This window comes from Sorex fumeus, unplaced genomic scaffold (assembly GCF_029834395.1).
Source record: "Sorex fumeus unplaced genomic scaffold, SorFum_2.1 ptg000047l, whole genome shotgun sequence".
In the NCBI taxonomy this organism is placed as follows: Eukaryota; Metazoa; Chordata; class Mammalia; order Eulipotyphla; family Soricidae; genus Sorex; species Sorex fumeus.
In genome coordinates, this window is record NW_026606104.1 from 2239744 (window position 1) to 2309729 (window position 69986).

Sequence of the window (69986 nt, forward strand, 5' to 3'; positions counted from 1 at the left end):
TTGTCTTCTCTCTAGGGTTGGTATTATTTTTTAAATGTGAATTCAGATAATACAGGTCATATTCAAAAGATTTTTCATAAGATAATTACCCAAGACCCATAATTGCACATGTAGAAATTTATATTGACTCTGCCACTCAGAATACTGTCAGAGTCTCAAATTGTATATGTGAACCCAGATTTATTTTTCTTTCCTAATCTTTTGGCTATAACCTCCCATATTGGGAAATTTCTCACACAATGTCCTCTTCCCAGTCTGGGTAGATGAGGAGACATCTCTCCACTTCACTGTCCCACAGGGAGAAGATATATATAAATAAATAAATACTGAAACTTCCCATCAGATATGCTTGCTGTTGATTGTTTAGTGAAATTTATATATGGAGACAAGACAGGGGGATGGGGAGCTACAAAACCACAGTAAAAATGAATCTTTGGTGCTATATTAGAAACGTTGTCCATTCATGATGTGGAAGAAGACAGAACTCAGCTCTCAGCTTTGCTTCATGAAAACTTCGGGACAGGGTTATAGCCCAAATGCTGATGTACAGACACTCAAGTTACTCCTCAGGGACTAACCTAGAGAAATGCTTTGCAGTTTAAACCACCTGGTCTCCTTGAAATAACGTTGTTTTTAACATAGACTGTGGAGTACTCACTGGCTACTTTCAGAGAAGACAGATTTCTAATTCCTCCCAAGAGAAGATGTTATGACTCCAGCAAAGACTGTCAGTATCATAGAAATACGTGTGATTGGTAGTATTTCTCTCACATGTCTCTCAGGGCATATCATGCAGTAGGAATTCTAAAAGCTTTGTGCTGAAAAAAAACCACCCAATAAGAGAGAGAGAACAAAAGGGAATACCCTGCCACAGAGGCAGGGTGGGATGGGGGGGTGGGGGGTGGGAGGGATACTGGGATCCGTGGTGGCGGGAAATGGGCACTGGTGGAGGGATGGGTATTTGATCATTGTATAATTGAAACCTAAGCACAAAAATGTGTAAGTCTGCAACTGTACCTCATGATGTCTCACTAATAAAAAAATAAATAAAAATAAAAATTTTAAAAAATAAAAGTTTTGTGTTGAACCTGATATAAGAAGATTAGAATCAAAGCAAAAGGGACAGATTTCACATCACCTAACTTGTGCCACAGTGAAAATATTTAGAAATATATATATATATGTTTGTTTGTTTTGTTTTGTTTTGTTTTTGCTTTTTGGGTCACACCTGGTGATACACAGGGGTTACTCCTGGCTCATGCACTCAGGAATTACTCCTGATGGTGCTTGGGGGATCATATGGGATGCTGGGAATTGAACCCATGTTTGCATGCAAGGCAAACATTCTATCCACTGTGCTATTGTTCCAGCCCCCTAGAAATATATTTTTGTGTTGACTGGATTATATTATTATTTCCAGCACTGTGTTCCCTACATCTGTCTCAGGAATCACCACAGAATTTAATGACCTGGATCTAGTTGGCTTCTGTCCAATTAGTCCCATTTTGCTTTTCTGCAAATAAATTCAGAGTAGGACATGTACACATATATGCCTTTAGATATCTCCCAATCCTTGTACATTCCATCTAGCTACAAAATTATATGCACTGTAATATAGGATATTTGGAGAAAAGTATTTCAAGAATTTCACTGTTGCTTCAGGACTGGGGATTGAAACCAGAGCCTCGCCCCTTCAAGGCACTTGCTCTATTACTGAGCTATAGCCCCAGTCCCAGGAGTTTTTAATTAGGAAATTAGGGTGTTGGTCTCTTAAACCACAAGAAGCTCTCCAGTAATACAGGCAATCATCACCATGTCCTAGACCTTTAGTCTGTACGAATAGTTATACAATATACAAGGCTTTTACTTTAAGACACCCTGGCTTTACAGAGAATCACTTCAGCTTTTAAGACATGTGAAATGAGGTTTCTTTTTTAAAAACTTTTTTTGGTTTAAGAGGCATACCCTTGGTGCTCAGAGCTTACTCCTGGCTCTGTACTTAGGAATAATCACTACTGGCAGGTCTCAAAGGACCTTATGGGGTGCCAGGGATCAAACCATATTGATCTCATGCAAGGCAAGTACCCTATACATTGTACTATCTCTCCACCCCTATGTTATCTTTTTGTTTTGTTCATGAGTGAAATCGACAGATCATCAAAGATACTTAATGTCTTTTTTTATATTTTGGCTTTTGGGGGGTCACATCCCAAGATGCTCAGAGGTTATTCCTGATTCTGCACTCAGGAATCATTCCTTTCAGTCCTCAGGAGACCATATGAAATGCTTTGGGTTGAACCCAGATCAACTACATGCAAGGCAAATGCTCCACCAGCTGTACTACTGTTCCAACCCTCTTAATGTCTTTAAGGAAACAATAGCCCTGGTGGGTGGGAGGAAAATTGAGATGTAGTCGGGAGAGCATTAGTGGGGAAGAGGACACTGGTGAAGCAATTGGGGTTGAAATATGTATGCCTGAAACTCAATCATGAATAACTCTAATTTCATGGTGACTAATGAAAAGAAAAGAGAAGAGAAGGAAGGAACACAGAGGGGAGAGGAAAGAAGAGACAATGACCATCTTGGGCTTGGGAAGTGCAACATAGCATGCATAACAATGTTATTTTATTTGGAGGAACTTCTAGATAAAACAGATTCAAGGTGGTACATTATTTGTTGGCACACGTGAGTCAGGGTGTTGATATCTCCAAAATATGGTTTAGCTGAACAGTCTTCATCAGCATAGAAATGCAAGAGATATTGTTAATGAATAAAATAAACTTAGATCATTGCATACAAAAGCTATGATTTATTTAAACATAGGAGGTCAGTGGTTGGAACAATAGTACAGGGGGATAAGGTATTTTCTCTGCATGTGTCTTACCCAGTACCCAATCCCCAGTATCTCATATGATCCCATGAACACCTCCAGCAGTAATCCATTAACACAGAGACATGAGTAAGCCTTGGACATTTCTCACTGTCCCCTAATAAATAAATAAATAAGTAGATAAATAAATAAATATAGAAAGTCAAAAAAATCACCACCTGGACCTCAGTGGTGAAGAATATGTGAGTTTGTCATGGAGGCACTGGACCCAGTGTTGTACCAATGGGACTCCATGAAAGAGATGTGACTGTAGACAGAAATTGCACCAAGTTCGCTCATGGAGACTACCATGAAGACAGAGTTGAAGTGTCATTCTCTTTGAAATTGAAGCCTTCATAAGATAGAAGCTAGCATTCAAGTCATCAGAAGTGATTGTGCCCTCAGTGTTGGACTGGTCACATGCTATTCCCACTAGTACGTCTGTGGGAACCACAGCACACACTCCCATGGTGTCATTCAGGATTTCCTTCTTTTCCACCTACTGCATCTCCATGCTCTGTCATGTGGGAGAGGAAAAGACAAAAGGGAATCAGGGGAATCAAATCCTATAGGATCCTTACTGGTTTTGAACAGCACCTTTAAAAACAAGGAGTGATTTTTGAAAGCACTGTGGCAGTCTGCATCGTTTGCCCTCCTTCATGGGTAAGAGTGTGGCTGCCAGAGGTCATGAGAGAGTCCACAGCAGGTGTGCAGTGCACTAACAGCTTTCTCACACTAGGGGAAAAGATTCGGGAATAGACCCAGGGATTCTACTATTGGACAGCCAGGGATGCACACCATGGAGAGAGGACCATACCAAGTTTTAGTGCTTATTTGAAATTCAAGATGTAGTTAACCAGTAGCAAATGTAATGAACAGCTCATGAGGTGTTGTAGACACCCAGTGATGCTGAGCCTTCTGTGCCTCTTTGAATATTATGATAGGGAAGTGATTTTTTTGTAAATGTGTTCATCATTTCTCTCCTGATTCCTTTGCTAGTTAACTTCGCACCAAGGATCCAAGTCTACTGTGTAGAAGGCAGAAATGCCTCTTACTCATGTGTTCATTTACAGCTGAGAATAAATACATTTCTTTTTATTAGTGGAACACCATGAGGTACACTTGTAGATTTACAAATGTTTGTGCTTGGGTTTCGATTATACAATGATCAAGTACCCATCCCTCCACCAGTGCCCATTTTCCACCACCATGGATCCCAGTATCCCTCCCACACCTATCCCCCCATCCCACCCTGCCTCTGTGGCAGGGCAGAGAATAAATATATTTTGTGTGTGCAGAACATCCCTAGAAAGATTTCACCTTGTATCATATACAGAGAACTGTCACTGTCACTGTGACTGTCACTGTCTTCCCGTTGTTCATCGATTTTCTCATGCGAGCCCAATAACGTTGTGAGACTTGTTACTGTGTTTGGCATATCAAATATGTCATGGGTAGCTTTCCAGGCTTTGCCCGTATGAGTGAGATACTCTCAGTAGATTGCTGGGCTCTCCGAGAGGAGCAGAGGAATCGAACTCGGGTCAGCCATATCGGCCGTGTGCAAGGCAAATACCGTACCTGCTGTGCTATCGCTCCATAGAACTATAGAACTTACTTTTTTTAAAAAAAGTTACAAGCCATTCTTGGTTGGTTTATTGAATTGACTCTTTTCCTCAGTTTTGCTTGTGGCAGCATTTGGGACTCTCTTGGTCATATCTTCTGTTGTTGCTGACACACTTTACACATTTTGCCCATTCACTCCCTGCTCTTAATTATTCTGCTTCATTATGTAGCAATGGATACTGCTGCTTGATTGAAAAAGTGGTCTTCATTATTTTGTCAAGAAAGAATATTCATTTCTCCTCTCTGGAGAAGCCTGGGTGCTCCCTCTTGAACAGGTATATCTGTATTTTTCTCCCCTTACATTTCTTTAAGTAAATTTCTTTAAATAAAACTATCTCACTGCACAGGAGAAAAAAAGAGAGAAGAAATAGGGAGATAGAAAGAGAAAACATTTAAAGGGCCAAAGAGACAGATAGGGAGCTTACCTTGCTTATGTCTCCAGCACCTTGTGTGATCCACTGCACAGAGCAAAGAGATCTCTGAGTACATAGCAATGAGTAATCCCTGAGCACCACCACGTGTGCCACAACACACACACACACACACACACACACTCATGTAAGTAACTTTGAGTAGAGCTTTTGCCTTGCATTCAGATGACCTGGGTTCAATTCCGGTGCCCTATAAGGTCCCCTAAGCACCTCCAGAAGTGATCCCTCAGCTCAGTGACAGTAGTAAGTCCTGAGCATCACTGGGTCTGGCCCAAAATATCACCAGCAGAACATATAAGTTGTCATTACAAGTGTGATTATTATACTGGTTATTTGCATTGCTTCTAAGAGCTTCTGTAACCTCAATTTCAGTTCTGGTGGGCTATATTTCATAATTTGTGGATCAGAATCATCCCATCCTCTGAGAATTTAAGAGAAAAAATATTTTCTCAATTTTATTCTTTTTCGCACCTGAAAATTCCAGTGTTCTCTGTGATGCCACAGTTATGGTCAAAGACATGGACATTTGGAACCATCTAACTGTCACGTCTATACCCTTTCTTCTCCCAATTTTTTTTAATTTTTGTGCCATACCCGGATATGCTCAGGGATTACTACTGACTCTCCACTTAGGAATTGCTCCTGGAGGTACTCAAGGGACCATATGGGAATCTGAGGATTGAACACAAGGCAACTGCATACACAGCAAATGCCCTACCTGCAATACTATCTCTCCAACCATAAAAATATAATTTTAGCCTTGTCATAAATTATACTCTTGTTCTGGTTAATTCACAGCACTCTACCTGGCTTCTGTGACATTTTAAAGATATTTTCTCTGTGGGGCTGGAGCAATAGCACAGAGGGTAGCACATTTGCCTTGCACCATCCGACCCAGGTTCAATTCCCAGCATCCCATATAGTCCAGCGAACACTGCCAGGAGTAATTCCTGAGTGCAGAGCCAGGAGTAACCCTTGAGCATCCCCAGGTGTGACCCAAAATGCAATATATATATATATATATATATATATATATATATATATATATATATTCTCTGTGACAAATTCTAAAGTCTAATGACTTTCTCACTCCCATGTTCTAATATTTCAAGTCTAATATGTACCATACATGCTAGTGTTTTGTTATTTCCCTTCTCTGAAGTGGATTCATAAATATTCTCACATGTGGGACTCACCATTTCCAGATTGTGTGATCCATTTGACCAGTGAAGTGATCTGTGGAGGAAGTGAAAAATCATTGGTTTATTTTTAGTATTGAGTCCTGGGCCTGGAAATTTTCTGCTTAATGCAAGGCTCCTATTCACTCTTAATAATTGGCTCTTGCCCTTCCATTCAGGTACAGCCTGCCCCCAAGGCCTGGGTCTCTCTCTGGGCATGCGCAGTTAGCTCGATCTCATAGGACAGCCGATTTTTTCCCCTGATCTGCGCGGGACGGGAACCAAGCCCCACCTCCCAGCAACAAAGCTGAAGGTCTCCGCGAACTCTCTCCCCTTCCATTCAGGTACAGCCTGCCCCCAAGGCCTGGGACTCTCTCTGGTCATGCGCAGCTAGCTCGATCTCATAGGACAGCCGGCTTTTTCCCCTGATCTGCACGGGACCAGCGCAGGGACCTTTTCCGGAGCCGCGGCCGCTAATGCGGCCACGAAATATTCTCCCACTACATATGCCCTAGTAACCATAAGCTACCTTCTTAGATGTAATCTTCTCTATTTTAGCTCAGCCACTAGAAACTCAGTAGCCAATAACTCATAAGCCTATCTCAACTCACACTGCATATCAAGCAGAATAGTAACAGTGAACGTGAAGGACTAAACCACACTTGTCACAATGGTAAAGCAACGCAAAAGCCCACCAAGCTTTCTTATTGAAGAAGCTAGCCCAGAAGACATCAACAGTACTGTACTGTTAGACAACCTCTCTGACAAGAAATTCAGAAGGGAGCTACTTAGGATGCTTAGGGAACTAAAAGAAACAATGGAAAGCAATGCCAATAAAAGACAAGAGGATTTGAAGGCAGAAATGAGGAAAATGCAATCGGAAATGTCAGACCTGAAAAACCTGGTAGGCGAATTGGAAACCTCAGTGGAAGGCCTCAGCAGCAGAGTAACAGCTGCTGAGAACAGAATCAGTGAGCTCGAAGATGAAGTTCAGAGACTCTCCAGGAAAGAGCAGAAAATGGAAAAGAGACTCACTATTCGGGAACAGATGGCAAGAGAAGATCGTGACGAAGCCAAGAGGGCTAACATAAGAATTATTAGAGTCCCAGAGGGACAGGAAGAAAACCTTGATGAAGAAGAAACCGTCAAAGACATCATTGCTACAACGTTTCCAGAGCTAAAGAAAACTTGTGACCACATTCAGGAGGCCTGAAGGGTACCAGCTAGAAGAAATCCGAATAAAAATACCACAAGACACATTCTGATCAAAATGACCAAAACCTTAGACAGAGACAAAATTCTGAAAGCAGCAAGATCGAAGAAAGAAATATCTTACAAAGGAGCATCCTTAAAATTCACAGCTGATTTTTCTGATGAAACCCTCATGGCCCGAAAACAGTGGTGGGACATAGTGAAAAAACTCAATGAAATAAATGCCTCTCCAAAAATACTTTACCCAGCGAGACTCTCATTCATAATAGAAGGAACAACACACAGTTTCACAGACAAAAAACAGCTCAGGAACTTCATAGACTCAAAACTATGGTTACAAGAACAACTAAATGGGCTACTTTAAGGCAAGAAAGGCCCCTCAAATACACCAAATTTCAACAGAACAATGGGACAATATCCCATAACAATAATCTCTCTCAATGTCAATGGGCTAAACACACCAATTAAAGGACATAGAGTGGCAGGATGGATTAGAAAATTGAACCCAACATTATGCTGCCTGCAAGAAACACATCTCAATAGTCAAAGCAAACACAGACTGGAAAAGGCTGGAAAACAATCCTACAGGCAAACAGCTCCCATAAAAAAGATGGGGTAGCCATCCTAATATCAGACCACATCGATTTCAGAGTGAAGGTCATAAGAGACAGTGAAGGCCATTTCTTATTGATCAAAGGATCTGTACAACAGGAAGAACTTACAATAATAAATGTATATGCACCTAATGAGAGACCAGCAAAGTACTTAAAACAACTACTCATAGATTTGGAAAAAGACATCAATAGCAACACAGTACTAGTGGGAGACTTCAACACCGCTTTGTCACCTCTTGATAGATCAACCAGACTCAAGCTTAGCAAGGACATACTTCATCTGAGGGAAACAATGGAAGAAAGGGACTTAGTAGATATATACAGGACACTTCATCCACAAAAAGCTGAATACACATTCTTCTCAAGCGTACATGGAACATTCTCCAAGATAGACCACATGCTGAGCCACAAAACATGCCTCCATAAAATTAAGAAGATAGAGATTGTATCAAAAATCTTCTCAGACCATAATGCGCTAAAATTAGAAGTAAATCACACACAAAAACAGAAAACTAAATCAAACACCTGGAAATTAAACAGTGCGCTATTGAACAACGAGTGGATTAGACAGGAAATCAAAGAGGAAATCAAAAGATTCCTAGAAATGAATGAAAATGAGAACACGAGCTACCAAAACTTATGGGACACAGCAAAAGCTGTGTTAAGAGGAAAGGTTATAGCTCTACAAGCATTCCTCAGGAAGGAGGAGCGAGCACACATAAGTAACCTAACCTCACAGCTTAAGAGCTTGGAGAAGGACCAAAAAAAGGGGCACAACCCGAACAGGAGAAAGGAAATAATAAAACTCAGAGCAGAGATTAACGAGACGGAAACCCAAAAAACAATCCGAAAGATCAATGAAACCAAGAGCTGGTTCTTCGAGAAAATTAACAAGATTGATAAGCCTCTAGCAAAACTCACAAAGAAAGGGAGAGAGAAAACCCTAATAAACCGAATCAGAAACGAAAAGGGGGTCATTACAACAGAAACTACAGAAATTCAAAGGATCCTCAGGGAATACTTTGAGAAGCTTTATTCCACAGAACATCAAAACCTCGAGGAAATGGATAAATTCCTAGACTCCTACAGACTCTCAGGGCTGAACCAAGAAGACCTGGAGTACCTGAACAGACCTATCACCATCAAGGAAATTGAAATGGTAATAAAAAGTCTCCCCAAGCACAAAAGTCCTGGCCCGGATGGATTCACTAATGAATTCTTCCAAATCTTTAAAGAGGACTTATTCCCAATCCTCTTTAAGCTTTTCCACGAAATTGAAATATCAAAAACACTTCCGAACAGTTTCTACGAAACAAATATCACACTGATACCAAAAGCAGACAGAGATACCACAAAGAAAGAGAATTACAGACCGATATCCCTGATGAACACAGATGCAAAGATCCTCAACAAACTATTAGCAAATAGAATCCAACTACTCATCAAAAAGATCATACACCATGACCAAGTAGGATTCATCCCAGGGATGCAAGGATGGTTTAACATTTGGAAATCAATCAACATAATCCATCATATCAACAAAAGAAAAGATAAAAAGCATATTATTATATCAATAGATGCAGAGAAAGCATTTGACAAGATCCAGCACCCCTTTATGATGAAAACCCTAGCCAAAATGGGTATAGAGGGGACCTTCCTCAACATAATTAAAGCCATCTACCACAAGTCTACAGCAAGCATCATCCTCAATGGGGAAAAACTGAGAGCCTTCCCTCTAAGATCAGGGATGAGACAAGGATGCCCACTATCTCCACTGCTGTTCAATATAGTACTGGAAGTACTTGCAATAGCGATTAAACAAGAAAAAGATATTAAGGGCATTCAGGTAGGAAAGGAAGAAATCAAGCTCTCACTATTCGCAGATGATATGATACTATACTTAGAGAACCCAATAACCTCCACCAAAAAACTCCTAGAAACAACAGACTCGTATAGTAAAGTTGCAGGCTATAAAATCAATACCCAAAAGTCCATGGCTTTCCTATACGCAAAGAGTGAGAGAGAAGAAAGTGACATGAAAAAAACAATCCCTTCACAACTGTGCCCCAGAAAATCAAATACCTAGGAATCAGTTTAACTAAGGAAGTAAAGGACCTGTACAAAGAAAACTACAAAACGCTACTTCAGGAAATAAAAGAAGACATGAGGAAATGGAAAAATATCCCCTGCTCATGGGTCAGGAGACTTAACATTGTCAAAATGGCAATACTACCAAAAGCATTGTATAAATTCAATGCTATCCCTATAAGGATACCCATGACATTCTTCAAAGAAATGGAGCAAACACTCCTGAAATTTATATGGAACAATAAGCCCCCACGAATAGCTAAAGCAATTCTTGGGAAAAAGAAAATGGGAGGAATCAACCTCCCTAACTTCAAACTGTACTACAAAGCAGTAATAATCAAAACAGCATGGTACTGGAACAAAGGCAGAACTGCAGACCAGTGGAATAGGGTTGAATACACTGACATCTCCCCTCAATCATATGATCATCTAATCTTTGATAAAGGTGCAAGTAATGTGAAATGGAGTAAGGAAAGCCTCTTTAACAAAGTGTGCTGGCAGAACTGGACGGCTACATGCAAAAAAGTGGGCTCAGAACTCTGCCTAACACCATGTACAAAAGTAAGATCAAAATGGATTAAAGACCTCAACATCAGACCAGAAACTATGAGGTACATTGAAGACAAAGTTGGCAAAACCCTCCATGACATTGAAGCTAATGGTATCTTCAAAGATGCCACGCCACTGGCCGAGCAAGTGAAAACAGAGATAGATAAATGGGACTATCTTAAACTAAGAAGTTTCTGCACCTCAAAAGAAACAGTGACCAAAATACAAAGACAGTCTACAGAATGGGAAAGGATATTCGCCGAATACACATCTGACAAGGGGTTGATATCAAGGATATACAAAATACTGGTTGAACTCCACAAGAAGAAAACATCCAACCCCATCAAAAAATGGGGCAATGAAATGAGCAGAAACTTTCTCAAAGAAGAAATCCAAATGGCAAAAAAGCACATGAGAAAATGCTCTACATCATTAATCATCAGGGAGATGCAGATCAAAACCACAATGAGATACCATCTCACACCTCAGAGACTGGCCCACATCCAAAAGAACAAAAGCAACCGATGCTGGCACGGATATGGCGAGAAAGGGACACTCCTTCACTGCTGGTGGGAATGTCGACTGGTTCAGCCCTTCTGGAAAACAGTATGGATGATGCTCAAAAAAATTAGAAATTGAGCTCCCATTTGACCCAGCAATACCACTCCTGGGAATATATCCCAGAGAGGCAAAAATGTATAGTCGAAGTGACATCTGCACTTGTTTGTTCATTGCGGCACTCTTTACAGTAGCCAGAAACTGGAAGAAACCTGAATGCCCAAGAACAGATGACTGGTTAAAGAAACTTTGGTACATCTACACAATGGAGTACTATGTAGCTGTTAGAAAAGATGAAGTCATGAAATTTATGTACAAGTGGTACAACATGGAAAGTATCATACTAAGCGAAATGAGTCAGAAAGAGAGGGATAGACATAGAAAGATTGCATTCATCTGGGGAATATAAAGTAACAAAATATGAGATTAATACCCAAGAATAGCTGAAATCAGCACCAGGAGGATTACTCCATAGCTTAGAGGCCAGCCAGGCATTCTAGGGGAAAGGGCAGCTCAGATAGAGAAGGGAGCACCAAATAAAGGATGTTTGGAGGATCCTCCCAGGAGGGAAGATGCATGTTGAAAGTAGACTATGGACTGAACATGTTTGCCACTCAAAGCCTCTTTTGCAGACCACAACACCCAAAAGGAGAGAGAGAACACAAGGGATCGCCCTGCCACAGAGGCAGGGTGGGATGGGAGGGATGGGGGTGGGAGGGATATTATCCATGGTGGTGGAAAATGGGCACTGGTGGAGGGATGGGTATTTGATCATTGTATAATCTAAACCCAAGCACAAAAAATTGTAAATCTACAACTGTAAAAAAAAAATTGGCTCTTATCACATCCTGTGTTTGATGCTTTCACACCACCACTTAAAGACAGTGCACTACCAGGAGGAAGAAGACAGACGCTAAGCTACGAGCAGAAAAAAAAACAAAAAACATACTTAAGCAAAGATAAAAGGGAAATGAAAGGTAAAGGGGACTTATTCATAGGAACAAGGAATTCGGTGTGATGCATGACAGTAAAATGCTTCTGCAGCAAAAGTTCCACATCACTGTTCTTGTTGACAGTTTCCATATTTTCCCTCTCTCTACCTGTTCCCAGGTATGCTAGTTAACCTGGTACCAAGTGCTTCTGGTGCATGTGTTCCTTTATGAGCTTTATGATTCTCTTGTTTTGTTTTTGGACCACAACTGGCAATGCTCAGGTTACTCCTGGCTCTGCACTCAAGAATTACTCTGGGCAGGGGGTATGGTGCCGCCAGCAGGACAATCTGTACCTGTGAGGCGAGAGCATTAGCAGCCTGATGGCGCCTTCAGACTTCCAGATACCCCAAAATTGCTGCTGTGCCTTTGGCCAGACCCCAAAAACTTGGGGCAAAGTTTACCAAGAAAGTAAACAGCCAAAATTTAGGTATGTGGGAAACACACCCACAAACCACCTCCAGCTCAGCTATATAATTGGAGGCATGGCCTCTCTGGTTCCTGATCGAACTGCTTAATGGCCATGGTCCCAGAGACTCAGAAACAAATGCATCCGGACCCCACAGTAGGTTACTGTCGCCGGGCCACCCCAGGGGGGAAAGGGTGTCGCCCCTCTGCTTGCTCCCCATTGGCAGCTCAGTGACCGCCATCCTCCAAAGGACATTGGACAGTCAGGTCTGAGCCCGCAGTGACGAAACTTGTTGGGCCTCAAAGGACGGGGGTGGAGACGGTCCTGGTCTCCCCGTCCCAACGAGACCCCAAGTCATTGCCCATGAACTGCCTCTCTGGCTCCTGATCAAGCTGCTTAACGGCCATGATCCCAGAGACTCAGGAGCAAATCTCGAAACCCAGTGGCTTTTGGCAGAAATTCTGCCAGATTTGCTCGATTTGCTCGAGCGGGCCCAGTAACGTCTCCATTGGAGACTTTGTTGTTACTGTGTCTGGCATATCGAATACTCTCGGTAGCTTGCCGGGCTCTCCGAGAGGGGCGGAGGAATCAAACTCGGGTCGGTCATGTTAGCCGCTTGTAAGGCGAACGCCCTACCCGCTGTGCTATCGCTCCAGCCCAGATTTAAGTATTAAAATTTCAGAATTTCAAAAGCACATGGCCCCACTGCAGCCACACGAAATCATATGTTATTCATAACCAGCAATAGAACACAAATTGTCTTCTGTTGCCTTTTCAGCAGATCTGAGTGTTAGGGTAAAATCTCAAATAATAATGGTGGGTCTGGTGTCGAAATATTGTGAATGTGATCAAAGTAGAGAGAGAGTAATGTGGAAATCATCTGCTCCACAGGTAGGGGGAGGGTGTGGGATGGGGGTATACTAGGGTTTTAGGTGGTGGAGAAGGGGCACTGGTGAAGGTACTGGTGTTTTATTGTTTGACCGAGACTTAGACCCGAAAGCTTTGTAACTGCTCTCACGGTGATTCAATAAATAAAATTATAAAAAATGAAAAAAAAAAGTAAGGTGGAGTTCATGCACAATTCAATCAGGTAATCAGTGGCTGAATAAATAGCAGTACTCCTACATAAAAAAAAAAATTACTCCGGGTAGTACTCAGGGGACCATATGGGATGCCAGAGATTGAACCCAGGCCTGCTGCATGCAAGTCTGGTACCTCATCCACTGTACTATCACTCCAGCCCCAATCTTCATGGTATTCTACAAATAAATACAGAAATGTTCAGACAATTATTTCCAAATATAAATGACTGATTTGACATAAACTTGTAAATAGCCGTGTGTGAGCTATTATTGCACTGCAACTCTATATCATTGTCTTTTACATTTTGCCATGGCATGAATTATGGTTCAGAGTCTCCTGCCCCAACGCCTGACTGTCCTCGCTGGGGCCCCTTGGAGGGGAGCAGGTTGAGATTCCCTCCCCGCCCCAAACAGGGCTCCGGCAGCCAAAGACCTCCAGAACCAGCCACCACCATGCTGAGACCACTCTCCGCACACATGAAAGTACTGGCAGAGGAACAGAGGCATGCGGGTCCTGGGACTGAGATCTCCAAGCCGGGGCTGAGCATCCTCCACCCAGATCCTCCAAATTCCAGTAGGCAGGGGTCACACCCTCCAACTGGTCCCCTGGTGCCGTGTAATCCCATCAATGGCCAAGACTCAGAGACTATAAAACCCAGCTCCCAGAAGCGCACGGCTGCATTTGCGGCTGCGCAACATCTTATTATCTCATTCCTACTTTGGACAAACTGGCAGGCTACCAAATGTAACCTGCCCACATGGCAGAGTCTGGCAAACTCCCCGTGGCGTACCCAATATGCCAAATACCAGTAACAATGATGGGTCTCATTCTCCTAACTTTGAAAGAGCCTTGAATATGGCACTTTTTTAAAAATCTCAGGGCTAGGACGAAGGAGACATTACTAGGACCTGCTCGAGGCAATCGACAAATAACAGGATGGTCGTGATCGTGATGAATTATGGTCCCCAGTTGGTGTGTCTCTCAGCTTGTGAATACCAATCATAACACTGTCAGAATTTAATAAAAAAATTAAATCTTTCACTCCCCATTGTACCTGAGTCTATCCGGGCATGGGCCACACATGTTTTAGAAGCATGGATGCTTCGTGACCTCTGTCAGGTAGCTGTCACCTGGATCATCTCTCTCCATAGACAGACTTTGTAATCCCACGCCAGATGTCTGGACTGATGACTTCACAACCCTGCAAGTGGACTTCCATGAGCTCATTTAGTTGAGGAGCAATGCATTCTCAAACTGTGCTAAGGGAACTTGTTGTGTGAATTCTTTCGGTCGGGGGGCACTGAGATAAGAGACACAAGAGAAATGAGATTTGCTGGAGCAGCTCCTTGCTCACTCTGGCAGAGAAGCGGCAAAGAAGCATTCCACAGACTCTTTTATTCACTATCCTAAGTATACGCATCTAATGCACTCAGTACAAAGAAAGCATTAACGGGGAAAAGGAATTACAGGAGGGACATCGAGATATCAAGGCTACATTGTTCTGTCATGTCTACAAGCTCAGTGGTCGCAGCCTCCAGAGAGGAATGCAAGGCCAAGCAGTCTGGCACCATGAGCTACAGCCCCTTGCACCTGGAGTGATAAGGGGATGTGAGAGAATGTCTGCATTCCAAAGCTGAGCTGGGTTAGGGATTTGTGAGAAAGGGAAGATTGTTCTATGTAACGCTAAAAGCTAAAAGGCAGCCAAAGGGAGAGAGTTAACACTTTCCAAACCAGTCCGGACACACGAGTCATGGCTCACCCATTTTCCTGGGGCCTGTGTTCCTGCCCGCTTGTGGGTCAGACTCCACAGGCTCATCCTAACAGTTCTGGTTGGGCACCAACAGGAACTCAGAGACCACTCCTGGCAGTCCTCTTCCTATCAGGCCTGAATGTTCGATGTTAAGGTCAGGCAATGCATTGCTACTCAAACCCATTGGTCATGGAGACCAGTAGGTCCTCCCATACATGGCGGAGAGATATCTGCCAGTGGTCCTCAAGGAGCATGATAATCTGGAGTTGGACTTGGATTCTGTGCATGAAAATTCTGTGTCCCTAATCCCTGAGCTTCCTTGGCTCCTTGTGTTTGCTGTAGTGATCGCTCTCAGTGGCTTACTGACTCTTATCTGCACAACCTCTGAAATTTGATTAATGTGAAAAACCACTAACGGGGCTGTAGTAATAGCATAGTAGGGAGGGCATTTGCTTTGCACATGGCCAACTCTGGTTCCATCCCTGGCACCTCCAAACACTGCTAGGATTAATTCCTGAGAGCAGAACCAGGAGAAACCCCTGAGCAGTGCTCGGTATGGCAGGAAAACAAAAACAAAACAAACAAAAAACTATGAAAAGCCACTGAGAGAATAGAGTCCCAAGTGCTATTCCAGCACAAGCCAGGTCCCCCAAGCACCACCAGGAGTAACCCCGCAAAACCAAACACGGGTCTGGAGAAATAGTAATGGGTGAGGTGTTAATTTTGCATGTTGCTTACCCGGTTCAATCCCTCCATGATATGTGTCCTCTTGAGCCCTACCAGGAGTGTCCCCTGAGCACAGAAACAGGAGTAAAGCCTACACACCGACAGGTGTACTACCCCAAGAAACAAAAGCTGTAATGTATGAAAAAGGAGAGATAGTCCAGAGGGTAGGGTGCTTGCCTTGTATACGGCCGGCCCGGGTTTGATTCCATTCCCCATATGGTCCCCTGAGCACTGCCAGGAGTAATCCCTGAGTATCACTGGATATAACCCAAAAAAATTAAATTGAATTGAAAAGAAAATTATAATGAAAGGGTTTATTTGAAAGTGGAGGTTGTGTTACCAAGGTGTGGTAGATGTTGATGGAAAGCATTCTGTAAGTAATGAAACTTCCAGTTAGTCTCAAAGTCCCTGGAAACAGTTTTTTGTTTGTTTGGGGCAACATCTGGCAATGTTTGGGGCTGCATTGTTCCAAGCTCACTGCTCACAGCCATTTTTAGACTGTGAACCCAGGCCTCCAGCATATAAAGCTTTCATTCTGTCTGTTGAGCTGTCTCTCTGACCCCTTCTTTAAACATTTTCAGAGTAAATATGGTAACTTCACATTAGTCTGTGACTTAAAATGAAGTGCTTCACTGCTGCTCATAAGAATAGGCATGTTCAGGTCAGTTGACTGGTCAAAGGGCTCCTTCCATGCTTTGTCTACTGGAGGCCCCAGTTTCATCCTGGCCCTGCATGATCCAGAGCACCAATCTGTTCTGACTCAAAAACAAAATAAAAACAAACGGTGCCTAGTGGCATTCGAAATTCCACTGTTCCAATACTTCCTCTGGAGCTCTCATTTCAGTAGGATGGAAATGAGATTTAACATGAGGAACAGACTTCCTACAATCTGAATCCGGCTAGGAAGCACTAGTGACCTGACTCCCTAGGACAATGAGACAGAGAAAACCCCAAAGTGCCATAACTTGCCCCAGCCCTAAACCCTGCAAATTCCCCTCCTTTCTGGTGCCTATACCATGGTGCCAAGCAGAACACGAATAGTTGCATCCCGAAGAGAAATACCAAAAAACTCTTTCCCTGACCGGGAATCGAACCCGGGCCGTGGCGGTGAAAGCGCCAAATCCTAACCACTAGACCACCAGGGAGCGCATGGCAGCTGAATACCGCCCTTCCATGTACAGACGCGGTTCACACCATAGCTCAGCCCTGCCTACATTGTTTTAGGAGACAAACGCCCTCCCCTGGCCGCAGCACCCAACACAAGTCTCGCTGAAGCGACCTGGGAGGCATCCAGAGAGGGACCCCGTGATCCACAATGCAACCCCGTCAGGAACTCTGACCTATGAGGACCCAGACAGCCAGCATGGACGGATCCTTTGCAAAAACACTGGCCCCCGCCACGGATCCCAGCCTGCCACACTGCAGCTGCCTAGGCCCAGCCCTGCTTCCACTGGCCCTTCCTACACTTAGGTGCCTGGAGTTCTCGGGTTGCCCGTTCTCCAGCTCGGACTTATTTCCCACAACTCCAGACATGCCCAGACAGACATCAGGGACTTTTGGGTTCACTTTTTGATCTTCCTCCCTCCAGAGCACTTGAAGACAAAGAAAAGCTGTAAATCCTCTCCTGTTGTTGTGATGGAAGAAATCTGAGGGCCAAGAGAAGAAAACATACAAGATCTTGAGATCTCAACTGACTACCAAAGTCCATGGCTCTCAGTGACTGGGAAGGGTTTGTCATCTGTGCTTCCTTCGCCTAGGGATATTGCATAATGCAAATGAATCAAATCTGAAATAGAGAATGGATAAATTTCATTTTTTTAATGTAGGAGAACTACTATTTATTCAGCCATTGATTAAGCTGATTGAATTGGGCATGAACTCCATTTAAAAAAATATTTAATTGGATATCCATGAAATAGACCACTACAAAGTTGTTCATAATCGGGTTTCAGTCATACAATGATCCAGCAGCCATCCCTCCACCAGTGTACTTTTCTCACCACCGATGTTCCCCATTTCCCCACCACCAGCCCCCAACCACCTACCCCCTACCCCCAGCCTCCCTCTACGGGAGGCACTTTCCTTCTTGCTCTCCTTTTCCTTTTATGCATTATGGTTTACAATACTGATGCTAAGAAGTCATGATGTTTGTTCAGGGCATTCGGTGTTTTTATCAGGATTGTTAGGATGGAGTAGCTTTTCAATTGGGTAGAAGCTTTGAGGTATGGATGTGACTGTCGAGGCTTCTGAAAGTACAGGGAGGTTGGAGGAGGTAGCCCATCCCAACCCCAAGAAAGCCTCGAGATTTCAGTCACAAAACCCATATACCAAAATTTTCAGCAGATTATATCTTGGTGGAGCCGTCCTGAGACAGTGGAGTCAGGTCAGGGGTATGGTGGTGATTTTGGATTGTGGAAGCAAGTGGCTTCTGGGGGCTTTGTTTGGGAGGGCCACCAGGCCAACCTGCCCCCCTCCAATGTACCCCAGTCTGTTCAGCCATAAGTGGGTCCTAGATTAACTGTGGCTATTGATCTATTTCGAGATTTATCTACGAGTGTCTGAAATAAGGCCAATAAATGAGCTTATATGGCTAAGCCGGAGGTGGTTTGTGGGTATGGCTCCCCCATACCTGACTTTGGCAATTAAATTTCTTGGTAAACTTGGTCCCAAGTTGTTGGGGTCCGGCCAAAGGCACAGGGGCAATTTTGTGGACCTCTGATGCACTTGTCCCATAGGTACCGGTTGATCTGTTGGTGGCACCATACCCCCAAGAATGGATAAATTTTAGAAATCAATAAAAGTCACGCCAACTGAAAAATAGGCAAAAGGCCTACTTAAAATCTCCTCACAATGAAGAATTTCTAGACGCTAAAAAGGCCAAAGAAAATGTGCTCAACATGGCCAAAGATATAAGCCACCAGATGTAGTAGTATTATCCATCTGCTACAGAGAACACACTAACAAGGCCCAGAACCAAGAAAGCTCAGGAACGTGCAGCGACCATACTTCTCATAAAAACCTACTGTGGAAAACTGCTTGGCAGTTTCTAATAAAGTTAAAATTACACTAAGCCCGTGACCCAGTAATTTCAGTACTTGGTACCTGCTCAAGGGAAAGGAAGACACATGTATTCATGGTGGAGTCTTCTCACAGCTCACACCTAGACATAATTCAGTTATCCAGCAGTGGGTGTTGCTTTCAGGCATTGAACCCATTCTCCCAGCCCAAATGACATGAAGGAGTGACAAAAGTAGCAAGTGAGATAGAGCTCAGAAGCCCACTCCCCCCCACTACACACACACACACACACACACACACACACACACATTCAAGTTATGAATCTGAATTTGTAACATGGCTTTTAGGAGGAATTAGAGTCATCTGCAGGGGAATCAGGAGAATGCTGGCTGTCACAGTGATAACAACTAGGTAAAGGAGGGCAGGCACTGATTGCCTGCAGAGGAGGTGCTCAATGCTGAGTGGGGAGGGAGGAGGGGATGCAAGGCTTTCTCCAAGGTGATCTATGTTCTGATGACACTTGAAAACTTTCATGCCCTGAAGATGTGTGCCTTTTCCTCTTAAATCAGAATTGGGGGAAAAGCCATTGATCATCTTGCCCTTGAGAAACTGCCCCTAGTTTCTTGTATAGCCCTTTGTAAAAAGGCTTGTTCTCCCAAGTGCACCCAATGGCCCCCAATTGTGACTACTTTGCATTCGTGATGGGGTGGGTGCATGCCCTGTGGGGCTCAATTTCTGCATCAGGCTGCAGGGGATGGTTCTTTCCCATAGTCCTGTTGTCATCTAGGCTGGAAATGACACAGCAGGAAAAGGCCCCCAGTAGGGGGCCTGTCCCCGCGTGTCAAAGTATCAGGAGGGAGACCCCTGATGGAGATCCAGGTGGCCCCAAGTGCCGGGAACCTGACTGCGACCAGGTGACTAAGGCCACCTCACAGAGCTATAACCATTGTCGGGTTCCTGCGCCAGGCCCCATATCACCTCCCCAGACTCACCAGGCGGTAACTGGCCTGATCCTTTCAAAGCTCCGTCCCTGGCCACCTGCCTGGGCTTAGGCCTTCTGGGTGCTCCTGCCCAGACTCCCTGCGTCCACTCTCCCTCTTTCCTTTCATCTCGGGGTTCCCCTCCTGCCCGCTTCCGGGAGGTTTCCAGGGCAGGGCGCAGCGGGCACGGCAGGCTATGGGGTAGAAGGGAAGCGCCATCCCCCGGAGGGAGCCCACGGGGCAGCCCTCTGGTCTCTGCTCTGTCCAGTCCCGGTCGGGCCGGGGCGGCTGAGAAGCAAGGCAGGCGGGGCGGCGGGCACCCCACCACACCCTGGTTCGGAACCTGCAGCCAGCTCGGTCTGTGCTTGGGTTCCCAGAAGCCCAGGGAAGTTCACTGGCAGCTAAGAAAAGCCCTGTTAGACCCCACTAATCCCTGTAGTGTGATTGGCTCGCGCTTTCAGCTGGTCAATTGTAGAGTTGGTGGTTCAATCCCATGTAGAGATGTACTGCCTAGGTTATTTGGGGGAGTTGTCCCCACACCAGTAGGTGTTCAGGTCTTACTCCTGGCTCTAACCTCAGGGATCACAACTGGAGGGCTGGGGGACCCATTGTGATGGCACACATCAAACCCAGGTCACCACTGGCCTCCACCACACACACCACCAGCTTTGACAGTGGAGAGGCAGAGAGGGGGTTTCACAGATGATTTTTATTGTTTCGACCACCCTTTCCACTAGGCTGATGTGCACTTTCCTTCCTATTTTTCCGTTTACTCGTTTTCATGATTTCAGAATCTTCATTGCATTGGAGGCTGTGGCTCTGGTTCTTGTTCCCATTACTGTTTTGTCCTCTCACAGCTGGTGTGTGTTCGCAATCCCTGATCCATCACTCCTGCTTTTGCTGAAGACTGTCCAGTGTTTGAAAAGATATTTAACTACCGAGAAGATTGTCTCTTTCATGGTCAGATATCATTTGTGTTGTTCTACATCCAGATATCCACCTCATGGGCATCAGATTCTCCAGGACGCCTCTGCCAGTTGTCCTGGCCTGAGTCTATGGCTGATGGCATCTTCCAGCATTTGCATGTCTGCTGATGTCATTAAGTACTCCAAGTGCAGTACTTACAGTGGAGGAGGCACAAGTCCATAGTGGCGTCCCTCTCTTCACTGCACCCAAAAACTCTGATGAGAAATGAGACTACTTTTGCTCTCTGTGTATGCTGTCCTCTTCCTCTGACCACTTTGCAGATTGCATCTTTGTCCCTTGATATGAGTGGCATTATGGGACCAGATGCAATTTTGGACCTAGGCCACCAGGCAGGCATCACAGTGTGTGGGAGGGGGGGTGTAAGGGGGACGGTAGGCGGAATGGAACTGGAATCCATCTGAAGCTTTCCTTAGGCAGGAGGGAATGAGGCACCCGAAGGAGCAGAAGGGGTCCCCAGAAAGGAACAGTGGTCTCCAGTGGTGGTTTGAAGCAAGCTGCCAAAGGAGAAGAGTCACAGCAGCTGAGCACAGGTGTGTGTGTGTGTGGGGGGGGGGGGGGGGGGCAGGGGGGGGGGATGTATGCGTGTGTGCGTGTGTGCGCGCGCGCGCGTGCATGCACGCACACCGCGCACACCTGTCTCCTGCACAGCAAATGTTCAGTTTGAACATTTGCACAGCAAATGTTCAGTTTGGGACTTTATTCACTAATATTTCTAGGTGAGAAGAATCCGAAGCATTAGGTATGTGACTCCAGTGGCTAAGCACCTGCTGTATAAATGCTGTATAAAATCATGTGAAATCGGGTCAGGAACCTGGTAACTGAGGAAGCAAGCATCCCACAATTGCCCCAGGCTGGAAGAGTTTGAGATAGCCACACAAGGTGAGATCTATCATCGATGGAAAAGTCCAGATTTGGTGACCTTTCCTTTTTGTTTCACTGTTTAGTGAAGCCCCACACTTTTTCTGCTGAAAATTGATTTCTATGGCCAGTGGCAGGCTGAAGGAAGACCTGGAGCCTGTTCCTGTGGCGCGCCTTGGTTTGGGAGTGACTTGGACGAAGTGGAGCTAGCTCTATCCCTGGGCGAAAAAGAGGAAGACTGTCCACCGTCCCTGCATTGAAACTGTAAGCTCCCTGACTGTTGTCCTGCTTTGGAAGTGTAGGCTCTCTGCCTGAAGAGATGTGACCAAAAAAAGCAAAAAGAAATCCACTTCCCTGACCGGGAATCGAACCCGGGCCGCGGCGGTGAGAGCGCCGAATCCTAACCACTAGACCACCAGGGAACTTGAGCAGCAAGGCCTGGTGTCTCTTAGTGGAAGATAGTTAGAGAAACGGTCGCTGTCGTGAAGCTGGTAGCAGGGGTGTGGGTGATTCCCAATGCCCAGCTGACTTCCTGTTCCTCTCCTAATCCAGCCCGGGTGACTCTGGTCGCCGCAACCAGTCGAAAGAAGCCCGCGCGCTCCCCATCTGCGCTGGCTCTCGCGCAGGATCGGCGGGGGCAGGGCCGGTGTGACCCCAGCGGAGTTCGGCCGTTCCCTCGGCCCAGACTCACTCGCGAGACGGAGTCTCCAGATCGGCGCACGCGTCCTGGCTCCTGTCCGTGACACGAAAGGCCGCGGCCGTGGCTTCGCGTGACTCTCGGGCTCTGCAAGTCCGCTAGCGGCGGACGCGTGAGCTGCGCGCCAGGAGACTTGTGTCTCTTCTGAGACGTGCGTGGACTGTGTTTGTAGTTTTCAGGCACTAAAGCCCGCGGGTCCCGGAGGTTCGAACGGAAAGAAGCAACAGTGCCCTGGACTGGAGCCTTCCCGGAACTGACTGGCGGCCTCCCCGCGCAAGACAAGCACCCCTAAGCCCCTGTGGAGTTATTTTTCATTTTACTTTTCTTGAGGACTACACATGACCGTATTCAGGATTCACGTGGATGGTGCTAGGCATCACAAACCCACTACCAGGGAAGGACCCAGGGCTCCGCATATGAAAGGCAGATACCCACTCCCTCATTTTAACTTTAAGAAAAATAGTTTCAAAATATAATTTGTAAATAATATGGATCTATGGGGTTTGTAGAGAGAGGTTACAACCTTTTTAGTACTCAACAGAAGCATGTGCCCTGATCCTTGATCAATCCCCCGGGCCCCCTTCGTCTTCCCCGCTTACTAACTGGGTGGGCACTTGAATCGCTTTCAGTCTTGTAACTTTATTTGTGCTTGTTTTATAAATCTTATTACAAGCTTTTTGGGAAACACATCTAGTAGTCCAGCGAGCACAGGAATGGGAGTGGAATTTGTGGATCTGGCTTTGAGTCATCTCCCGCAGAAATTGATTATTTTTTAATATTCTTGTGAATGAACATAACACCCACAACTACAATATTAATTAAATTTTACTAAAGCCTGAATTCTAAATTTATGTACATTTCTTCACATTTCAGAATTAAGAAAGTAGAGTGACCTTAACGTCTTGAAGATCTTGCCAGAATTAGTGCAGTTATTTTCTCAGCTAGGAAACTTCAGTCTTCACCAGAAATCAAGATCAAGGTTTGGGGACTGAAGTAAATAGGAAGCTAAGCGATTTGTTAGAACACCGCTGGTTGATTTTTTCCGAGAATTTGAAAAATTCCCTGAAAAAAAAAAAGCCCCTGCTGGCTGTTTATATTTTATTACTGTATCCGGATTCCCTGCAAAAAGAAAAAATGTAAGCATCGTAACAAGCCTTTTTATCTGGAACTGGTGATGCTGTTTAAAAAAAAAAAATCCCCTCCCGCCGTATGCCTGAAACTTGCAAGAGCAGATCCAAAAATTAGCACACAAAAGTCAACATTTTAACAATAATAAACCGTTTTCTGGTAAACCGGAAGCAGGAGTCACACAATACAGACTCCGCAAACATTAAAGACAAAAAAAGGGTTTCGCAAACCATATTTGGGAATAAGAGAAAAATCGCACTTCCGGGCTTTGAGACTAAATAGCGCTAGAAAACACAAACCACTTTGAAACAAAAAAATATCACTTACTAGTTGCATTCTCCGCCGACAACAATCCGAAACCGGCGAAGACTTACTACCAACTAAGAAAACGTGAAAACGATAACACGAAGCTAGGAATACGGAATTTGTATTTCCAACTTGTAGCCCAAAAACCCAACGACACCAACCCTAAAATCTTACTTTTCCACCGAAACAATCAGGGGAGAGCGCGAACGCAGTCCCCCACTACCACAAATTATGCAGTCGAGTTTCCCACATTTGGGGAAATCGCAGGGGTCAGCACATCCGGAGTGCAATGGATAAGCCTCGCCCTGGGAAAACCACCTTCGTGATCATGGTGTCTCCCCTGCCAGGTAAGTATGAGTTGCTCCTCCAACGCCCCGCTCCAGACACACGGCCCGTCCACCTTACACACACGCCCACTTACCACCCACAACCCGAAAAACGCCCACCACACTGCTCTGAGAATGCACCCTCACAACCCGCCACCTCGACCTCTCAACTCGCTCGCACGGGGCAGCACACCGCGTTATATTTCGGCAGAAATGAACAGATATCAGCCCCTGCGCCTTCATCTACATATGCCCGCCCCATTTCCACAGACGCCCCGCCCCATTCGGGACCAGTAGCCTGGACGTGGTCCTCGTCTCCTGCCTGCCAACCTAAGGCGGACGAAGTTGCGTGACGTCGCTCGGTCCACCGCCACGCGTCAAGCTTGGCGGTCGCGAGCTGTCAGCCTCCGTGCTGTCGGTCAAAGGGGCGTATAGTTCTTTCCGTGAATGCCAAGGCCTTTCACACAGAAGGAAAAGAATTAACAAAAGCGTCTCAGTATAGTCTGATTATTGAAAACTGCAACAGAGGTTGCAAGAAAAAGAACATTTAGAGAAAACCGCAATGTCTGGGTTTTAAAGCCGTAGGGCTAAAGGAAAATTTTTCAGTTGGAAGATAAAACTTGGATTTTCAAGAATTAAAAACATGGGTGCAATCATAACGTTCCAGAGTAGAGTAGTTCCAGGAGAACGGAAATAAAATAGGGAAAAAATTCTGAGAACAGAAATAAAATAGGGAAAAAAAATTTCTAAATTTCTCTCTCTCTTTTTTTTCTTTAAGAAAAAAGAGAAACTGGGGCTGAAGTGATAGTACGGCGACTAGGGTGCTTGCCTTGCACATGACGGACCTGTCTTTAATTCCTGGCACTGAGATCCCTGGGTCCCAACCAGAAATAATCCTTAATCACAGAGTCAGGTGTAAGCCCTGAGCACAGCAGGAAATTAGGTCCCAAACCTAAAATTAAAAAAAAAAATTGTCGGTGCATTCCACTCTGGATGGACCTACATCTCAGCTTGGGTATATAATTTCATCTTTTCCTTCATGATGTTCACTCCTGTCTCTGGAAAAGCCTGCATTTCTCTGCTTTCTTGGGGCCTCTAGTAATGTGTTTTTCAGGAAATAATTAAACTAAAAAATTGTCTAGCTCTGAAGAAGCCCAAGGGCATGAGGATCATGGTATAGGCAGAGATAAGGTAGGGAGGGGGGATGGTGCTGTGTAGTGCATATTAGTCAAAAACGTTGTCTAGAACCTTAACCAACCCAAAGTCTAAAGACCTTTAAGACACAGGACCCATAGGTAAACCTCTAAGATGCAGAATCCCAGAGCCAGGTCAGGGCAACCTGGGAGGAGAGGTTCCACTCTGGAACAAAGGCCACATTAATGAAGTAGATTGGAGTGGGGGAAGGGATGGCCATAAGTTTCCAGGAAGCCATAAAACCAAGATGTGAGTCAGTGAATTGACTCTCTCCCTAGCCCTAAAGGAACCAAAAGTTGTGATGGCTCGACCTACTTTGTGGACACAGGACCTGAGGCCTGATTAGGCCCAAATTGGTGCCAGTACCCACCCAGTGAAGGCTGGGATGTTGTTATGCAGGGGCAGAAGGGAGGGCGTATCACCAAATCAGAGACTCAAGAGAATCAGAGAAATTTTGAGGAGTTTATTAGCTGGAAACTGCACAGGTCCCAGGCCCAAGTCATGCAGCTACAATCACAGTTTTTCCCAGTCTTTTAAAGAGTTTTGCACATCCTTCTATCAGGAAGTTAGACAGTTGGGTAGCAGATGTACAGAAGCAGATCAGCAATTTGATCAGCATTACAGTTTGGTCACAGTAGTGGGGAAAATGGTTGCAATCACATGGTTATTTTCTGCAGTCAGCAATTTTGGGAATTCTTCTCTCTAGTCTTAATCAATAACTGATTATTTCTGGAGACCACTGACTCAGGAAATTTTTGTTACTAGCCTTAAAGATCATTTAAGTGTTGCTTACAGTTTTAGTTGCAGTTCTTGGGAAGTGTCAGTCTCTACTCACAATCACAGGACATGTCTGTAAGCCACTATTTCTGGGGTCTGCTCTAAGGCAAAAAACTGAAAATGCAGTATGGTGGTCTGAGACAAGATGGTTGCCCTGATGCTAAACTATTACAGTGTGAAGGTGGGGGAGACAAAAAGATAGTACAGCAGGTAGGTATTTGCCTTGTACACAACAGACCCCTGGCTCAATCTCTGACATCTCATATAATCCCCCGAGCACTGCCAGGAGTATATTCCTGAATGCAGAGCCAGGAGTAATCCCTGAGCATATAGGGCCCCAAAACAAAAAACAAAAACAAAAAACGTGAACGTGGACACCAAACTCATCCCCCTTGGCAATGCCATAGCTGATGTCAACGGGCCTCACTAGTGACTTAAGTGAAGCGGGGAGGAGAAAGATGGTCACTTTCTCCCCATCTGCCTCTGCCACCCCAGGACCCTGGATTACTGGGTACTTGTCTCGCCTCACAGAAAAGAACTTCAGGAGTAGACAAGCAGTGAAGTGAAACAGATTTTATTTGAAGGTTTTGAAAGGAAGAAGGAAGAGAAAGTGGGAGAGAGTGGAGAGTAACATGCTCAAGAGAGAACTCGGGCTTCTCTAAGGACAGAGAGAGCCTATACACACATCATTAAGCATGAAAGCATGAAAGAAAACATCTCAAGAGGGAGATGTGGGGCTGGAGTGATAGTACAGCGGGTAGGGCGTGTGCCTTGCACACGACCAACTCAGGTTCGATTCCCAGCATCCCAAACATATGATCCCCTGAGCACCACCAGGAGTAATTCCTGAGTGCAAAGCCAGGAGTAACCCCTGAGCATCGCCAGGTGTGACCCAAAAAGAAAAAAAAAAGAGGGAGATGCGAGTGACACATGTGCTCAGCCACGTGGGCACAAGCAGCACATAGGCTCTGGCAGCATAAGCATGCTCTTCCTTTGTTCAAGGTGGCTTTTTTTCCCCTTTTCTTTTTTAGGTCAACCCAGTGATGCTCAAGGGTTACTCCTGGCTCTGGGTTCAGGAATTACTCCTGGTGGGGGTTGAAACTGGGTCGGCCTCCTGCAAGGCAAAAGCCTTACCCACTGTACTATCGCTTGAGCCTTCAAGGTGGCTTTTATAGGGACTCTCCACCCTGTCCCCACAAGGGGCTTCTACCAAGATAAGAGTCCAGGGGGCTGGGGCGATAGCAAAGCGGGTAGGGTGTTTGCCTTGCACACAACTGACCCGGGTTCTATTCCCAGCTATCCCATATGGTCCCCTGAGCACTGCCAGGGCTAATTCCTGAGTGCAGACCTAGGAGTGACCCCTGTGCATTGCCGGGTGTGACCCAAAAGGCAAAAGGAAGGCAAAAAAAAAAAAAACAAGATAAGAGTCCATTGCTGGGTTGTTGCTAAGGGGGTTGAGCTTGGTGACGGTCTTCTTTGAAATTCCTTTCCTGGCCTTTTGTTTCTGCTGGAGCTTCTATCCCAGGGGGTTCCAGCCTCCTTAGGGTCTGTTACAGACTGGCATCAGGTGGGATCTTATCAGGCCTAAGTTCCTGTTTTTTTCCTGTTTTCTGCAAGTTCGGTTATCAAAACTTCAATGCTATTACTTTCCAGGAAATTTTCAACCCTTGCCTTGGGAGGGAGCCATCCCTATCTGCCTGCCTGCCTACATCATGGCAGCAGACTCTTATCTCCATAGAAATGTTTACATGGGGGCAGTTTGGGAGAAAACATATAGATTCAACTCGCAAAGGCAAGGGGGACACATCCCCCATTCTGGGGGCCACCCCCACGTTTACCTGAGATCTACATTCTCGGCTCTCCCGGCTAGAGAAGCCATGCAAACACTGAGAGGCATAAACTACCAAAGCAAGACAGCCGGGACAGAACAGTTGTTCAGTTTTACACAAAACTTTATCAGCCTAACTGCAAATTAGCTTGTTTAACCCCATTTGCTTGCCTAAGTACCTGAAGACGAAAAGGCAGGGTGGACCCTTTGTTCGGGGCTGAGGGTTGCCAGGGAGACCTGAAGCTTGGTCCACATGAGTAAATGTTCTTTTTCACCCTCCATGGCCTCATCTGGATTCCTTAGACTTTCCCTAACATTTTCTTCCTCATAATCCCAAAATAAACTTTTTATTTCACTACTTACTTTGTTGCAGGCTAATAGGTAGGGAACCCAGGTAGTAAGTTTTTAGGAAATAGTAAATTACCTAGCCTGAAGGGTTAGGAAGAGGTGCTGGAACCTGGCCCTACTATGTCCAAATCCTAAAGTGATAAAAAAAATTTACCAGGAGCAAGATGATTTAGATAGAACCATCAGTTTATTGGAAGTACACTGGTCAGGGCCTGGAGAGATAATACATTGTGTAAGGTGTTTGCCTTGCAAGCAGCCAACCTGAGTTGGATCCCCAGCGTCCCATATAGTCCCCAAGCACCACGAGGAGTAATTCCTAAATGTAGAGCCAGAAGTAATCCCAAGCGTCCGTGACACCCCCCCCCCAACAAACAAAGGGGAAAAAATTCACTGGTCTGACTGACACAGTGGAGACCTCCAAAGAGACAAAGAGAGACCCCTCTAGCATTCTTTGGCCACACCAGGTGGTGCTCATGGCTTACTCCAGGCTCTGTTTTCTGGGATCACCCTGGGGGACCATCTGGGGTGCTGGGAAAAGAACCTGGGTTGACTTCATGCAAGGGCCCTCCCCTTCCTTCAGCCCCTAAGAGGAGGGTTTTATCTGGGCTGTTTCAAGTGGGAAGCTTCTGATTTCTATAGCTTAGTTAGTCCTGGGAGAAAGTGAGCTGGAACCTGTACCACCAATTTTGGGGAGAGAGTAAATTGTATAGATAATATCTTAAGCCAATAACATAAAAAGTTTAAAGACATACATATAACAATTTCATCAAATAAGAAGTGTTCTTAGCCAATCATATTGAAATGATAAAATGTACATGAAATTATTATAGTTTATCCCAGAAAGGGAGTAGTGTGGCCAGTTCTAGGAAGTTAAGTGGTGAAAAGCCTTGAATGTTGTCTTGCTAGACCTAAATTAGTAAGTCAGGGACTCCCAAAACAGATCTAGGAACTGGGGAGTCCTCTAGAATCCCAGGGGCACAGTTGATCATGTTAGCAGGAGGATCTCAACCTGCCAGGCCTTTGAAATGGAAACTTAAGCTAGATGTCTTTTTTAAGGGACTTTTAAATTTTTTTAAACTAATTTGTTTTTGGTTTGGGGGCCATACCTAGCAGGGATCAGTTCTGGCAGCCTCTGGCAGCCTCAGAGGACCATTTTGGATGCTGGAAATTGAACTTGGTTCTGCTGCATGCAAGGAAAGAATCCTAGCTACTGTACCAGCCACTCTCTTACAGGGCCTTCTGCTAGACCATGTTACAGCCCTGAGGTAGCCCAAAGACAAAAGGGACACAACCCTCTCAGAGACTGAAAGAACATAGATCGGCCACTTTTGAGGAGAGGCTTGGCTACACCTGTTCATACTCAGAAGTGGAATAATTTATCACATTATTCCTCATTAATTAACAGAATGACTACAAAGGCTGTGCTCTGATGCAGAGTAGAGCTGCAGAAGAGCTCTACTCTTCTTTTTTGTTTTTTTTTTTTCTTTTTGGGTCACACCCAGTGATGCTCAGGGGTTACTCCTGGCTCTGCACTCAGGAGTTACTCCTGGTGGTGCTCCATATGGGATACTAGGAATTGAACCGCCTCTGCCACCCGGAACCCAGGGTTACTGGGTTCTTGTCATGCCTTGCAGAAAGGAATTTCAGGAGTAGATAAGCAGTGAAGCAAATAGATTTTATTTCAAGGGCACAAGCAGCACATGGGCTTGGGCAGCATATCTGCTCTTCCTTTGTTCAAGGTGTTTTTTATAGGGTTTCTCCACATGGGGCTTCTTCCAAGGTAAAAGTCCATTGCTAAGGAGGTTACCAGGGAGGTTGGGAGTAATGATGGTCGTCTTTGTGCTGATTCACTAAAGTTGAATCAGATTGAGGGAGAGGTCGGAGGGAATTGAGGAATCTTCTTCATGGGGAGTGGTTCAATCTTCTCAGGGTCCACTGCTCAAGGCTTTATCCATGTCCACAAAGTGGATCAGCCTTGGAATTTCATTGTCCAGGGCCTTTCCCTATCTATCTGCCTACATCATTATGACCATAACCTACTCCTACATTTAGATTACGAGGCACAGAAAATTTGAAAGCAAAATCAGACAAAGAGAGAAATAAGAACGGAAAAATAGTAGGCTTCTCTCTTTTATAAATATGAAAGCCCTAAATAAAAGTATTAGCAATGTGGGCCAATAAGACAGTATAGTGAGTGACTGACCTGGTTTCCATCCTTGGCACCCCATATGGTCCCCTGGATCCCAAAAAGACTGATCCCTAAGCACAGCCAAGAGTAAGCTCTGAACACAGCTGTGTGTGTGCTCACCTCAAGAAAACCCCAAATTAACAACTGAAAAACGAACATACCATTAAGATGACTTTATTTTAGGAATGCAATGAATGGTTTAGTGTAATAAGATCCATGATTGTAACTCTTCACATTGAAGGGTGAGGTCAAGGCCCCACAGAGACGGGCAGTGTCTGCAAATTGCTCTATTTAGCACCCGCACCCCCCATGGATGATCAAACTCTGCCTCCCCAAATTCAGGCACAGCAGCTACACTTGTTCAATGCCCCTTTGAAGGTGTACCCCAGGGTTCCAGGTTCTCTCTCTCTGAACAAAATTTGAGTGCTGAGAGGAGGTAAAGTGATATGCATAACCTTTCTTTCAGTAACAATATTGAAAACCACGTGACTAAAAGGGAAAAAGAAGAGGGTGAGGAAGAAAGGAGAGAAAGAGAAGAAAAGGGTCTTCCATAGAGGCAGACTGGAGGTGCAGGAGGAAAAACGGGGACATAGGTAGCAGGAAATTTACACTGGTGAAGGGATGGTTGTTGAAACATTATATGACTGAAACTCAATCATGAACAACTTTGTAACTATGTAGCTCAGGGTGATTCAATTAAAACATTATTTCAGTAAAGACTGTTTTGATTCACTATTTTCTGTCCTCCTGAAATTCTTCTCTGTGAGAGAAGTCTGCCTTCCTGGACTGCCTGTGCTGAGATTAGAACTAACTTTCCTTTTCCTGCAGAGAGCAATTTCTTGCGCCAGCCTGGGTCTAAGTCACCCCAAGAACTCAAGGTAGTAGGGACTGGATCTCACACCTACAAAACAAGTGGGCTTCAGGCATGCTTGACAATCTCATGGGGCTGGTGGGACATGAGAGTCAGAACTGCATAGGTGCGGGGGGGTCCTCAAAACCACTCTCTGGTCCATGGAGGTGGCCCTAGGATCCGTAGGTGCAGGGAAGGACCAACCGAATGAACACAAAACACAAGAGACAGAGTGCAGTTTAGAAACTGAGAGAAAAAGGGACAGACTTTATTGGAGGCAATCAGGGTATATATCCATTAGTAAGGCAGCTACACAAAAGGTCGTGCCCATCTATGGTTAGGAAGGTTTGTTTTCACATATCATGCATTGCAAGGTTTGTGTGTATCTCATACCAGACACGAGGTGATTACACAAAGGGCCATGTCCATATAATTTACCAGACACGAGGTAGTTACTTCTTGTTATTACTGACATCCATGACAGATGTTCTCTCAGAATAACCATACATCAAGATAACCATACATAGCATTGGCTTTGCCTGCTGCGGTGTCATGTAGGTCAAGACGACCATACATAGTACAGGCTGTGCCTGCCACGGGGTCGCGTAGGTCAAGATGACCATACCTAGCACAGGCACGTAGGCCCTTGGTCAGTTAAAGGGCCAGCTTCCCACACATAGGTGCTCATGAAGTCAGTGGACCCCAATGGGTGGCTTATGTGAAGCAGGAAGGAGACAGTCACTTTCTCCTGATCCACCTCCGCCACCAGGGACCAGCTGGAAAGGCTAGAACCAATAAAGCTTGTGAAGAGCCCCAGCACAGAATCAGTCCTAAGCCTTATCCAGAATTTACAGGTTCTTGTCTTCTTTGCAGAAAGGAATTTCAGGAGTAGATAAGCAGTGAAGTGAAAAAAGCAAATTTTATTTGGAGGGTTTTTGAGAAAGGGAAAGGAGGGAGAGCAAAGGGAAGGAGAGTAACCCATTCAAGGGAGGTTGCGGGCTTCTCCAAAGGCAGAGAGAGCCCCAATACACATTTCAAGAGGGAAGATGGGGCATCATATACACTTGGGCTTAAGCAGCATATGTGCACGCTTTCTTTGTTCAAGGTTGGTTTTACAGGGTTTCTCTAACCTGTCCCCACATGGGGCTTTCTAGCTAGATAAAAGTCCACTACTAGGGTGGTATCCAAGGGGGTTGAGTTGGGAGTGGTCCATTGCCTTCTTTGAAATTCCTTTCCTGGCCTTTTGTTCCTGCTGGAGCTTCTCTCTGAGGGAAGCAGGGGTCCAGCCTTCTCTGGGTCTGTTACTGGCACCAGGAAGTACTTATCAGGCCTAGGCCTTAATTCTTGAGGCTTCAGGGCTGTTGGATTTATCACTTCTTAGAAGAGGCTTAGGAGAGGCTGCTAAAATATCAGGGCCGAACTAGGCTGCCAAAATGAAGAAGGACTAAAATGACTGTCTGTACTTTCAATGCATGTACACTGGCATCAGAAGCATTCATGGATGACCTGATGGTGCAAGCGCAGAAGATCAAGTACGACATCATTGGACTGATCAGGGACACTGTCTCATTTGCCCAGGCGTCGAAAATCAGATGTGTCAGACACATAATGTGACTTGGAGACCGCTGCTGGACTAGAGCCGTTACCAACTGGATTCCACGGGACGTCAAAAGAATGCCTGGACGCCAACCTATGAGATAGTCGGACTTCTTCATTAAGACCCTGAACAAACAGTTTGATGCTCTTCGTGTTCCTGGAGAGAACAGACACCACTGGGCTATGCTAGCACGCGACAGGGATGAATGGAGACATTACTGGTGCCCACTTGAGCAAATAGATGAACAATGGGGACCACAGGTGATACAAGTGATACTTCTTAGAAATCCCATAGCCTTGGGGGACCTTCCCTGTCTACTTGCCTATATCACTCAGAGCAAACTTTACCAGTCCTGACCTTTGGCCATCATTTGGGTCAAGGATAGAGGGGAATCAGAAGCAATTTCTTGAGGCTACCTTCCTTATTCCCCACTTCACCCAAATAACCTGGGAGATAGCTAAAAGTAAGGAGACTTGCAACAGAATTCACAAGCCACCCAGTGAACCTACTTCCTCTGGTGGGAGTCACTGCTCCCACCTCCAGCGCATAATTAAAACATACCCTCTCCACCCACCCACACACCAACCTCCAGGATTTCTATTTATTTGGGATGGGCACTCCCCGCAGTGCTCAGGGATCAGTCCCGGAAGGGCTGGGGATCCTATAGGGTTCAAACCAGGTCAGCTGCATGCAAGGTAAGCGCTCCCCTCTGTTTTATCGCTCTAGCCCTTGTCGCCAGCCTTGACACTTAAATGCCTTTAACAGTCAAAAACTGCCAATCCCAGAGAGCCAGGGTTGAAAAAAACAGGTTTCATATTGTAGAATGAAATGTTCCCTGCTGCTCACATGTAATGCTACAAGCCTCGATTCAGGAGAGTTTAATGAACGGAACAATTACCAAGTGCAACAAGCACATGGAGGGCTGGTGACTATTACGGAAGCAGTAGGCAAGATTGGTTGGGATAGAGAACTAGCAGAGAGGACTGGTTATGGTACCAGGACTGTGCTGGTGCCTTCATCGCACAACAGGAGTTTGTCAAGATTACATAGATACGCCAGACAAGCAAAGGCAGAATAAAGTCCAACCACAATCCTGAGGAACATCAGGGGTAAGGAAGATGCTGTATTGGGCACAAAAGATAGAGACTGCACCTTCACTGCATGTTTCCACTCCTCCTGGGAGGTGTCTGGTCATGGCAGCACCCAGGAACTAGTCTGATCTCCACCGAGAAGGCAGAAAAGAAGTGTCATGGAGTGGTCAGTGTCCTTCATTTTCTCCAAAGAATGAAAGCCACTGTTTTTAATGTGTCTGGATGAGACACTGAAGTCGCTTCCTTCGCTATTCGTAGTCACCTGCTGGTGGCAGGCAGGAGACAACAGTCACTTCCATTAGGTGAATGTAGAAATAAATTTTCCTCTAACCCTACGGCTTTAAAACCCAGACATTGCGGTTTTCTCTAAATGTTCTTTTTCTTGCAACCTCTGTTGCAGTTTTCAATAATCAGACTATACTGAGACGCTTTTGTTAATTCTTTTCCTTCTGTGTGAAAGGCCTTGGCATTCACGGAAAGAACTATACGCCCCTTTGACCGACAGCACGGAGGCTGACAGCTCGCGACCGCCAAGCTTGACGCGTGGCGGTGGACCGAGCGACGTCACGCAACTTCGTCCGCCTTAGGTTGGCAGGCAGGAGACGAGGACCACGTCCAGGCTACTGGTCCCGAATGGGGCGGGGCGTCTGTGGAAATGGGGCGGGCATATGTAGATGAAGGCGCAGGGGCTGATATCTGTTCATTTCTGCCGAAATATAACGCGGTGTGCTGCCCCGTGCGAGCGAGTTGAGAGGTCGAGGTGGCGGGTTGTGAGGGTGCATTCTCAGAGCAGTGTGGTGGGCGTTTTTCGGGTTGTGGGTGGTAAGTGGGCGTGTGTGTAAGGTGGACGGGCCGTGTGTCTGGAGCGGGGCGTTGGAGGAGCAACTCATACTTACCTGGCAGGGGAGACACCATGATCACGAAGGTGGTTTTCCCAGGGCGAGGCTTACCCATTGCACTCCGGATGTGCTGACCCCTGCGATTTCCCCAAATGTGGGAAACTCGACTGCATAATTTGTGGTAGTGGGGGACTGCGTTCGCGCTCTCCCCTGGTTATTTGGTGGAAAAGTAAGGCTTTAGTATTGGAACAATTTAGTTTATGGTTTTGAGCTGTAAGTCACATTCCTAAACTCCGCGAGTTATTTTCTTTTTATTTTCCCAGTTGTTAGTAAATGTGGTCTTAGCCGGTTTGGGATTGTTATCAGCGAAGAATGTACTTAAGTTCTGAGAAATGGCTTTTTTTGTTTGTTTGTTTGTTTCAAAGTCGTTTGTTTTCCAGCGCTGGTTAGTCCCAAACCCCTGCAGTAACTGCTCGGAGCACAAAGCTAACACTAATCTAGGCTCCTGCTTGACTCTTCCCCCACCCAATTTAAAAAATTAAAACCTTCAAAAATTGAAAGCTTGAAGAGACACATTTAAATAAAGACAGTAGCTTCCTTCCAATAAAAACTATGTTGGGTGGGGATCCGGGGAGCTCGGGGGAGGACCGGGTACCACAGAGACGCAGTGGAGCGCGGTTGGGTGAACGCCACGAAAATTGTGTACCGAGAAGCCTCAGTTGCCCGGGAGCGAGGGCGGGTCTGTCTGTAAACTCCCCCCGTGCTACACGTCTTGTGGCTTCTGTCTCCCGTGAGCTTGCGCCCGTGGCAGAAATGTGTCTCCGGGACAAGAAACGCCACTTCTGTGACCATGGAATGAATCTGGGAAGCTGGTTCCTCATGTCTCTGTGGCGCAATCGGTTAGCGCGTTCGGCTGTTAACCGAAAGGTTGGTGGTTCGAGCCCACCCAGGGACGTACGTTTTATTTCAAGTCCTTTCCAGAAGCTCAAAAGCCGTTTTAGGTGGTTGACGTTCTCCCTACACAGGTCGGCTCTTAAGGGCAAACCCCAAAGATATGCTGATCCCCAAGGTCCCTTTGAAGTTAAAGACACAGCAAACCTACCCTGGGGTTTACACTGCTCAGTAATTTTTGATTCACTGCATTTGTTCCCTCAATTTCACGTTCTCCCCTACCTCCTCAAGTAACCACACTTCACTGAAAAGCTGAAAATCAAAAGAACTGAGGACAAGAACATCCAAATGTGGTAAACCCTCAGGCTCTGCGTGGAGATTTTTGATTCTTTCACAATGTGACTTTGACTTTGAGCAATTGACCGAATTTTCTGTACCTCAGTTAAAAAAATCCCATTTTTATTGGGGCCCTGTGATTTATTTACAACACTCTATCCAGCTTTCCAGCACCACTACCTCTACAGTGTTCCGCATCCCCCTACCAAGCCTTACTGCCCTGCCCTATCTGCTCTACCTCCACACACCTCTTGGTAAACTCAGTTCTGCAGACTTAACTCTCAGGTTGTGCCTCAATTTATTTGGAATAGGAGACAAAGATTCCTTTTAAGCGACTGCAAAACCTTTCATAGAATGGACAAATCATTTCATATTTCAACACTCAATTGATAGGCATGACATTATTTCAACTGTGTATTGTTGTAATAAATACTTCCTCAGAACACCTTATACAAATGCCCTATCACTTGGGCAAGGATTTCCCTAAAGTTGGCAGTGAAGATTTACTAGCTCAAATTATAAATATGTTTCCACTTTTTGCTGATTCTGGAATACTTGACCTCCAAGGAGCTTGTGCCCAGTTGTTTTTCGACATGTTTTTGGCAGACGCTATCTGACACCCACAGCGGGCAATGCTGAGATGGGATCCTGGTGGAGCACGGTGCAAGGCAAGTGCCTTAATACCTGGACTATTTCTTAAATCCTTGAAACTCTTTGATAAACCCTATCGCAGAACCCTAAATTTCCCTTCTCTTCTGTCTTGTCCTTCCTCCCTGCACCAGAATTCCACTCCCTCGCACCTACTCTAGGTTTGCTCTCTGCCTTCCCTGGATCCCAGGAAAGACTGCAGCCCCAGTCTGTGCGTCCCTTGTGTTGGGACAGGCCTGACCTTGTCCACTCGGGTCCGTGCAATGTGCCCTGTCTTGCATTCAGGCCTTCTGCATGCTGTTCCAGCCTTTTTGAGCTATCTCCCCTATAAGAGCAATCTTGCAGTATTCAGTCATTTGGGGCGCGAGGCTAGTACAGTGGTTAGGATGCTTGTCTTTGCAAGCACTAGGTTGGATCCTCGGCATCACGCAGGGTTCCCTGGTAGTACCAAGAGCGTGGATGAAATGAAATAAGTGAAGACTTTGAACACAACGTGAGTTGCAAATATATCTCCAAATTGTCATTAGTCGGACTTGATTTATGCAGACTCTGTTTGGCTTATGTCGCCAAATTCTTCAATATTTTCTCTCGGGGCTTCTGAGTTTGTGTCATAGAACGCCTCCCCACTGCACCCCGCACACACACCCGAGAACGAAAGATTGCTTCGTTTCTATTACAGTTTACAGGGGGCTGGGGGTGCTGACACTGCGGGAGGGACCGGGACTCGTGTTAAAACACGGTACGCCTGAAATTCCAATTATTACAGCTCGCGGAGCCGAAACAGATGAATGAAAACAAAACTAATCTCCTAAACTCTTCGGCAGGTTGCCACCCACTCAGCCTGCAAGAAGTCGGCTGGTCGGTCTAAAAGCACCGCGTCCCGGCCGCATCCAGGCCAGCGCCGACCGACGAAGGCCCGACTCCGAGGTCGCGTTTCCTCCGGGATCCCACCCGTGCCCTATCCGCGGTTCCGGGAAGGCGGCGGCTCCTGAGCAGCGTCGGTGCCCTGCACCCGCAGAGGGCGGCCAGAGCCTTGCGGGGACCTAAGGCCCGGACCCTGGTTCTCTGCCCAGGGAGCCTGCAAGGAGGCGTCCGAGCATCGGCCTCTCGTAATTCGGGAAGCCGCCGCGCGACCCAGCACCCGGGAGCAGGCAAGATCCGGCCGGAGCGGACTCTCCCCGCGCTTGGGCACAGCCAAGTCCAGAGCTGCGTTCAAAGTGGAGACAGGGGCTTGCCGCCCGGAAACCCGGGAGACTCGGCGGCCGGGAAGGGCGCGATCCGCACTGGGTGCTCGCACCCTCGTGCGCTCCTGCTGCGCAGCGCCCCCTGCTGCCGCTTTAGCTCCAGTTCCAGCTCCTTTTCCAGGAGCCGCTCCTCCTCTTTTCCAGAGCCCCCGCCCCCCCCCGCATAAAACAGTTACATTTCTCAAACATGGGGGGCGTTGACGCATGTTTCCAAATTTTCCATAATCTCTCACAGCTAGAGGAGCCCAGACGGGCTTGAGGGAGACGAGACTCAGGAGATCCCAATACCTTCATTTGGGAAAGTTTGGGTGGAAAGGAGGCGAGTCCTGGAGTAACTTGAAGTAATTTGAAGTTTAAAACGAAGGTCACAGTAGTAGAATTTAAGAATAATCATGACTGTCGGCAGCTGACACAGGAAAAAACAAAGAGATATACCGCCCAACGTGGGGCTCGAACCCACGACCCTGAGATTAAGAGTCTCATGCTCTACCGACTGAGCTAGCCGGGCGCTCGGAACGTGGGGCTTCCTTTGAACTATAATTTCTCTCTACTGAGGGCGCTGGGGCTCTAACGTTTGCACAGAATTTTTGGCGGTTGGAATGAGAGCAAAAGGGCAAAAGGCACTGCACGCTGGGGAGCTTTTGTCGTCGTGAAATACAAAGTGACAAGGCCGCGCAAAGCTTGAAGGAGCCCCCAGACGCCGGAAACCTCCATGGTCCCGCAGATTCCTTCGGTACCATCCAACACTTCAAGGACCCGCCCTCTAGAACCTGCTCTGTGGAGTCGGGGAGACCAGGATAAGGGGTGCCCAACCAAACGCAGGAAAGGAGCGTCCTCGGGCCAGCCGCTGCGTCCAACTGCGCTGTCCGAACACTTTTTGGCCTGACGCGGAGACAACTTCCGCGGAAGGTGCAGGTCCGAGCTCCAGGCTCGGTTCTCCGCAGTCTCGGTGCCCAATGCACCTGGACGCCCCGGCCCTGGCTGATGAGGCTCGCGGAGTCTGAGGAGTCGCCGAGTACAGGCAAAAATTTTACTCGATGTGCAGCTTGGACAAAAAAAAAATGGTGGTCTACGTTTAAATAGAACCTGCAAAAGTGGAGCCGCTAGGCAAGGTGCGAGAAACTGCCGTGACTCGGATTCGAACCGAGGTTGCTGCGGCCACAACGCAGAGTACTAACCACTATACGATCACGGCACGCCACCAGCCGGCGGCGCACTGCGGCAGGCCCGAAAGTCTTTTGCAGAAGACACGACGGCGGCTCATCACCCGACTGTCCACAGAGCCTGGCGGGAATCTGCTCCTGAGACGCCGAAATCCGGAGACGCCGCGGCCAGTAGTCCCTGCTACTCTTCTCGGGGCGCTGACCACCCCCGATTCTGAAATGACAGCCGTGAGCGGGGCCAAGTGTCCCAACCCACCCCCGCAAGCGCCCCTTGGTGTCTCTCCTCTCCCGTGCAAAGTCGAGGGTGTCTGAGGCAGACCGAGGGAGTTTTATGCCTTCATCTCGGCCCTGCACCCTGCAACTGGGGCCTGTCCCCGCAGGGCTGGGGTCAAGAGAGACCTGCAGCAGGGAACAGGGAGACCCCCACTTTGCCTCGTTTAGCTTCCTCGGTCTCTCCGAGCAATCTCTCGGGAGCCCTGCGCGCTCCCGCTTCTGCCTCTCCAGTGAACTTCGTTCGCCCGGAGGAGTCAGAGAAACCCCAGTCTAGACTTCAGAGGTGCAAGGAGGTGCCCCGCCCCATACCCGCCGGACCTCACCTGGCGTGCAGGGAGAAGCGTCCCGGAGCTCCGGGTCCTTCCAAAATCTCAGGAGACAACCGTAATCTACATCTTGGGGTACTGTTTTTTTCCTACTGTAGAAGAAGAGCCCAGAAAAAAAGGGGATACAAATAAAAGTAGGCAGGTTGCGTTGGCCGGGAATCGAACCCGGGTCAACTGCTTGTAGGCAGCTATGCTAGCCACTATACCACCAACGCGAACGGAGGGCATCCTGGGATGATTTCTAGGAGAAGCAGTGTATTCTGTGACACCCCCCCCCACCCCCACCCTTCTTCCTGCCCCCAGCTCCCGCTCAGGTGCCACCTGTAGATAGAAACTGTGAAACAGCGAAGACGTTTTCTAGGCATTTCCCTGGGAATATACTCAAAGCTATGACGTCGATTCACTTTTGAATTTTCTTACTCTTCCGATTTAAGAAAAGTCGACTCTGTTTTCCATCTCCTGTCCTTGGAACGGGGCTCGGAAATCCGAAGGACAGTTTAGAGGGTTGTCATTCAGCTTTGGGAACCCTTAAGATAAAAGCAGTAAGTTGATGCATTTAGGGCAAGTTGAAGAGCAATGCTCCTGGTAAGAAGACTGGGTACAAGTACCTAAATGTGTGGCGTGAAATAGCAATTATCAGTATTTCATGAGTGTTACCAGATTTCCATCTTTATAAAAGTGCAGAATAAGCAAGAAATCTTATCTTATTTGCATTCAGTTACTATGGCTGTTGATCATTTTTCATGAATTTACCAATTTATATTAATCTTAAATTTTATTAGGTCATATATTTAATCTGCCTTTACACTGAATATGTCTATTACAGTTTGTCTATACCGGTTTGTTACTTGTCTTTACTATTATTTATAGAAATTTTAGATGGGAAGAAATTTTCCGGTTTTATGTGATCTATATTGTTGAAAAGTCTTCCAGCGCAAAAGTAAGAAGATTATCCATTAGTGATTTTTCATATTTTTTTCTCTTTTATTCCTTTTGTCCTTTTGATTTTTCTAATTTTTTAATAGTTTCATTTCTTGTACTCAATTCTTCAATCCACTTGATATGAGAGATGTGGCAGTAGTTACATTTCCATGAATTTATAATAAGGCAATATTTAGAGTTCAATACAAATATGTCATCATATTTAGAGTTAACTTTAGAGTTAAATACAAATATGTTCTTTGTAAAGCCAAAATTTGGGGGGCAGGGAATTCAAATCTTAGAAATATGACTGACTACATAGGCTCTGATACATTTTTAAAAATTATATTTACATTACATATTGCTGGTGGGAGCATAAATTGGTACAGCCTCTGTAGAAGGCATATTGACAACATCTATTCACAAATATTTATACTGTTTGATCCAGCACTTCAATTTCTGTACATTCATTCCACATACATATAAAAAATGACTTAAGTACTCCATTATTTATGGCAGCACTGCTTGCGATAGAAAATGAGTAGAAAGTTCAATAGGAAGTCATTCAGTTACGAATAGAATAGTCATACAATGGAATACAGTGAATGAACTAGGTCTTCCTGTCTAGCCTGCAACTATTTGTAAAATACATAGAATAAGGTTATATGAAAAAGACTATCTGCTGGAAAATGTATATAAGTTGCTATAATTTGGTCATGGTGAATATATTCAAACACAAATGTTTGCATAACTGTAATGTAAATATTGCATAAATATTGAGACATTATAACTGACACTGAATCTGTTTCTCTTATTAGGAAAATATGACGGCGTTGGCAAATTAGATTTATGCCCTTTACCATATTTTAATCCTAAACCATATAAATATAACTAAGTGGGAGGACAATACCATGTTGCTGAAGAATATTTTTCCACCGGAAAGTTTTAGAAATTGTTAATTGTTAATAATATTAATATTAATTTTTAAAATAGTTGGTAATGAGTATGTGTAGTAAGATTTTGTTTCAAAAATTTGAGATGAAAGGATGAGAGAAATAGGAGGAGGTTAGCATTTATCGTTGTGTAATAGAACTTCTTGTGCTGGCTGTTCTCCTTTGTTTCTCTGCATTTCCTGTAGGATTTTCATCTGTGAGTGAATAGTGATGAGATGAAATTAATTGTTTAAAGGAATTTCTACGATAGACAGGAGAGGGACAAAAAAGTTTTTCCCTGACCGGGAATCGAACCCGGGCCGCGGCGGTGAGAGCGCCGAATCCTAACCACTAGACCACCAGGGAAGTTGAGGTTGTTTCCTAAAAGAAAGTATATGATCCTGTCTGACGGCCCTTCTTATTCTGTTCCTTGTAATATTTCAATTCTTCATGGCTTAAGTGTTCATGGCTTAAGACTCCAGAGACTTGGGCGATTGCACTTCTTCCCCGTGTTTCTTTTGTGGCAAGAGAAAACTCCCAAAGCTGAAGGAGGACCGTGCTCTCAGTCGCTAGCGCGAGCCCGGCGAGAGGCGCGAGGGCCGAGAGGCGGCGCCGTCTGCCGCAGCACCCGGCTCCGCGGACACGCAGAGCTACAGCCTTACCTATTTCATGCAAATTCAAAATATATTAGCACAAAATTTCTTTAAAAGCTTTATTAATGACAGGTAAGGTATGATTATTAACGTAATGGGATCCAAATACAAATAAAATGTAATGCAATCTAGCTAAGATTCCAGAGCCGAAAACTTACTTATAAAATGAGAAGCAGCATTTTATTATAAAAGGGTATTATTGTCCTTGTTTACATAGGTTAAAAACATTTAAATTTAAATTTAAATTAATTAATTTAAAGGAAGGAAGGAAGGAAGGAAGAAAAGAAAGAAAGAAAGAAAGAAAGAAAGAAAGAAAGAAAGAAAGAAAGAAAGAAAAGAAAGAAAGGCACATCTGGTTTAGCCCCGCTCGGCCGGGAACCTCCGAGAGTGCACAGGAAGTCGGATGGATCGTTGAGGACGCCCGGTGGCTTGATGCCCTCACAGGATAGGAAACCAAAAACTTAAATCTTAAAGGTTTCATACCCCTGCTTATCTTATGGACTAGGTATCAATCTACCCCCACGGCAAGCCTGGAACCCCACACCCACCCACCCAGAGTCAGGGCAGGATAAAGGCCCAGTGCAGAATCTCATCTAGTAAACCTGCCTGGCCGCCTCTGCAGTGCTCCAGGTGTCTTTCATTGGACTGTTTGTTGGCCCTCCTGGCTTGGAAAAACAAACCAGTGCTTCATGAGCCCCAGCTCTGCCAAAGTACCTCATTCCTCATAACAGAGCAAGAAACCAGCCATGATAAATCTTCCTTCCTTCCTTCCTTCCTTCCTTCCTTCCTTCCTTCCTTCCTTCCTTCCTTCCTTCCTTCCTTCCTTGCTCTTTCTTTCTTTCTTTCTTTCTTTCTTTCTTTCTTTCTTTCCTCTCTTTCCTTTCTCTTTCCCTTCCTTCCTTCCTTCCTTCCTTCCTTCCTTCCTTTCCTTCCTTCCTTTCCTTTATCTTTCTCTTTCTTTCTTCCTTTCTTTTTCTTTCTTCTGTCTTTCTTCATTTATTTCCTTCTTTCTTCTTTTTCTTTTTTCTTCTTTTCTTCTCTTTTTCTTATTTTCTTCTTTTTTTTGAGGAGGCACCCACTCCTGACAGTACTCAGGACTTACTCTTAGCTCTGTGCTCAGGGATCACTCAGGAGCCATATAAAGTGCTGGTGATCAAGTCTAGGCAGGTGACATGCAAGGCAAGTGTTCTTCCCACTCTACTATCTCTCTAGCCCTCGTGGTAATTCTTTTGCTAATATCTGCTATTCTTAGCTGCATGAACAATAGTCAGAAGGAAAAAGCAAATGACCTTTAATAAATGAAGAGAGAAACGGACAGGTATAAACATGCAACCTCACATTATTTGGATATAAGAAGGAATGTCATCTACAAGTTGTATTGTCTGTCATCTACAAGTTGTTCACTCGAGTCATCCTAAATAGGATTGGCAGAACACTAGATGAAGGACAACCATGCGAGCAAGCAGGGTTCCGCAAAGGAGTCAGCACCATCGACCATATCCACACGATAACCAAGCTCATTGAGGTTTCTTGGGAGTTCAAGATGCCGCTCTGTTTAACGTTCATTGATTTAAAGAAGGCCTTTGATTCTGTTGAGACGGAAGCGGTCATTGAAGCCCTAGCCAATCAGGGCATTCAAGCCCAATACATCAGGATCCTCCGTGAGCTCTATTGCGGATTCACTACCAGGATCTCACCATTCTACAAAGAAATGATCGTTGATGTCAAGAGAGGGGTGCGGCAGGGTGATACCATTTCACCGAAACTCTTCAGTGCCACCCTCGAGAACATCATGCGACGACTGGAATGGGAAGGAATGGGAGTGAAGATAGATGGTCGGCAACTACACCACCTCCGCTTTGCTGATGACATTGTGTTAATAACACCAAACATCAGCCAAGCGGCACAAATGCTGGCCGACTTTGACCGTGAGTGTGGAAAGGTAGGACTACAGCTGAATCTTACGAAGACAATGTTTATGAGAAACAGCCTTGTTCCTGACACCCCATTCGCTCTCAAAGGAACGACCATCTCCGAATGCAACAGCTATGTGTACCTAGGTCGAGAGGTCAATATGACAAATGACCTGGCACCCGAGCTGCGCAGGAGGAAGAGAGCGGCTTGGAACGCCTTCAAGAACGTCGAAGAAATAGCTAAGAGGACGAAGAACCTCCGGCTCCGGGCACATCTCTTTGATTCCACTGTTCTTCCTGCATTAACATATGCCTCAGAGACCTGGGCCCTACGCAAACAAGATGAGAACGCTATTCAGGTCTCCCAAAGAAGAATAGAAAGAGCTATGCTTGGAATATCACGTTTCACTCAAATGAGAGAAAAAATCCGGAGTTCTCACATCCGTCGACGATCAAGAATCAGGGACGCTGTCTCATTTGCCAAGGTGTCGAAAATCAGATGGGCTGGTCACGTAATGAGATTTAAAGACGACTGCTGGACTAGAGTTGTTACCGACTGGATTCCACGGGATGTCAAAAGACCACGTGGCCGCCCACCTACCAGATGGTCAGACTTCTTCATCAAGATCATGAACGATCGGTTTGAGGCCCTTCATGTTCCCGGAGCGAACAGATGCCATTGGGCTACACTAGCACGCGACTGGGACAAATGGAGACGTTACTGGCGCCCGCTCGAGCAAATCGATGACTAACGGGAAGTTAAGTGATTAAGTGATTAAGAAGGAATGAAATACTGATTCATGTAAGAATTCAGATGAACCTCAAAAACATTATGCTAAGTAAAAGAAATCAAACATAAAAATCAGACATGCCAAAAAAACTGTATTTAGATATCATTGATTCTATTTATATAAAATGTCCAGAGTGGGCAAATCCATGAAAAGAAAAAGCAAACTGTTGATTGCCAGAGATTGTGAAATGACTGTGTAATTTGGACAGGCCTTCCTCTCCAGATGATGAAATATTCTGGAATGGCGAAGAAGTAGTGATGGTTGCACAACATTTTGAATGTACTTAGTGCTGTAGTAGAAAATTAGTGAAGGGGGATTCTTAACAAGATTTTTGGTAAAAATTATTCTAAAAGTAGTATCGAAGACAAAGGAACTAGGATAGCTAAAACAATTTTGGAGGAGAAAAACTAGGATTAAGGAGACGTGGTCATGACTCAGAGTGGTGGAGCATATAGTGTGTGTGAGATAAGCTAAACGAATTCTTTTTTTCACAAAGTGTAAAGGCAATTCAATGAGGAAGAATAGCTTTTTCAGTAAACATTGCTGAAGAAATCAGATGTACAAGGGCAAACAAACAAAATTTGTCTCAAATTTTGCATGAAACCTAACCCAAAGGGATAGCATAAGGATAAAGGTGGTTGCTTGCCTTGCACATGCCCAATCCAAGTTTAATTCTGACATTGCTCATGGTCCTCTGAGCACTGGGAGGAGTGAGCCGTGAAAACTGTTATATGTGGCATCAAAACACAAAAACAGTAATCCAAAATGGATTACAAAAAAATGTGAATGGTAAGATTTTCAGAAAAGTTATGACAGGCAACTGTCCTACCCACTCTACTATTTCTCCATCCCCCATGGTAATTCTTCTGCTAATATCTGCTATTCTTAGCCACATGAACAATAGTCCAAAGGAAGAAGCAAATGACCCTAAATAAATAGAGGAATGGACAGGTATAAACATGCAACCTCATGTTATTTGGGTATAAGAAGTAATTAAGTACTGATACAAGGCAGAAAAAATATAAAAAGGTATGAAACCATCAAAATTAAACAGGTTTTACTAGACAGAAAGTTCAATAGACTGAGCACAGGCTTTGCAGACTGAATCCTGGGTTGGAGTCCCCTAGGCAGTGTCCAGATGACCTCCAAGCACAAGGCAGAAAACAGTCCCAGAACTGCTGGTGTGACCCCAAAACTAAAACCAAGACAAAAATTTAAAAAAAATTTTTTGTCCCTGTTACAAGGATGAAAGATAAACTACTGATTAGGAGAAAATCATGTGTATATCATATGTCCAGCAAAGGACTAGTATTATAAATAATTCTATCAAAATGACTGAATCAAAATAGTAACAACATTAAATGTCAATGAGAATCACTCAGAGAAATTAGGTCATTATACATCGTTAAAAATAAATAAAATGGTACAACCACTCTAGAACACTATTGGACACTTGTTAGAAAAAAAATATTCAATGACCCAGCAATTTCACTCTTTGGCATTTATCCCAGAAAAATAAAAATTAATGTTCACATAAAAACTTGTACACAAATGTTTATAGCAAATCTATTAATACTAGCTCAAGACTGGAAATAAGGTAGATATTCTTCAACAGGACAGAATGGCTAAACTACAGAACATCTACCTAGTAATACAAAGGAATACACGTTTGATTCACATAGTGGAGGGATCTCCAGAAAATTATGTTGAGTGAAAAAAGCTAGACTCCAAAGGTTGCTATACTATACTCATATACTATATGAGTCTGTTTATTTGACAGAATAAATCAGTGATGGAAAATAGGCTAGCTCTTGCCAGGTGTTAGAAGTGGGGCTGGAGATTAGAGAGAAGTAGCTATGGGGACTAGAGAGCCCATGAAGCAGACTGTCTCGTACTTTGATTATAGCAGTGTTGGTTATAAATGTGCTATAGTCACTGGAAAAAACTGGGTAAAAACACAAGTAATTTTTGTATTATTATTATTATTAATAATAATAATAAGGCCACACCTGAAAATGCTCAGGGGGTTACTCCTGGCTCTGCACTCAGGAATCCCTCCAGGCAGTGCTCACAGACCACATGGAATGCTGGAGATCAAACTCATATTGGGTGTGTACAAAGCAAGTGCCTTACCTGCTGTACTACATATTGCCAGTTCCTATAATTTTTTTTCCTTTTAGGTCACATCTGGCAATTCTCAGGGTTTAGAAGGCAAGTGCTCTACCCACTGTACTATCGCTCTGACTTTTAAAATTTCTGTTATATGGGTATAGAAATTCAATTTTACAAGATAAAAGGAATTCTCAGGGGCCAGAAAGATAGTACAGCGAGTAAGGTCAACCTGGGGTTCAATCCACCATCCCACTCCACCCCCACCCTGCACTTCATAATGTCCCCCACCAGGAGTGATCCCTGAACTCAGTCAGCAAAAAGCCCTGAACACCACCAGGTGTGATTCAAAAAGAATAACAAAAACTTCTCAGGGTGGAGAGACAGTGTTAAGGTACTTGCCTTGAATGCAGCAAACCTGGATCTCCTGCATGCAAACCATGTGCTCCAGCCCTTTGCATCTTCTCCCTGGCCCTCTAGACCACTTTATTGTTTGTTTGGTTGTTTTTTTTGGGGGGGGAGGGGGTGTGCACCCAGTAATGCTCAGGGATTAATCCTGGTTTCTGCATTCAGGATCACTGCTGGCAGTGCTCAGGGGACCACAGCAGGTGTCAGGGTTCGAACTCAGGTGAGCTGTGTGTAGGGCAAGCTCCATGTCCCTGTACTATCACCCCCTAGATGGTTTTTAAGTGTACAGTTTAGTAACATTAGATACAAATACATTGTCAGCAACCAATCTCCAGAACTCTTTCCCTTCTTTTTATTTTTGAAGATGGGGCTCAGGGGCTTGATCTTGGCTCTGTGCTCAAGGGTCACTCATGACAGGACTCAGGGACCATATGTGGTTAAACAGGGGTCAGCTGTATGCAAGACAAGTGTTTTAACCCCTGCACTATTTCTCCGACCCTTGCTGGTAAGTTCTCATAAGGAGTTTTCTCAACATCTTGATTCCCCACAAGCAAAGAGGATCAGGAATGAGAGATTTTACACTGGACTGGAGGACATGCTTTGCCTGCAGGAGCCCCACCAGGGTTCAATTCCTGGCACCAAACACAAAGCCAGGAGTAGGCCCTGAGCACCAAAAAAAAAATAAATAAATAAAATGGGATAAATGCCATTCTCCACCCCCCGCCCTCCCAATTACTAGCAGTTTGAAAATAATAGATCTCCTGGCATTCTACAGAATAATTAATGTGTTTGGGGGCCAACGTGATGGTACAGTGGGTAAGGTGTGTTTACCTTGCATATGGCTGATCCAGGTTTGATCCTGGCACCCCATATGGTCCCCCAAGACTGCCAGGAGTGATCCCTGAGTACAGAACCAGGAGTAAGTCCTGAGCACAGCCAAGTGTGGCCTCAAAACAAAATAACAAAAAAAAGTGTATTTTTGTCTCATTGTGAATTCATACATTTATACATATCTGTTGTGTAAAGACATTGTAGATAGTATCAAATTTTTAAAAATTTTATTGAATCACCATGAGATAGTTAGAAGCTTTCATGTTTGGGTTACAATCAAACAATGATCAAACGCCCATCCCTCCACCAGTGCACATTCCCCACCACCAATATCCCCGGTATACCCCCTTTTCCCACCCTCCCCCTGCTTCTATGGCAGACATGATTCCCCATAATCTCTCTCTACTTTTGGGCATTATGGTTTGCAATACAGACCTGAGAGGTTATCATGTTTGGTCCTTTATCTACTTTCTGCATACATCTCCCATCCCGACTGATTCCCCCAGCCATCTTTTTCTTTTTCTTTTCTTTCTTTTTTTTTTTTATGTAGGAGCACTGCTATTTATTCAGCCACTGATCAGCTGATTGAATTGGGCATAACTCCACTTTACTTTTTTTTTCCATTTTTTATAATTATGTTTATTGAATCACCGTGAGAGCATTTACAAAGCTTTCGGGTTTGTCTCGGTCATACAATGAAACACCCATACCTTCAGCAGTGCCCATTCTCCAACCCCCAAAACCCCAGTATACCCCTATCCCACGTCTTCCCCCTACCTGTGGGGCAGATGATTTTCACATTACTCTGTCTCTACTTTGATTACATTTAATATTTTGACACGAGACCCACCATTATTATTTGGGATTTTTACCCCAACACTTAGATCTGCTGAAAAGGCAGCTGTAGACAACTTTTGTTTTCTATTGCTGGCTATGAATAACATATGATGTTGTGTGGCTGCAGCAGTGGCCACGTGATTTTGAAATTTAAAAATTTAACAATTAAATCTGGAGGGATTTCTACCAGAACTTGCTGGGTTCTGAGATTTGTTCCTGAGTCTCTGGGATCATGGCCATTAAGCAGCTTGATCAGGAGCCAGAAAGGCTGTTCGTCGGTGACGACTCAGGGTCTTGTTGGGACAGGAAAGAAAGGGCCGGCTCCACCCCATCCCATGAGGCTTCACATGTCTCATCACTGAGGACTCAAACCTGACTGTCCAATGGCCTCTGGAGGATGGTGGCCACTGAGTCACCTAGGGGGAGCAGGCAGAGGGACAGCACCCTTTCCCCCCCTGGAATGGCCCAGCGACAGTAACCTACTGCGGAGTCCAGACGCATTTCTGCCAAAAGCCACTGAGTTCCAAGATTTGTTTTTGAGTCTCTTGGATCATGGCCGTTAAGCAGCTTGATCAGGAGCCAGAGAGGCTGTTCATGGGTGACGACTCAGGGTCTTGTTGGGACAGGGAGGAAAGGCCGGCTCCACCCCCATCCCATGAGGCCCCATGTGTCTTGTCACTGCAAGCCCAAACCTGACTGTCCAGTGGCCTCTGGAGGATGGCGGTCACTGGGCTGCCAGGGGGAACAGGCCAAGGCACGAAACCTATTCCCACCTGAGGTACCCCAGCGCCTGTAACCTACTGCAGGGATTGGACGCATTTCTGCCAAAAGCCGCTGGGTGGGTTCCGCGATTTGTTCCTGAGTCTCTGGGATCATGGCCATTAAACGGCTTGATCAGGAGCCAGAGAGGCCATTCGTGGGCAGCAACCTGGGCTCTCGTTGGGATGGAGAGGAAAGGGCCGGCTCCACACCCATGAGGCCCCACATGTCTCGTCACTGCAGGCCCAAACCTGACTGTCCAGTGGCCTCTGGTGGATGGCGGCCACTGAGCCACCAAGGGGGAGCAGGAGGGAATAGCACACTTTCCCCTCTGGGGTGGCCTGGCAACAGTAACCTACTACGTGGTCTGGATGCATTTCTGCCAAATGCCCCTGGGTTTTGTTTTGATATTTGTTTCTGAGTCTCTGGGATCATGGCCATTAAGCAGCTTGATCAGGAGCCAGAGAGGCCATTCATGAGAAGCAACTCGGGGTCTCATTGGGACAGGGAGGAAAGGGCCAGCTCCACCCCCACCCCGTGAGGCCCCATGTGTCTTGTCAATGCAGGCCCAAACCTGACTGTCTAATGGCCTCTGGAGGATGGTGGCCACCGGGCCGCCAGGGGGAACAGACCAAGGCACGAAACCTATTTCCACCTGGGGTGGCCCAGCGCCTGTAACCTACTCCAGGGACTGGATGCATTTCTGGGAAAAGCCGCTGGGTTTCGAGATTTGTTTTTGAGTCTCTGGGATCATGGCCATTAAGCAGTTCGATCAGGAACCAGAGAGACCTTACTTCCAATTATATAGCTAAGCCTGAGGTGGTTTGTGGGTGTGTCTCCCACATACCACATACCTAACTTTTGGCCATTTACTTTCTTGGTAAACTTTGCCCCAAGTTTTTGGGGTCTGGCCAAAGGCACAGCAGCAATTTTGGGGTATCTGGAAGTCTGAAGGCACCATCAGGCTGCTGATGCACTCGCCTCACAGGTACAGATTGACCTGCTGGCAGCACCATACCCTCCAGCCATCTTTTTCTTAGTGATCCCTTCTCTATTCCTGCTACCTTCTCCCCTTTGCTCATGAGGCAGGCTTCCAGCTATGGAGCAATCTATCTGTCCCGTTTATCTACTATCCTTAGGTGTCAGCCTCATGTTATGTTGTTTTATACTCCACAAATGAGTGCAGTCCTACTATGTCTGTCCCTCTTTTTCTGACTCATTTCACTTAGCATGATGATAGCACTGATTTTAATGTTGAAATTGTCCTCTCTTCAGTTTTTCTTTTTCCTTTTTGCAGTGCCTGTGATCAAACCGAGGAGTTTGTACATGTGAGAAATAGTCCTATCAGGACCCATGAAAAGTGTTCTGATTGCTTTTAAGTTCTTTTAATACAATCCTTAGAGTCGTTGAAAGCGTCCTTTCTTATCTCTGCCATCCCTGCCCGGTACCTGCAAGCAGTCATTTTTCCAGGGAGTTCCTTGGAAAAATGTTCCTCTCCATGGAAAATGCTCTTTAGACACTTGGTTTGGGCAGTAGGAGTATTCATTGCTTTTAGGTTACTATGAATAGGCCTTTTCAGGAAACAGCTGTGTCAGGATCAATATCTTATTGGTTTTTTGTTTTCTTTTTGGGGGTGACATTTTGAGGTACCTGGAGCTGCTCCTTCATAACATCATACATGAGGGCTATCCTGGCACTTCTTGGGAAAAAATGTAGTGCCAGGGATAGAATCTGCAGCTCTCACATGCCACGTCTGCACTCCATCCCTGTGACCCATCTCCCCAGCCCAGGACAAAGGACTTTATCCTCAGAAATGACCGAGGGCATGAGCTTACAATTATGCTTCTAGTTATTTGTTTTGATTTTAAACTATTATTTTTTTGCATTTGGGTCACAACCAGCAGAGCTCAGGGCTTACTCCTAACTATGTGCTCAGGGATCACTCCTGCGGGTGCTCAGGGGACCAAAGAGGTGCTGGGGATCAAACCCAGGTCGGTTGCATGCAAGAACAACCCTACCTGCTCTCCTATCTCTCCAGCCCCTAAATTTTACATTTTTGTGATGAAACTCCTTGTGAAATGGCCACAAGTGGTCTAGGAAAAAACCTCAATTGTCAATGTATGTATGTAACATAACGAGAAGTGTAAGCCCCCAAACTCTGAATCCAATGTAGAGTCAGTTCATGTAGATGCTTTAGTTGACACTATTTGTAATCAACCCGAGTGTTATTTTTGCTTGGCATGTACTTAGAGATGATACTCCCAGATGCCTCTGGCTGCAAATAGGACATGGGTAATTCCTTGGTTGCAATATCTTAAAAGGTCAACAAGATTATGTTACTCCACAAAGCATCTTTCAGAAACTCTTGTTTTCTCAGTTTATCTTTCCGAATATCCCTTCCCTGTAGATCAAAACCCTTGAAATAAAATACATTCCCATTCTTTACCTCTTTGCTAGCCTCTTCCTCCCCCAACAACTCAGGAGACTAGATATAGATATAGATATAGATAGATATGTGAATAGATATACATATATATCTTTTGAATCTCGGTGAGAGGGAGAAGAGAATTGCTGTATAAATGAAGGGAATGAAAATAGAGGTGTAGAAGGATTGACAGCTGCTTGATCGGGGCTGGCAGACTGCAATAAACCCTCAACTACAACTCCAAGCTCAGATTTCTTTGCCAGACAGCTGGCTTTTCCACTCCATCTGAAATACTCCAACATGATGGGGGGAGGGCTGTAAAGTTCCTCTGCTGTGGCCCTTGTATAAAGGTTAGCTACCTCCCAGATGTAGTTTGTAGAAAGAAAATGCAATATAGTTAATACAGCAGCGATGAAGGTGTTGTATACAGCTGATAAGGCATATGACTGATCCCTCTAATTTTAAAGGCTTGGAACATTTGGAGAGTGCTGGAGGGCTGCCTGGAGTAGTGATCAGAGTCATAAAAACTAGAACTGAATATCTGACTTGCCTGGGATATTTTGCTCTCCTTCTTCTTACTTGGCATCCTCATCTCCATATTCCTCCTGTTCCTCCTACCCACCCCAGTCCCTCATCCTACCCCCACCAATGTTCCTGGAATTTTGGACTTAGCTATTTTTAAAACAGTCAACTCAGTAGCCACCTCCCTCCCCGGTTCAGCTGTCCAGCACTCTCGCCAGTCGTATGCTCCCCCTTCCCCCTACCCCAAACCTTCTCTGGCTCTCTGACCTCAGTGAGACTGCAGCCGGCCTGGGGACATGGGGGAGACATGGAGGAAGAGACGGGGGATCCCCTGGCTGGAGCCGACCCACAGAGTTGGCCATCATGGCTGGAAAGTTGGCTATCAGAGTAATGTCTGACCTCTGGAAACAGTAAGTTCAAATGCAATTGCATTTCCTTTCATCTGCTTTTAGACTGAAATTAGACTGTCATAATATTACAACATCTACTTGGATATCTCGGGTCCCCAAACTAGAATCTCTTTCATACCAAGGTACCTTGCTTCCATTTCTTCTTTTGTCTCCTTCTGCTCTCTGGCCATTGGAACTTGAGGGCACCTGGTCTCCTCTGGCACTGCTGCCCTCTCCTTACCTGCTAAGTCTGGCAAAATGCTAGGGCGTCTCTCACTTTCCCATTCTGTGGTTTTCTCACCAAGGCCAGAGTCAGCCTCAGGTGATCAGTCACCAATCCCCCATCTTCTCCCCTTCCCTCCAGAGCAGTGCTTTCAGGGGACTTCCAGCACCCTCTCCCAATCACACCCTCACCCTCCAAGGAGAAGGAATGAGCAGCGGTGTGAAGGCCTTCTCCAAACCCCATCCATGTTCACACACTGAGAACTTCGGAACTTGCAAAGAGTAATAGAAAGAGTGCTATTCCCCGCCCCCCCCAGTGCCAGATCTGGAAAAACACATCAACTATTAATGACTCAAAGCCAACAAAGATTGATTTGCATGCTTGCTTTGCACCCCGTTATTTCATGAGAATTATAATGGAGGCTCTCAAAAGTAATGAGAGTGTTTTTGAGATTCACTGGAATACTGATATTCTAGAGGGAAAGTGTGTTTCCCCTTCCTTTCCGGAGGGAGGAGAGGAACTGAATGACTCCAGGGGGGTGTGGGTGTGGGGACGCCCTCCTGCTAGGGGTGGGGATTAAGTCAGAGGCTAGATCCTGAACTTGATTCCGTTGATGGATTCCCATTATTTCTAATTTTCTAACCTTGCTGCTATTTGGTAGCTCAGGATGGGGCAATACAGTGGACTCTGCCCCCACCACCCACCCCAGTTCACTCAAACTTCCACCCCCACCGACGTGTATTGCATAAGGGGCCAGAAAGTGGCCCATGAGCACAGGGCGTAAAGACTTAACAAGCACGAGCAGTTGGGGGAACCCCAAAACTTCCCAAACTCTGATCCCTCTTTCTCTTTGGCCTCTCCGAACTCTCCTCACGCGGTCCTGGATGATCTTCAACTCCTCTGTCTCTTCCCGTGCCCACCCCGATGTCTTTACAGGACGCCGGGTCAGAATCTACTAGGTAGGAGGGTCATCAGCTGCAAAGAGCCGGAGCCTGGGGGGACCTGGCGGGATAGGTATGGGGGGTCGAGGCCGGCCCCCTGATCCCCGGTCCCCCCCTGGCGGACCCCCAGCCCTAAGCGCTCTGGCGCTCCTGCTACTCTTCTGTGCACACGGTAAGGACCCGCAGCTGCAGAGCAGGAGTGAGTGCGACGGGCGCGGAGCATCAGGGGCCACTCTGCTCTCCAACTAGCCGAGCGTCTGATGTCCCACACCACGGGGCAGGGCACTGAAACCCTTGTGGGGGAAGGGGGTTGTCAGGGGGAGAGCCGGAGCGGGCCTGCAGGGGATCCCGCAGGCCGAGACAATGACCGACCTCGGGAGCGGCGCGGCGCGGGGCAAGCTCTAGAAAGGGCTGGCTTGTGCCGTGGAGGGTTGGCGGCGCCGGCCACGCTGGGACACAGCGTGGCCCTGCGCGCTCAACGCCCATCCCTGTCGCCCGCAGCTCACGCTCAGTGCAAGATCCTGCGCTGCAACGCCGAGTACGTGGCGTCCACGCTGAGCCTCCGGGGCGCGGGCGCGGCGGGCGGCGCTGCGGGGCCGGGCGCGGGCGCCCTCTGCCGGGCGCTCCGCTCCTACGCGCTGTGCACGCGGCGCACGGCGCGCACCTGCCGAGGGGACCTGGCCTTCCACTCGGCCGTGCACGGCATCGAAGATCTCATGATCCAGCATAACTGCTCGCGCCAGGGCCCCACGGCGCCGCCGCCGCCCCGCGGGCCCGCTCTGCCCGGCGCGGGCGCGCTCCGCCCCGCCGGCCCCGCGGCCCCCGACCCCTGCGACTACGAAGGCCAGTTTGCCCGGCTGCACGGCCGAGCGCCCGGCTTCCTGCACTGCGCCTCCTTCGGGGACCCGCACGTGCGCAGTTTCCACCACCACTTCCACACCTGCCGGGTCCAAGGCGCGTGGCCTCTGCTGGATAACGACTTCCTTTCCGTACAGGCCACGAGCTCCCCTGTGGCCACAGGTGCCAACGCCACCGCCACGCGGAAGGTTAGGGACCCGAGGTTCCTGTGCCCCCCGGTGGTCGCCCCTCCCCAGTCCGCTGTGCACGCGATACCCAGGGCCCTTCCTCCGCGGGACCCTCCGCCGACCTCTCCCTCTGCCCAGAACTGCATGGTCCTCCATCGAGGTCCCTGGGTGGGACTCACTCCGACGCAGAAAGGCCCAGGAGGAGCTGGGGGAGGGCAGCTAAGGAGCCCTGAGCAGAGAGGGGTTTACAGCACGCTCCCTTAGCCCGTGAGATGCTTCTGAAGTGAGGCTTCCCCAAAAGACGGCGGGTGGGGGGTGGGGGTAGGGGGTGGAACTAGATGGAGGCAACAGTAGAACAGAAAGCGTCAGGGCGCCAGGACTGAGCGAGGACGCGCACCTGCGAGCGGGGAGCAGCTCCCTGCCTGGTCCTGGAGGCGCCCTCGGGGAGACGGGGTGCCCTGAGCATCACAGTGAACTATCCCCTCTCGCCCTCACAGCTCACCATTATATTTAAGAACATGCAGGAGTGCATTGACCAGAAGGTCTACCAGGCTGAGGTGGACAATCTTCCGGTAGCCTTTGAGGACGGTTCTGTCAACGGCGGGAACCGACCCGGGGGGTCGAGTCTGTCCATCCGCACGGCTGCCCCCGGAGGCCACGTGGAGATTCAGGCTGCCTACATCGGCACCACCATCGTCATCCGGCAGACGGCCGGGCAGTTGTCCTTCTCCATCAGGGTGGCTGAGGATGTGGCCAGGGCCTTCTCCGCCGAGCAGGACCTGCAGCTCTGTGTTGGCGGGTGTCCCCCGAGCCAGCAGCTCTCCCGCCTGGAGCGCCAGCGCCGCGGAGCCATCAGCCCAGACGCTGCCAGGCAGCTGTGCAAAGAACGGCTCCCCGTGGAGGACGCTTACTTCCACTCCTGTGTCTTTGACGTTCTCATCTCCGGGGACCCCAACTTTACTGTGACAGCTCGGGCGGCCCTGGAAGATGCGCGCGCTTTCCTGCCAGACTTGGACAAATTGCATCTCTTCCCCTCCGATGCTGGGTCTCCTCTATGCTCAGCGGTCCTCGGAGGCCCGGCTCTCTCTGGGCTCTTGGTTCTGTGGCTTTTCACTCAGTGAGTGCAACAATCCCAAGATTGATGCGAAAATGATTTGGAACTGGAGAGTGGCAGGGAAAGACACCCAGAATCACCAAAGGACAGAGGTAGCTCTGGGAGGTGGATGAAGCAGTGCTGGTCAGAGAAGGCTACGGTCCAGGTGGGACCATTACAGCAAAGGGTTCTGGGCAAGGTGTCCACATTCCAGGCCTCCCAGGCAATTTCTCACTGGCTTCCCCAGTCCTGTTTAGACTAAGAAAGTTGTTCCAATACAACTGCTCCTGAGATCACTCCTGCAGTATTGGAGTCTAATAAGTATCCTAATATTCAGTAGGAATGTAAATATTAGAAAAGTGGAGCAGAAAGAACAGAAAGAGAAATATATATGTTGCCCACAAGAACTCAAGGCCTGGGGCTGGAGAAATAGGGTAGTGGGTAGGTGCTTGCCTTGCATATGGCCAACCCAGCACCCCATATGGTTCCCTGAGCCCTGCTAGGAGTGATCCCTGAGCACCAATAGATATGGCCCCCAAACCAAAAAGAAATAAAGGGAAATAAGACCTCAAAATCTCACCATATAGGGGGCTGGAGCAATAGCACAGCAGGTAGGGCGTTTGCCTTGCACGCGGCCGACCTGGGTTCGATTCCCAGCATCCCATATGGTCCGTCCCCTGAGCACCGCCACAGGTAATTCCTGAGTGCAGAACCAGGAGTAACCCCTGTGCTTCGCCGGGTGTGACCCAAAAAGAAAAAAAAATTCTCACCATATATTCCATTTCAAGGTGTAAGAGGAGAAATCAGTTAGAGAAAAGGTCACATAGATTATGTGGGTGAGTTGCACACTGCTTTCTGGTTTCAGACTTGAGGTAGAACCTTAGATAAAGGGACCTCTGCTTTCAAAAGTTCAGAACCTTAACTCTTAACCACTACACTTTATCCTCAAGGAAACAGAGTCATTAGGGGGTCTGGGTTCTGGAGATGGTAGGGATGCTGACTGTTAACACAAAAGTTACTGCTTAGACACAGACAAGGAAAAAGTTGACAGTCCCACCCAACTAATCTATTATTAAAATGACAAGCTCTCCATGTCCTCCTCTGTTGCCCGTGTTCAATCTTTGTGCAGGTGCTGAAATGGAGCAAGGCAATGCTCACTACGCTGAAAGACAATTCAGAAGTGTTTACCATTGTTCTGCTCCCTGGAGCTTATTTGTTTTGAGGGAAATGAAATCAATTCACATTAATGTGTAATGAGTGTGAATTTATTAACCTCCGAGATACTGTACATTCAGATAGGAAGATAATAAGAAATAATAACTAATGCAGGAGTGATAGTATAGTGGAGAGGGTACTTGCCTTATGTACAACTAACCAGTGTTCAATTCCTGGCTCTACATACGGTGCCCTGAGCCCCGCCAGGAGTGACTTCTGAGTACAGCAGCAGTTGGGGTCCAAATACACGCGCGCGCACACACACACACACACACCCAAAAAAAGTGGGCCAAGGAGTTTAAATTCAATCTTCTCAATACTTTCATAATAGTGATTCATTTCATTCTCATGGCCTCTAAGAAAGGGACCTTTTCTTTGGGGTGGGGGGAGGTGGGGATAAGGTAGGGATATTGGACTGTACCTAGCCATGATCAGGGCTTTATTTCTGGCTCTGGGTTCAGGGGTCACTCCTGGCAGGACTTAGGACCAGATGTGGTACTGGAATCAAAACCAGAGTGGGTTCATTCAAGGCAAGATCTTATCCACTGTCCTCTCTCCCCAGACCAGGAAGGGGCTATTGTTATCTCTATTATTATTATTATAGGAGGAAACTGGATACAGGAAGATTAAGCAACTTGCCCACACTCACACTATTAACACATGGTAGACCAGGAGCTGAGGCAAAGGCAGTTTGGGTTCAGGGCCTTAACTCTTCTCACAACACTGTCGTCAAGGAAATAGAATCTTTAAGGGTCTGGATTGTGATGTTGGCTGGAGTGTGGGTTTGTCTGTTAACACACAAGCTCCTGCTGGGTCATAAGAAGCCCAGGGGAGGGAGAGGGCCGAGGCCAAAACCAACAGAACAGAGTGTGCAGAAAGAGAAGATGGGGGAATGCCAGTTGTTCTAGTTAGGACTGTGGACCATTAAGTGCTTCTCTGCACCAAGCCATGAGGGAGTAACTGCTCCTCTTTCCCTTTGCTGTTGCTGCCACAGAGCTGACTGCAGTGTTCCCACTCTTTGCTGCTAGCCAGGCCATGGGGGCAACAGACATGTCTGTCATGTTGCTTGCATGTATTTTTGCTGGAGGCAAACCCTATTAGTTATGGGACTCCTGCACCTGGGGTTGTGCTCTTAGCCTGGTGCTCACATACCCTCTGGTCTCATGTTTTGGGGACACACACTTGTGGCTCTGGCTCCATGCAGAACAGCCAGACCTTGGCTCTGCACTCCTGGAGTCCCAAAGGAGACCTCTTAGTGAGTGCTCTTCTCGTTTCTGTCCTGTCTGCCCTTCAGTCATTCCATTATCAGCATCAGAGCTTCTTAAATCTTTTTCACTCATTGTGCCTTTTTACCTAAGAAGTTTTCATGCACCCCTATGTTCATAGGAATATAAAGTAGGCATATGAATTAAGCATCTATTGATAAGCATAAAAATTACTCTAAAACAAACTTTTGGGCCACACCCAGCAGTGTTTAGGGATTACTCCTGGCTCTGTACTCAGAAATTACTCCTGGCAGCGCTCTGGGGACCATATGGGATGCTGGACGTCGAACCTGGATTGACTGGGTGCAAGACAAATGCCTTCCCTGCTGTACTATTGCTTTAGCTCTAACACAAAATTCTTTAAAACTGAGGCTGTGAAATGGCCTAAGATAATTATAGCATGTGCCTGAGCCAGTTTTAATCCCCAGCACACACGTGTCAACAGCACTGCCACGAGCAGCCTAGAGTAACTCATCTGAGCCTGGTCCAGGTAGGACTGTCCACCACCCAGCCCAGATCTCTGGAGACTTAGCAGGAGGGGCCAGACCTCAGAGTCCTCACCTTGCCCAAAGACCCAGCACTCTACCCACCCACATCTGGCTCCGGATTAGATTAGATTAGATTAGATCAAAGGCTGCCCCAAAAGCTTCCAGAGAAATGGCCCAGCTTCTCAGAGAGAAGACTGATCTCAGAGAGACACCATCAGCAGCTGATGATCCCAGCTCCAAAGCTCGTGAGGCCACATATCTCCAAACTTTACAGAGCTGAAGCACAGAAAATTAGATGAGAAAATTGAGTAGAACCCTGCTAAACTCAATGAGGGAAAATAGTAACACAGGGGCTGGAGCCAGAGGGTAGGGTTTTCCTTGCATGCAGCCCACCCTGGTGGGATCCCAGGCATCCTATATGGTCCCCCAAACACCACCAGAAGTGATTCCTGAGCGCAGAGCCAGCAATAACCCCTGAACATTGCCAGAGTTGGCCCCAAAACAAGATTAAACAAACAAAAACAAAAAACAAAAAAAAAGAAAACAACACAGAAGGTTCAATTTGCATCTAAAAGCTCAGTAAGTACTCAGGTCATGATTTTAATAACACCATTATGTGATATATTTGTAAAAAGGAATATAAAGTAAATTATTTATTTTGTGCCTGCTAAGGGAGCAGGCTTTGATGGGGATTGGGGGGTGCGACTGGGGATATTGGTGGAGGGAAGGGCACATTGGTGGTGGGACAAGTGTTAGAACATTGAACACCTGAAACGACTGTACTGGAAACTTTGTAAATCACAATGCTTAAATAAAGTTTTAAACAAACAAAAAACGTGTCCTGGAGGCCCTGAGCATTGTATGAAAAGAAGCTCATATCATCAGTCATCAGGAAAATGCAAATCAAATTAAAACCATGGTAGGAAAACTTGACACACCCACTAGAATGGTTAAACTGAAAAAGATTAAGTACAGAAAGAACTTCGAGAAATTGAAAGCTCATATGTAGCTACTGGGAATGTAAACTGATACTTGCTAAAATGGTTTAGCAATTTCTCTCTTTCTTTCTCCTTCCTTCCTTCCTTCCTTCCTTCCTTCCTTCCTTCCTTCCTTCCTTCCTTCCAGCCCGTATGGGACACTGGGGATCAAAACTCAGTTTACCACATGCAAGGCAAGGACCCTCCCCACTGAACTATCACTCCAGCCCCTGAAAATTTCTTTAAACACTCACCATGCACACAAGACATTCCACTTCTTGGTAATGACCCAAGAAAACAGACTATGAGATGTAAAATCTTATCACGCCGAAGGTTGTGTGTTCGCGGGCTCACTGGATGGCACTGTCTCACCGCCCGCGTTCAGTGCTCTTGAGCCACTGTGTGTGGCCTGGATTGGAATGGCTGTTGGCCAAGGGCAGACGGAAGAAGAAACGAGGGCCAGACCAGTCGATATCAATAGTAGTTTATTCCAATCCTCTTCACTCCTGTCTTTCTCTGCCTCCTTCTCTCTTGGGCCCCAATCTGGAACCTCTCTTCTTCTGGCTCTGACTCTGGATCTCTGGAGCCCCAGCTCTCTCGCTTCTGACTCCCTTCGAGCTTACAGTCTTAGTTTATATAGCAATCATGCAAGGCGGTGACATAAAGGTGGGTTGAATATTGACAAATCAACTATGAGAGGTAAAACCACTCCTCCAGGAGATTAACTCAAAGATAAAATCTCATCTAAAGAGATTACTCCAGATTACTAGGAGATCTGCTCAAGGGTGGGATCCTAACAAGGGTGTGTTCTTTCTTCAGCTAGTAATCTACATAAATAGTTGTGGTAAATCTACTTCTAATATTTCTAGCAAAGTCATTCTGCGTGAGCACAGTAAGAGATATAAACATCTCATTATACATTCCGCAGTCCTCAGGCCAGGTTAGTCTTCCTAGCCCTAACAGGGTCCTAGTCTCGTTACTTACTTTGGACCATGACAACATTTGTCCATGATCATGCCCTCAACTTACAGTTGAGTATTGTGGCGCTTTGGCCTGGCCCATTTCAATGCCAGGGTAGCTCACAGCTTGCCCTGGGTCCATTCAGTCCCTCGTTGGGACCCTGCTTTTGGGGTGCTAGGAACTAAGGGCAACTGAGTCAAGAAAGCAGATGCCCAGGAGTAAATATTATTCGGAGTCAATCAACTCCCAAGTTGCAAAGCATAATATTAACTATCTTCCTGTGTCCCCACAGAAAGGACATTGCTTACTACAAGTTCAGTGTCCTTAGATGGGTGTGACCTGATAAACCTAAGCTACCCGAGGAAGGACAAAAGAGTGTTATCCTACAATGAGATATGTTAATACATATGACTGTACAAAGGTTTGTGCACAAATATTTGAGTCTGGGGACCAGAGAGATAGTACAGCAGGTAAGGCCCTTGCCTTGCAAGAGTCTGACAAGGTTTGATCCATTGCACTGCATAGGGTCCTCTGAGCCAGGAATGATCCTCAAGTGCAGTCTGGAGTAAGCCCTGTGGCTTCCAGGTAAGACTCCCCTACAAAAAAAAAAGTTTTGTCTGTATTTTAAAAAAGCTGAATACCCCTCTGCAATAAAATAAAAAATAAACCACCGATACATACAAAAAAGAAAAAACAGGTTGAATCTCCTGTTTATAATAGATATCAAATATATCAAATAATAGATATCAAAACCCACTACGTTACATACTTAAAGATGTGACGTATTTTATGCATGAAATAAGCCTCAAAATAGTTAGAACTGGGGCTGGGGTATAGTACAGTGGGTAGGGTGTTTGCCTCGCACGTGGTCGACCTGCTGAGTTCAATCCCTGGCATCCCATATCGTCCCCAGGGCACATCAGGAGTAATTACTAAGTGCATAGCCAGGAGTAACTTCTGAGCGTCCCTGAGTGTGACCTAAAAAAAATAAAAAAGGGGGCGTTAGAACAAACTTTTCTTCTATGAAATCACAGAAAACAAAGGGAAATGTAGCAAGGAAAGGATACTTAATAATTTGATGCTCTCTCTTTCACTCTGCTCATAGAAGTATGTCCCTACTCCGATTGCCACCTTTCTGTAGAAAGAGAATTTCACGATCACGATCATCCTGTTGTTCGTCGATTGACTCGAGCAGGCACCAGTAACATCTCCTTCGTCCTAGCCCTGAGATTTTAAAGTGCCATATTCAAGGCTCTTTCGGGGTTAGGAGAATGAGACCCATCAATGTTACTGGTATTTGGCATATTGGGTACGCCACGGGGAGTTTGCAAGACTCTGCCGTGTGGGCAGGTTACATTCGGTAGCCTGCCAGGTTGTCCAAAGTAAGAATGATATAATATGAGGTCGCACAGCCACAAACTTCCGGGAGCTGGGTTTTATAGTCTCTGGGTCTTGGTCGTTGATAGGATTACATGGCGCTGGGGTCAGTTGGTGGGTGTGACCCCTGCCTACTGGAGGATGGAGGATCTGGGTGGTGGATGCTCAGGCCCGATCCGAGCAGGCTTGGAGATCTCAGCCCCGGGACCCGCATGCCTTTGTTCCTCTGCCAGTATCTTCATGCGTGTGGAGAGTGGTCTCAGCACGGTTGTGGCTGGTTCTGGAGAATTTCTAGTTAGAAATTCTGACCCTGGGTCTCCTCAGTCTGTCTTTCCATTAATAGTCAGCAGGGGGCAGTAGTGACTAAAAATTTAGTGTAGCAGTATACTGATCATAAGGAAAGAAAACAATAAGAATTTGATTCTGGAATTCCAGAAATAACGACATTCTTAAAATAATTATGATTTCCACAACAACAAAAGAGGGCTGTTTGAGACATATAACTATTAAAATATTGGAGAAGCATGCTAAGTAAAGTGAATCTGGAAGAAAAAGAAAAATGACAGATGATCTTACTCATATGTGGAATATCAAGAAAGAAATCAAGGGATGAGACACTCCCCAGTGGAAACAGCCCTGAATTCTGTCACTAGATCTGTGATCTATGCTGCTGGGAGACGGCTGGAAGGGAACAATGATGGAGGCATCTCAGGACTGTGCTTGTGGCTGAGCTGTAGCAGCACCTTAAGTAGAACAAACAAGCAAACAGGGGCTGGAGCAACAGTACAGAGGGTAGGGCTTTTGTCTTGCAAGCAGCTGACCCGGGTTCTATACCTGGGATTCCATATAGTTCCCCGAGCACTGCCAGGAGTAATTCCTGAGTGCAGAGCCTAAGCATCTCCAGGTGTGACCCAAAAAGGGGGGGAAGGGGGAAGAACAGGCAAAAAGAGACAGTGGTGGTAAGTCTTGGACACTTTGGTGGTGGTAAAAGTGCAATAATTTTGCACATCAATGCTAAACATATGAATGCTTTATAATCATGTTGCTTACATTACAATAACAGTAAATGTATAAATGTATACGCATATATCTATCTCAGACTTTACTGTGGGTATCATTTACTCAGTTTCCCTCCCCGCCCCAAGCAGAGCCCTGGCAGCTGAAGACCTCTGGAACCCAGCCACAGTCATGCTAAGACCACTCTCCGCACACTCAGATGAGCCTCAAGCATGACGGAACCAGCAGAGGAACCCAGGTGTGCGGGACCCGGGACTGAGATCTCCAAGCCTGCTTGAATCGGGACTAAGTCTCCTCCACCCAGATCCCCCATCTTCCAGTAGCTAGACAATTATACCCACCAACTACTGTGTAATCCCACCAATGGCCAAAATCCAGAGACTATAAAACCAAGCTCCTGGAAGCGCACGGCCACATTTGCGGCCGCACGAGCTCTTATGGTCTAGTTTTCGATCTCAGAGAAACCGCAGGCTACCAAAAGTATCCAGCCCACATATACACCTGACTGTGAACACATGTAAAGGTGTTTAGAGGCTGCCCCCAAAACCTCCATCCCTTTCAGAAAGCCTGACAAGCTACTGAGAGTATCCCACCCACATGGCAGGGCCTGGCAAATTACCAGTAGTGTACTCGATATGCCAAAAACAGTAACAATGATTGTCCTCATTCCCCTGACCCTGAAAGAGCCCCCAATATGCCACCAGGCTACACTAGCACATGACAGGGACAAATGAAGACGTTACTGGCGCCTGCTCAAGCAAATCGATGAACAACGGGAAGACAGTGACAGTGACAGTGATTATTTACAGTGGCAATATAGTAATTACTGTCTATTAATTAAGCCAAGATTCAGATACAGGGCAGGGAGATGGCTCCAAGGATTAAAGCATATCTTGCACAGTGGAACCCTCAGATCAGTCCTCACACCCTCTGGTCCCCTGACTACTGTCTGGTCCTGAACAAGAAAAACAAAATTAAACAAATTCTATTGGGTGAATGACATGAGGAAAGAGAAGGGAGGGATGATGTAAGGGTTAAATTTTCAATTATGACAAAAACAGTAGCTATGTCTAGCCTTTCTCCTTCCTTCCTTCCTTCCTTCCTTCCTTCCTTCCTTCCTTCCTTCCTTCCTCTCTTTCTTTCTTCTGGTCACTGCTGGTTACCCTCCCATTTTTATAGAGGTACTGTGCCATGATTTACAATAGTGTTATAATAGTTTTGTACTCACATAATCCCAACATCATATCCTCACAGTCCTACCCAGTGCCCCAGAGACCCCCCCCCTCCCATCCACCATTACATCCACCCCTGACCCCCAACCAAGAACTCAGTTCTGTAGATGAACATTTAAGTTCTGTTATCTTTGGCCATTTGTTGTTTCTTCACTGTTTCTCTCTCTCTTTTTTTTTCTTTTTGGGTCATACCCAGCGATGCACAGGGGTTACTCCTGGCTCTGCACTCAGGAATGACTCCTGCGCAGTGCTCGGGGGACCATATGGGATGCTGGGAATCGAACCCGGGTCAGCTGCATGCATTGCAAACACCCTACCCGCTACGCTATCGCTCCAGCCCGTTTCTCTTTTTTTTAAATGGCTAAAACCATAAATTTTCAGTTAACAATTTTTTTCAAAAACTATCTTTTTTTTAATAGGTATATACATAAAATTAATGGTATGAATAATTCCATGCCAATACATTAAAAATTTACACAAGATAGATAAATCCTACAAATACACAACTTAGTAAAAGTGAAAAGAGGATTTTTAAAAATTTAAAGGAAAGGGGCTGGAGCGATAGCACAATGGGTAGGGCATTTGCCTTGCATGCAAACGACCCAGATTTGATTCCCAGCATCCCATACGGTCCCCCGAGCACTGCCAGGAGTAATTCCTGAGTGCATGAGGCAGGAGTGACCCCTGTGCATTGCCAGATGTGACCCCCCCCAAAAAAAGCAAGAAAAAAATTAAAGGAAAATATGAACAGGCCTATACAAGTATGTTTATCCTATAAAGGGAATATTGGATATATGTTAGAAAATACTGGTAATGTTTACTGTCTGCAGTAATAAGTAAAAGATTGCAATAAAAATCTCTATAGATTTTTAAAAAAAAATTTACCTGAATAGACATAGAATATTCAATATAAATGACACTTTAATTCAATTCATTATTTTAAAAGTGTAAAACTGGGCCAGAGATATAGGACAGCAGGTTAGGTGCTTGCCTTTCCTTGCCTGCTACAATCTCCAGCATCCCATATGGTTCTCTGAACACTTCTAGGAGTGATCCCTGAGTGCAGAGCCAGGAATAAGCCCTGATTGTGGCCAGACAGGTGTGGCCCAAAAATAAAAAATTTAAAAAACAAATAAATAAATAAATAAAAGAAGAAACATTTAGAAGTACAAAGTGAATACCAGATTCAAAAGAGATAAGACAGTTTACTGAAAGTCTTGGGAAAGCACTGAGGACTGATCTTAGTTTATGATTGGAGGGGATCTCTAGCCCAATAGATTGGGGCACAGCTTCGCATTCAGGAGCTGTGGGCTCTACCCCTGGAACCTCTCAGTTCCCAAACCCCAGGAGAGATTCCTGAACACCACCAAGCATGGTTTAAAAATACAAACAAAAATATAAATGATTGAATAGTACTGCACTGGGGCTGGAGTAATAGTACAGCAGGTAAGTCATTTGCCTTGCACATGGTTAACCTGGGTACAATCCCTGGCATGCCACATAGTCCCCTGAGCCCTGCCAGGAGTAATCCCTTAGCATAGAGCCAGGAATAAGCCATGAGCACTTCTGTGTGTTGCTCCCCAAACAGTTAATAGATAAAAATAAAATAGCATTACACTGACATTATAGAGTTATCACAGATTACAATATCGTTATATCGTTCAAGTTGTTCGAATTGCAGACCTGCTACACCAATACCTCCACCAAACATTAGTACTATATAGCACTGTCCTTCCGTTGTTCATCGATTTGCTCAAGCAGGCCCAGTAACGTCTCCATTATGAGACTTGTTGTTACTGTGTTTGGCATATCGAATACGTCACGGGGAGCTTGCCAGGCTCTGCCGTGCGGGCGAGATACTCTCGGTAGCTTGCCGGGCTCTCCGAGAGGGGCGGAGGAATCGAACTCAGGTCAGCCACCTTGGCTGCGTGCAAGGCAAACGCCCTACCGCTGTGCTGTCGCTCCAGCCCCCCAAACATTATGCTACATTATTTTAATTTAAAAGTGGCAGGGCAGGGGCTGAAGCGGTAGCACAGTGGGTAGTGTGTTTGTCTTGCACGTGGCCGATCCGGGTTCGATTCCCAGCATCCCATATGGTCCCCCGAGCATCACCAGGAGTAATTCCTGAGTGCGCCCTGTGCAACTTTGGGTGTGACCCAAAAAACAAACAAACAAACAAACAAAAAGTGGCAGGGTAAAGAAGAAAAGTGCCTGCCATGGAAGCAGGCTTGGGAGTGGAGATGGTGGGAGGGAAACTGGGGACATTGGTAGTGGGAAATGTACACTGGTGAAAGGATCGGTGACGGAACGTTATATGACTAAAAACCAATCATGAAAAACTTTGTAACTGTGTATCTCATGATGATTCAATAAAAAATAAATAAATAAACGTAAAATAGAAGTGGGAGGGTGGGAAGGCTGGAGAGATAGCACAGCCAGTATGGAGCTTGCCTTGCATGGAGTTTGATCCCCAAGCAACCCATTATGATCCCCCAAGCCTCCCAGGAGTAAATGCAGAACCTAAACGTAGAGTCAGGCATAACCCCTGAGCATCACCAGGTATGGCTCCCCGCAAAATTAAAATTTTTTTTCAAAAAGTGTGCAGGTGGGGCTGGAGAGAGAGCAGAGCAAACAGGGCATTTGCCTTGCATGTCGCTTACCCAGGTTTGATCCCAGACACTGCATATGGTCCACGTGGCAATCGAGAATGAACCTGAGCACTGCCTACTGTGCCCCCCAAAGCAAAATAAATCCATTTTTTAAAATAAAGTGGGAGGGCATTTCCACTTTGGTTAGTTGTGAGCTTTCTCTCTTAGCCTCTTAAGCTTGTTGCCTCCTATCTGCTTTACCCACCTCATGTGTTTCACAGCACGTTCCTTCCCACATTTATTTTCAGGGAAAGAGAGGTCATTGCCTGGATAGTTGTACTGTTCTTGAAACCATTACCAGGAAACTATACCAGCACTAAGGAAGGGAAAGAGCACTGGGCATTAGAAAATAAAAGATCTTTCTCAAGGTTTCTGCCTATTTGCAAACCAATGTTTTCATTTGGTAGAACTGGAGTGACAGTATAGCAGATAGGGCACTTGCCTAGCCCACCTCCAACCCAGGTTTGATTCCCGGTATCCCATATAGTTCACCGAGCCCTGCCAGGAGTGATCCCTGAGTGCAGAGCCAGGAGTAAGCTCTGGTGTAACCCCCAAACAAAAACAAACAATCCCCCATATTATTCATCTACCTCCCAACAGTTAATAAGAAGACATAAGGAATATTATGTTTCCTGAGAAAATATATATGGGAGTGACGAATGTTAAACTTTGAGAAATTGGGAAAAAAATTAAGAAGAAATCTTGATTCTCCCTTCTTTGCAGGAGGAAACTGGACTTGTTCTCTGCCATTGTACTATTATTTTTAATATCACTTAACCAGTCTTTGATACATCACTATTGCTCTGTTCCTAACTCTGAGAAACCAGTTAAATCAGATTTTTATTTGTTTATCTGTAGGAGCCACGCCTGGCTGGGCCACTGGCTGGTGCTCTGGTGACCCTGGAGGGTGCCAGGGCTTCAACCCAGGGTGCTCCAGCCCTCTGAGCTCTCTCCCTAACAGATTCATATAAAATTAATAAGCCTCTTACCACACCTCACCTCCACTGAGAAATTTATTTTATTATTTATTTTAAATTTCCTTGGGAACTCCCAATGGTGTTCAGGGCTTACTCCTGGTTCAGGGATCACTACTGGTGGGGTCTGGTGGACCACATGGGGTAATGGGGATCAAACCTGGGTGATTTTTATGCCAGCACTTCCTCCCACACACCCCGGTGCACTATCTCTCCAGAACTTCAACTAAGAATTTTAACACTTTTTTCTAGAACAACAGCATCTGAGGCCAGAAAGCTAGTACAGCAGGTAAGATGCTTATCTTATATGTGGCTGATCTGAGTTAATTGCCTACACCCTATATAGTTCTCCAATCCCTCAGGGGTAATCCCTCAGCGCTGCCAGGTGTGGCCCAAAATTCAAGAAAACAAAGAAATAGGGGTTGGAGTGAGAGTAGGGTGCTTGCTTATATACAGCTAACCTGGGTTCAATCCTCAGCATTTTATATGGTCCCAAGAGCACCACCAGGAGTAATTCCTCAGTGTTGAGCCAGTCTTCTGCCCCCGCGCCTGGGTGTTCCTTCCCGGGACCCCTTGGAGGGGAGCGGGTTGAGCTTTCCTCCCCGCCCCGACCAGGGCTCCGGCAGCCGAAGACCTCCAGGACCAGCCACCACCATGCTGAGACCACTCTCCGCACACATGAAGGTACTGGCAGAGGGACAACCACGCGGGTTCCGGGGCCGAGACCTCCAGGCCTACTCGGATTGGAGTAGGCCGCGCGACATCTTATCAGAACTTTTTTATGACATCTTATTGTCTCATTCCTACTTTGGACAAACTTGCAGGCTATCGAATGTAGCCTGCCCACAGGGCAGAGTCTGGCAAACTCCCCGTGGCGTACCCAATATGCCAAATACCAGTAACAATGATGGGTCTCATTCTCCTAAAGAGCCTTGAATATAATCTCAGGGCTAGGATGAAAGAGATGTTACTGGGGCCTGCTCGAGGCAATCGACGAATAACAGGATGATGAAAAAAAATGAATGAGCCAGAAATAACCTCTGAGCACTGCCAGGTGTGACCCAAAAAAAAAAAACAACAAAAAGAAAT

At 46.1% G+C, this 69986-nt stretch overlaps 1 protein-coding gene and 8 non-coding genes across 10 annotated transcripts; 3 read left to right on the forward strand and 6 right to left on the reverse strand.

The window, feature by feature from the left end:
* Positions 1-17152: 17152 nt before the first annotated feature.
* TRNAE-UUC (transfer RNA glutamic acid (anticodon UUC)) lies at positions 17153-17224 on the reverse strand. Its single transcript has one exon. It is a non-coding gene; the product is annotated as a tRNA-Glu (tRNA).
* A 5048-nt stretch (positions 17225-22272) lies between these two features.
* Positions 22273-22344, reverse strand: TRNAE-CUC (transfer RNA glutamic acid (anticodon CUC)). The gene has a single exon. It is a non-coding gene; the product is annotated as a tRNA-Glu (tRNA).
* A 1900-nt stretch (positions 22345-24244) lies between these two features.
* LOC130032257 (U1 spliceosomal RNA) lies at positions 24245-24408 on the reverse strand. The gene has a single exon (XR_008793801.1). It is a non-coding gene; the product is annotated as a U1 spliceosomal RNA (small nuclear RNA).
* Positions 24409-35140: 10732 nt separating this feature from the next.
* LOC130032258 (U1 spliceosomal RNA) lies at positions 35141-35304 on the forward strand. Its single transcript, XR_008793802.1, has one exon. It is a non-coding gene; the product is annotated as a U1 spliceosomal RNA (small nuclear RNA).
* A 668-nt stretch (positions 35305-35972) lies between these two features.
* TRNAN-GUU (transfer RNA asparagine (anticodon GUU)) lies at positions 35973-36046 on the forward strand. The gene has a single exon. It is a non-coding gene; the product is annotated as a tRNA-Asn (tRNA).
* Positions 36047-38645: 2599 nt separating this feature from the next.
* TRNAK-CUU (transfer RNA lysine (anticodon CUU)) lies at positions 38646-38718 on the reverse strand. Its single transcript has one exon. It is a non-coding gene; the product is annotated as a tRNA-Lys (tRNA).
* A 615-nt stretch (positions 38719-39333) lies between these two features.
* Positions 39334-39405, reverse strand: TRNAH-GUG (transfer RNA histidin (anticodon GUG)). The gene has a single exon. It is a non-coding gene; the product is annotated as a tRNA-His (tRNA).
* Positions 39406-42119: 2714 nt separating this feature from the next.
* Positions 42120-42191, reverse strand: TRNAE-CUC (transfer RNA glutamic acid (anticodon CUC)). The gene has a single exon. It is a non-coding gene; the product is annotated as a tRNA-Glu (tRNA).
* An 11170-nt stretch (positions 42192-53361) lies between these two features.
* HJV (hemojuvelin BMP co-receptor) lies at positions 53362-57985 on the forward strand. 2 transcript variants are annotated; one of them, XM_056123254.1, is made up of 4 exons: positions 53362-53483; positions 54622-54798; positions 55128-55672; positions 56149-57985. In XM_056123254.1, exons 2-4 carry the CDS (start codon positions 54702-54704, stop codon positions 56770-56772), a joined length of 1266 nt encoding a protein of 421 aa, XP_055979229.1. In that variant the 5' UTR covers positions 53362-53483; positions 54622-54701; the 3' UTR covers positions 56773-57985. The 2 variants fall into 2 exon arrangements, with proteins under 2 accessions (XP_055979229.1, XP_055979230.1); XM_056123255.1 differs by having other exon boundaries at positions 53395-53460.
* The last annotated feature ends 12001 nt before the right edge of the window (positions 57986-69986 follow it).

What these genes read in the sequence shown, in the direction of transcription:
- HJV (XM_056123254.1), top strand. Translation starts at nt 54,702, where the DNA reads ATGGGGGGTCGAGGCCGGCCCCCTGATCCCCGGTCCCCCCCTGGCGGA. An exon ending in GCTACTCTTCTGTGCACACG is followed by an intron (nt 54,799 to 55,127) that starts GTAAGGACCCGC and finishes TGTCGCCCGCAG; the next exon opens with CTCACGCTCAGTGCAAGATC. An exon ending in ACGCCACCGCCACGCGGAAG is followed by an intron (nt 55,673 to 56,148) that starts GTTAGGGACCCG and finishes TCGCCCTCACAG; the next exon opens with CTCACCATTATATTTAAGAA.